The following is a 72089-nucleotide window of genomic DNA, read 5'->3' as shown; positions in this document are numbered from 1 at the left end:
GTCCACTTGCTACTCTCCGAGACTCGACCGGAACCCAAAGAGACTGTGTCTCCTTTTACCAGCTCTTTTATCCCCCAAATGTTCCATGTAACTGTGACCATGCCCAAACGCGTGTGGTCAGTGCTACTGGTACATAAGATCTCTCTGTACATAGACATCTTTGTCATTTTCCTGATTTGATGAGGGATGCTTTGACTTTCTCTCCATTTAGTTTGATATTGGCTATGAATTTACTGTGTTGCCTTCATTTTACTGAGGTATGTCCTCTGTATTCCTAATCTATCCAGCACTTTTATCAAAAAGGGATGGTACATTTTGTCAAAAGCCTTTTCTGTGTTGAATGAGAGAGCTATGTGTCTTTCTTTTTCAGTCTGTTTGTGTGGTGGGTTATAAGAAATATTGGCTTACAGTTTTCTTTCTTTTTGTTGGATATTGTGGTTTTGGTGTCAGGGCTATTGTGGTTTCATGCAAAGAATTAGTAAATGTTCCTTTGGTTTCTGTATTGAAGAATACTAAGAGGCATATTGGTATTAGTTTCTCTTTGAAAGTCTGCAAGCTATACATCTGGCAAGGAGTTAACAACAGGAACATAAGAAAATTTTAAAACTGGGTAGAAGGAAACATCCAGTTTTAAAAACAGACAATTCATATAAGCATTTATCCAAGGAAGACATACAATACCTAACAGGTCCATGAAAATAACTCAGTATCTCTTATTATTTGATAAAACCATAAAGAGAACCCTGGAAATGTAGTTCAGCAATACATCAGTTTCCTTTCCTATTATAAATGGCCCTATAAGAGCAACTTAAGAGATGAAAGGTATTATTCCAGCTCACACTTCCAAAGTATAGTCCATCAGGTTGGGGGACATCACGATAGTGATGCTGAGAGCAGGTTTTATTTATCTACTTTTCTTTTTAGCTTACTGCTGAAACATTTGTATTTCTAGGATCAGAAGTTTAGGAGTTTGTTCTAACTGTAACTTTTCTTGTTCAGTCTAAATAAAGATAAAAAACCAACATCTTATATCTACAGTCAGGAAGCAGAGGAGATAAATACTCAGTGCTCATGCTCAGCCCCCATTCTCCTTTCCCTGCTGCCTGGGACCCCAGTCCATGGAATGCTACTGTACCCAGCCTGTAGAATGGTAGCATCTCTTCTACCTCAGTTAACCCACTCAATAACATTCTTTACAGGCATGCTCCCTCTTGGGTTAATGACAGTAAGAAGTTTTGATGTTCTGCCATACAATAAAGGAAGTATAGATACTGACAATGTACTGCTGATTTTTAAAAAGTCACTATAAGAATTTTAAATTTTTCTCCATAACGAAAAACTTTTTGAGGTAACAAATGTACCCTGATATGAATGATACAACATATACATATATCTTTCTTCCAAATGAATACATTTTTTGTGTATCAGTTTAAAAATAAAACCAATCTTTACTGTAAATATATATCAGAACACTGAATTATGCCAGCCTAATTAATTTAATATTGTGTCAAAAAAAGCTCATAAAAGACTGATTCTCTGAATTCAGTCAAGTGAACAACCATTCCGCGTTATCTGCAATACAATTTCAGAGATGACTCCTCTTTAACTGTATACCTTCAGGTATAGTATCTGCATGGTGTCTGATATGGTTTGAAGATAGGCTTAGTGACAATGAACGACATGGCATTAATTGTGCTATGTACTAGAACAATCCATAAGACACTAGTTGGAAATATCTACTAAATCTCCACTATCAGTTTCCCTTCCTTGATATCATGGAGGAAAAGAGAACCAGAAAGCTATTTGGGTGAATATCCATTAACATTATAATTTGCTTAAACCAAGCTTCATCTTCAATGTGGCCATATTTCCCATTCATCAGTTCAAATGCAACTTCAGAAAAGATAAAACACCATAGATCCATTTTATAACTAAGTTAATGACAAATGTGTGGCTTTGAGGTTCTTATGGCAGCTGCAGTTTTGTAACACATTAGAGCCAAAAATCAAGGTGGTTGTATATTTTGCCTTGATCTCGTGATTGTTTTTCAGTTACCGTATCTGTTGTCTTTGGATCAATCTAGTTTCTGCCAGTATTGTGATCCTATTATATTGAAGGTATCTGACTAGCTACCCTGGTATCCAGACTGTAAGTATTTTGGAGCCAGGTACCATCTTATTAACCTGTTCCTCTGGGAAAACCCTTGGGGACTTGGTCCCTTGGGGACCAACATAATGGTAACACAAGTACCCAACAAAAAATTGCACGTTTACCTTCCTAACAAGTGAACAAACTGTTTTCTAGAATATCTGCACTATTTTCCATTACCACCATCAAAGTGAGTAACCCAGTTATTCCGTGTGCTCAGCGGGGTCTGGGATTACTGCTATTTTTCATTTTAATTATTTCTGTGACTACACAGTGATATTTCACTGTGGTTTTAATTTTCTTGTCCCTCTTGACTGATGATGTTAAACATCTTTTCATGCGCTTATTTGTCATTCATGTCATTTCACAGGCTTGTTTGTATATCCTCTTTGTTGACATATTTTCTCAAGTCTTTTGCTAATCTGATCATTTGTTTTACCATTGAAGGATCTGAATATTCTTTATATATCCTAGATAATACTCCTTTGAGAGATTTGCAATTTAAATTTTTTAATAAGACCTTTCAAGGGGAAAACCATTAAAATTGAAGAACTCTGACATATCAGTTTTTCCTTTTACAAATTATCCTTTGTTTTCAAGACTAAGAATATTTTATCTAGATCCTAAGTGTGTCCCTGGTTTTTACTGAAATGTTTTATAGTTTGATATTTAACTTTTATGGAAAGTTGTATTAGGCCAATGCTTCCTAATTCTCTTTTATATAAGAACATCACTCTCCCCAGAAGCATATGTTGAGTCTGTCTTTCCTCAAAGAAATTGTGTTTGTATTCCTCACTGGGCAGGGGCTGGAGAGATGGCCCAGAGGTTAAGGGTGCATACTGCTCTTGCAAAAGACGTGAGTTTTGCTCCTAGCACTCACATCAGGTAACTCACAACTGTCTGTATGTCCAGCTCCAGGGTCATCTGATACCTACACATGCACACTTGAGCTTTCAAATGTGCACACATACACACACACACACACACACACACACACATGCACACACACACACACAATTTAAAAATTACTTTTTAAAAAAGAAAAAGAATTGGACATATTTGAATGGATCTATTTCTGTGTTTTCTATTCCACTTCATTGATCTAGGTGTCTGTCTGCTCTTTTGGTCATGAGTGCTGTCTAAATACTAGATTTCCTTACTTTGTCCTCATTCAGACATTAGGTACACTATCTACATGCACATGAGCATGAGCTCATGCATGTATGTGAGTGTGTGCACACATGCACATTCATGAACACATGCATGTACTCCTATGTGTAATGCTGAGATTTGAGCAAGCTAATCAACCACACTACTGATGAGATATACCCCAAATCCCTGACTATTTTAATTATAAGTGTTTTTTTCCTCCAGAGAAAACACACTAATCTTTTCCGCCTTTACTAAGGGTCCTGCTGGAATTCTAGGACAAATAAGTGTATTATTCTGGAGAAAACAGAAAGGCTGCCATGTTTAGTCTTCCAAGCCAAGCTGTATCTGTCTGTTTAGATCTTTGATTTCTATCATCAGGGTTCTGTAGTTTTCATGGCACAAATACCGTCCATGACTTATTAGAGTTTCCCAAGTTTGTCTTTTGGTATGATTGTAAGCTGTGTTGCACTTTTAATTTTGATGTCTAAATATTTTGAAGAATTATTCAAGTTCACTGTCATTTTTTCTGAGAAAACTCAACTTTCTCTGATTTCATGTCCCTGGCAACATTCACTGTTACCAGGAAAATTCTGACTTTACCTGTTTTTTTAACATCTTCTATTGCCTAAGACCTTGGAATCAACACCAAGATTAAGAAGCTTATTGTGGAGTGGCCACCCAAGTGGAGATTCAAAAGCTGTCTGCAGTCATGCAAGTGGTGAATTATCAGAAGGTTCAAGGACTGTTCATTGAGAAATGTTGACATGGAAAATTAGGAGGAACAGAAAGGGAAGGAGGGGCTAACAGTACAATGATGACAAGGAAAGAAAGACAGAGTGAAATACAGACTCTCTTCCCAATGGACTCCATGAAGGTCCTTTCTCCAATTATACTTGCTGTCCAAGGAAGTGGGACTCAGAGCTCAGACATATGAATTCTGGAAGACAGGAATTTACTCCATCAAAATTAGAAATCTGACACTGACTGAAACCACCACACATACACATACACCATACACACACACCACACACACACCACACACACACACATATCACCCCCACAAACTACACACACACACACATACTGCTCATCCCCCACACATACATACACACACCATCCATACACATATCACCCCCCACACACATCATATGCACACATCACCCACCCACGTACACACCAAACTATATACACACATACTGCATACACACATACACTCACACACACAATTTCATAATGCATTCCCTGTGCTTTCCTCTATAGTACATTCCCTATATTTACAGCTTTTTGAATTTCAGGTTTTAGATTAAGGTCTTCGACCCACTTTGAAGTGATCCTTATACATGGTAAGATAATGGATCAAATTGCATTCCTTAGCAGGTAGATATCCGGTTTTACCAGCACCATAAGTTGATTGGGATGTGATTTTTCTGATGTAAATTTTTGGCAACTTTATCAAAAATTAGGTTTCCGTAGGTGTATACACTTGTTTTGAATCATGTAGTTTATCCCACTGGTGTACATGTCTGTTTTGGTGCCAATACCATTTTATTTGTCACTATGTCTCTATGTTATTATTTGGGGTGAGGGATTGTGATATCTCAAGTGTTTATGCTAATGAATGACTTGGCTATTCTCTCTTCGTGTGTGTATGTGTGTGTGTGTGATGAAATAAAACATATGTGACATGAATTTAAAAGGGAAGTTATAGGGAGATATTGAAGGGTGCAAGACTGGGTCATGAGAATGGGGGAGAAAGGAGGAAGAGAACTATTAAAAGCAAATATTTCTTGAAAATGCCAAAATGAAACCTTATGTTGTGTAAGTCAATTAAGTTTTTAAACACACACACATATACACACAAACATATATATACACACACACATACACACACATACTTACATACATATATAACTGCTTTGAGTTGTTGTAACATAGCCTTTGAGTTAATACATGCTCTTTCTCTTTACTATCAGATTCACTTTGGAATTAGACCCAAGACTGAGAAAACACAGGAGACATGTACTCTATGTGATAAAGACCAATTCAAACTATTAAGAGATACTTATACTCCTTTTTATGAATGATATCATTCCCACTGCTAACAAAATGTATTTTTTCTGTGGTTTTCAAAAATAAGTAGCCTATCATGAGTAGTTCTAAGTTCTCAGAGGAATTGAGCAACCAGCATGGCATCCCTGATTTTCTCTTCTTTCCAGTCCCAGATTTCCCAGTTATTAACATCACCACTGACCAGGTCGGACTAAAATATTATCACTAGATTCCACAGCTTACATTACTATTTTCGCCCTGTGTCCTACACAATCTATGGGTTTTGCTAAATGTACAAAGGCATTAATCCACTATTAGAATATTATACGGAATAAATTTGAAAGAAAGCATTTTAAAAGGACTTATACAAATATTTTGTTCTACTTTAATCCTAGTGGTTTATATGAACCCAAGGTAAAGAATTATACAGTCCATACATATCACACTTCAATATATGGTTGCCATAGCAATACATGTAAACAATCATTTTATATAAAATATATGACAATATTGTCTTAGTTGATATTGTATTGCTACGAAGAGAAAACATGACCATGGAAACTCTTACAAAGGAAAGCATTTAAAAGAGGCTTGCTTATAGTTTCAGAGATTTAGTCCATTGTCATAATGGTGTATAGCATGGTGGCATACAGGTAGAATGATGCTAGAGATATAGCTGAGAGTTCTATATCTGTATCCACAGGCGGAAGGAAGAGAAAAACTCTAAGCTTGGAATGGGCTTTTTGAAACCTCAAGGCCCACCCCAATGACACCCTTCCTCTGACAAGGTTATAACTCCTAATCCTTTCATATAGTGTCACTCGATGATGATCAAGTATTGAAATCTATGAGCCTATGGGAACTAGTCTCATTCAAATCACCCTAGTAATTTTAAATGTTCCCCATAATGAACCATTACTATACAAACCAGTTCGACGTTCTCAAGCAAATAAAGTCACATAAGTTCTAGAAGTTAAAATCACTGTCACAATCATATTGATAATATTTTATCTAACTATAAATGAAGGCTACAGAAAGCACATAACTCAGTATTATTCTTTGGTAGAATTTATGAGCTCAACACGATGACTGTTCCAACGAAACATTTTGAAAGTGTATAGAGAAGTATTCTCAACAGATTTCATTTCCATATACTCAGGCTACTGGCTAAGTCCTTGGGAGAACTCTAATATACCTTGCAGTGGCCTTGGAGTTAGATAGATTGTGCCTGCAATCAATGTTAGTAAGATACAGCTTTGAGAAGCTATCTCAGATATTATCAGCTATGAACCAAACTATGTTTTACTACTTGGAGTGGGGAATATTTATAACAGTATGATATTATGTTGACTTTTGCCATGATGTCACAAAAACAAATATTATTATTCCTCCTAGCACTACAACAGCTACAGGAATAAAGCAATAATGTATCGAACTAATTGTCTATTAGGTGTGAAATGCTATGCATACCTTTTCTTCTATTTAGGTTGGAAAGACAAGCTATTCTATGGTATTCGTGATGGGAACACAGGATACAGGGGCAGTATTAGGAGGCTAAGAAGGCCTTCTGGATGACCAACAACATGAGTAAGAGAAGTCATTCAGGGCAGGCAATGAAAGAGCATCTAAGACATAGGTACCAGTATGCATAGAGGATTTCAGGCAGAAAACTGTGGTGCCTGGAAGCACCCTCACCAATGTTCAGTTTACTACAATTCTAGAGGCTGAAACACAAGAAATAAGAATGACACCATAAGTGGAAATAAGAACAAGGATGGCCCATTCTTAAGCTGTTTGGATGGACATGGAAAGAGAAATGGATTTATTTTAAAGGGGAAAATCTGCATGACAATTTATTTCTGGAAGGCGCAAAGTGGAGAGAGAAGGAAAGCACCCTTGGGAAGTGTTGTGACCAAACAGACCAGTGAGTCAATAAGATGTGGCCAGATGTGATTAAAAAAGAGCATGGTTTTCATTTATGGAATTACCAAGGAATACAAGGAATAAGTGAATATATGTTTAAGAAGACCAACCACGAGGGGAGGAAAGAAGACTCATATACTGTCATTAACAAAGGGAGTGGGAGGTGAAGAAAGTCAGAGTAAACCCGTGCAAGCAAAGGAATACATTTGGCTTTGGACAAGCTTGCTGATGTGGAAATACCTAACAGATAACTAGCAGTCGGATCAATTCACGTTGTATCTCAGCAGAGACTTCTCTAGTAACATTTATCTTTAAATAATTACATTCTAGCCTGAATCCATGCAACAACAGAGAGTCAAGGTGATCCTTAGGCATTAAATTAGCAAGCTCTGACTTGGGAGTAACAATGAGTCAACTTAATAGGAAAATGTCTGTAAGTATTGAAAGTCAGAAAGAATCAATATGTAAGTAGCTATGCAGATAGATAGACACATACATATGGATTTAAATTGTTTGTATGAGTGTGTGTGTGTGTGTGTGTGTGTGTGTGTGTGTGTGTGTGTGAAGTTCAATAAAAATAAACGTAAGTGGAATGTTCTGGCCACCATCGTCCTGCAAGGAACTGAGAATTCAATATACCATATATGACTGATGTAGGAATTCCCTCCTTTTCACTTGAAATAAATAAAATAATGAAAAAAACAAAAAATTAAACATACAGTCAAACTTCTAAGAAAGGAAAATATTTGCCAAGACTGCGGTCAGAACTGGAAGCTGAAGTGAAGACTGCCAATGAAACATGGTTTACCTATAGGGTACTGTCACCAAGACTGGGAAAGAGACTGACACTTAGATATTCTTTGGAGAAAGTGAGATCAATCTCATGCATAACAGGCTGTTATGAACAGAGCTTTCTGCATGAGTTTAGTACCACCCACCACAAAAGGCAGAATTACAAATATTTACTCAACAGTTATTATCCTAAATGACTCATAAGTAATTATAATCACAAACCTATAATGTATGCAAATGAGAACTCCATATACAAACTACCAGAGAAGCCCTGAAGCTCAAAGTGAGAAATCAGTATGCAAATAGGTCTTGCTTCTTAAAAATGTGTATGATCCCAGGATGAAGGCAATTCTATCTCTAAAGTCACTTCCATATCTCATTGTACATGAGACTTAGAGAGAAAACGCCCTTTATGGCAAAGTATCCCTGAAGATGACAAAAACACAGGGAGGCAGCATTCACTGTGGTGGAATCATGAAAACAAAATCATGAGATTATTTTTAGTGTATTATTAATTGTTTCCAGAAGTTGGATGGTGAGAACAGAGAAGGCATGACGTTAATGAGTGGGCATTTAAGAGTGAGATATATTTAATTATACTTACATGGTAATAAGAACAAAAAGTTATGAGGAAGGTGAAAATTCATTTGAAAACTGGGGGTGGGGCCACTGCTCAAATATCTCTTTGGAAATAGTGTGTAAGTAGAGAAATTCGCTTCAAAGGAAGAGCAAGAGAACTTTTGCAAAGAAATGAATGCACATAAGGATAAGTTGACAGAGGTATGAAAAGAAATAGAGTTCTACAATATCATAATCACACCTAATCCCTGCCCATGGTGAGGCATGTTATATTTGCTACTCTTAGAGAGCTAAAAATTATCAAGCATACTAAGAAGCTTTAAGACACAATCTCTAATGAGAAAATTAATCAATAGAAACAGATCCAGAATTGGAAGCAGTAGGCATTAGGAGGAGTCAGGAATGTCAACTGTAAGGAATGAAGTTCCTATACTTGAAAAATTGAGGAAAGAGTGAGCGCGATAAGAAAAATCATGAGGGATTAAGTAACAAATATATAACATGTCACTTACATGGTTTTGACAGTAGATGATAGGAGACAAAAATCAATGATCCTAAAAATACAGTAATAGCAATTATTCAAAATAAAAGAGAAAGTAATAGAAAAATCGTGAGTATAGCAAGCTATGAGATACCATCAGAATCTGACATGTGTGCAGCTAGGAAATAGTGGTTGAAAATATTCAGACTTGGTGCAAAGAATAAACCTACCAATAGGACACTAAGCAGTAAATGAGCCTGGCAACCAAATGCTGAGCATAACATGGAGAAAAATAGTTATAGCCAAGTGCATTATAATTAAGTTGCTTAAAACCAGAGATAAAGATAAAACATTGCCTGTGGTTACAGGAAGGATGACACCAGGGGACAGGGGTGGGAGGGGGGGCAGAGAAGATGATGACTTACTACATGGAAGCATAGGATGGAAAAGATGGTTCACTTCTCTGTACAAATAATGCCAGCCAGAGGACAGTGAATCTTCCCACATTATTTACAGGAAAGAAAAAAGAACTTAAGTTTATTAGCAGAATACCTGTCAAAAGAAGGCAGTGAATGCTGAAGTCCTTTGGGTCCAACAAAAATGTTGCAAAACGAAAACCTGAAAGTAAAAAAGGATGATGTGGAACAGAAGTGGAAGTCACACAATTACATTGTTTTTGCCTTATGCTGAAACTCTCTAGATAATGGTTGGCTACAAAAAACAGAAACAACACTAGCTATTAAGTGTGGCCTGTATGTGAAATGAACCTAGTGACAGCAGTGACACAGGGTAGAGGGTGAAAGGCTCACAGACTGTTGTTGTGTTCTTGTATGACAGTGCGTTCATCAGTGAGAACACGCTGGAAATACATTCCAGTATACAAAACCAAAGCTGCTCAATACACACAAAAACTATAGTTGTGAGTCAATTATAATATATAAAATCTTAACTAATACTCAAGGCTGGAGATATGAATTAGAGGGTAAGGGTTTGGTGGAAGATTATGTCTCAAAAGATGGAGAGCAACTGGAGAAGACAACTGATGTTGACATCTGTCAACCACATGGGACACACTTATGAACAACACACGCAGAAAATACTTAGTCTGAAAGAGAAAGGTTGTTATGAAAAAAAGAAACAATAATATAGCAAGATAGTAGTTTAAACCAAACTCTGTTATTGAGCACCTTAAATGCTAATGGTTGTATTACATAAATAAGCAAGCATGATCCCTATAAGAAACCCATCAAACTATGAATGTATAAAGAGATAGAAATTAAAGATAAGTTAATAGCAATCCGTAATAAATCATGGATCTCAGACTTTGTTGATTCTCAAAATCTACAAGCTTCTATAGAGAACTAAAGAACTGAAATTATGAGAGGAGACTTGGAAAGCATCACTGACAATCAGTCTAAACAAGAAATCAGGGACTCAGTAGCTTCTTGGGGTACATACATACATACGTGTGTATATATGTATATATATTGTATGTATGCATATTGTATATATAATTATCTGTATGAGTGTATACATGGGCACCATGTTAGTGGCTGGTGGATGGTTTCCATGGAGTTTGGAAGAGAACATCAGATCCCCTGGAACCAGAGTTAAGGATGGTTATGAGCCACCACCATGAGAGTGCTTGGAATTGTACCCCAGTTCCCTGTAGGAAAAACAAGCACCACTGAGCCACCTCTTTTTATCCCCAAGCCAAATTTTATTCAACTTTATTAAAGATACCTTTTATAAACAATTATCAACTATTTCAGATGGGATGTGGGCAGGAAACCATTAACAGTACTTGGGAAATTCCAAACTCCCTTCTTATATAGACCACCAAAATCAGAAAGCCAAGGTAAAATTCAATAAAGCCTTCTTTTGATGTTATGAAAGTGGGGGGGGGCTTAGAGCATGGTTTGACATTTCACATTAAGGATGTTGTTTAATAACTTTTCACAGGCTGACTCTGACTTTCGGAATGAAATGAAAATGACAGAATTATCCACCTAAAGATCCATACTGCTTTAGAAAAGGAACAACTTCTCTGTTGAGGACATTCAATGATGTCTGCTGCAAAGTCTATATTTTCCAAGAGACTGGAAAACCAATTTTTAAAGGTCCCAGCAAGTCTCTGGTTTTTGTTTTGTTTGGTTTTGTTTTTGTTTTTTGGGTCTATGATTTTAAGGAAATATATTCTATGTTGATGACAGAGGGGAAAGAGGGTATAGAAAAGAATTCAGAGTTTTTCCATACGACAAGGCATTTTGTGCTATGGTGACTATGTATGGCAACACCAGAAAGTCTATTCTGAGAGTCAAGAGGATTTTTTTCAAAATTATCAGGGAAAGATGTTTTCTCATCAATCCAGCTTGGGAGACACTTTGTTAGTGACGCGTGTTCCATCCCCACAAACAATCATGTGTTTTATGTGGTAACAACATAGACTTTAGAAAGATAAAAAAAATTCTGCATTTTTATAAAACTTGATAAAGAATAGTATTTCAAACTTTACAGTCACTAGAAGTGTGTGTCCTTTTGATAGCTATAGTTCTGGTGACTGAGTCATATCTGGAACCCTGAAGCTTCCCGTTTTTAAAGAATGAGTTAGATTATCAATAATAAGAAGAACCAGGAAATACTCTTGAAGTTAGTTCTCCCATAAAGGAAAATGAAAATTAATTATTAAAGTTAAAACATGCTTAAGAAAGTGATTATTTAAACAACAACAACAAAAACTACCCTAAATATAGCACGATTTGGAGCAACTGTGTGTAGGAGTAGAACACAATTGAGTATAAATAACTGCTGTTCTTAATGGCTTGCAGGCCAGAGTATTAGAATCATAAAGAAAATAAACACTTAGTAAATTTCCAGTTTTATTAGGTATGATCATTTTCATGGTATTAATTTAAACAGTGCATATTGGTTTTCAAGCCCTGGGTTATTTGCAGCAGTAATAGGTTTAAATTTAGTTAAACAGAAAGATATTGTTTTATTAACTATTGATAATGTCAGAAGGGATACAAAGAGAAAACAATAAGCTGGTTATAAAAAGCAAAAGAATTTTATATTTATAACAGCAGAAATACACTATGGAGAAAACAAGTCATCCATATGTCTATAATTAATAGTGTTGGTGAAAAGTTAAATCCCCCTTCTACAGCACAAATACAATTCAGTTGATCATAGATACATCAGGAAATCCTCAAGTATCTTCTAAAGAGAGAGTGGAAGAACAGAGCAGAACTTCACCAATATACGTGTCTTCATGTAATCTTTCACAAAATCTATATTTTGCTTTCATTTATTTTGTCTAGCAAGGTAAGGAAACACTTCATAATATACTTACTTTATTCCCTTGCCACAAGGTCTTCCTTGTTTTACTTATAAATAGTCAGTGCTTTTTAAATTCTCCCAGGTTTTGTTCTGGGAAATTAATTGTTTATGAGCCACTATACAAATATGTAGAGAAATTGATATAACATATATAACATACATATATACATAGAGGTAGAAAATGATAGATTATAGGTAGTAGATGACAAAATATTGGCTGACTTTTAATCACAAACTTCAATAAATGTAATACATCCTTTCACTGGCTGACTTAAAAAGTTTTATTTCAATCTTATGTAAAATGCTAAGTTGATTGTCATTTCTTAAGTCATAAAATCACAACCCTCAAATGTTGTCACCAGTGAAAACTGGTTGGCTTAGCTGAAAGAGCAGTTTATGTGTATCCATTAGTTTTGTCTTTTTTACATTTGCATATTTTTTATTATTTGACAAATTCATACATTTGATGAGAGAAGTTTAGTCGTTTTCATGACTCATCTCCCTCTGTCACTGACACCTTTCTCAACAAGTCACCCTTTTACTTTCAGGGTTTTGTTGTTGTTGTTGTTGTTGAATTAGTTTCCTGCTTGAGTATGGGTTTGAGTTAAGTCCTGGAGCAAGGGCAATTTACCAATGGCTACAACACTGAAAAGAAAAATGATACCTACTCCCTAACAACTAATAATTGCCAATAGTCCTCAGGAAAGGGTGGGACCACAAGAGTCAACATCTTTTATAGACATCCATGTAAAATACTAATCTCTCATCAAAAATTATTCCACATGTAACTATTCTTAAGACAGTTTCTCAAGATAACTTGTATTATGAATGCTGCATTTTCAATAAATACCTACAGTAAAGGAGGTTATTTTGAGATTCAAAGTCCTTTGCATTAAGAGCTTAATGAATTTTCAATTTTATATTCCTTTTCAGAAATCATTTTTCACTGCCACAATGAGGCCATTTGTATCTGTTTACCACTCATATGCACGTTCAAAGTCATACTGAGTACTAATGGTATTCAGGTCACTGGAACCATAGTTTACAAGAAGATGTAAAACATAGTTGCATCATGAAATATACAACAAAGGGGATTTATTCAAGGGTCATGCATGGCAGAGCCCACAAACACTGTCATGGAGAAGCAGAAGTCTAAGCTGAAGGAAAATGGGTGTCTTAGTCACATCAACTAGCTTAACACTGTGCCTCGAGTGCAAATGTTATACAGTACAGAGCTTTCCCTTAGAAAAAGTGTAATCCACCAGTGGGATGCTATGTTCAACCTTAATGCATGGTTGAGAGGCTTGGTCCTAACCAAACCCATTGTGCTAGACTTTACTGTCTCCTGATGGGAGTCCTTACCTGTGGGGAGAAGTAGACTGGGGGTGGGCTGAGGGGTGGCAAAGGTGGGCAGGAGAAGGGATAGGAGTGAGAACTGTGGTTGGAATATAAAATGAAACTGAAAAGAATAAATAACAAAAAGAAAAAAGTGTAACTGCATATAGAGTTGTCTACAGGAAGTCTTCTGGGAAAGAGTAACTGGAAGTATTAAGACAATGAGTTTCAGTTCCTGTACTAAGCCACGCTTTCACCTGAAGCCTTTACCTAGGTAGCTCCTGTTCAGAGGCCATTGCCTCTCAAAGCAAGACTCACTCATCTGCTCCTGTCCTCCATCATGCTTAACAGCTTTGCCAGGAAGTGCATGTTATCTCCTTTTTGTTTAGAACTTCCCATGTGTGCAAATGCATTTTCAGTATAGAGACAGGACTGTGTTCTAAGCTTCTTTGCTCCAAATAAAGTGTCTAGATAATTTGTCTTTTAGATAAAAGATGATTAACTATTAATACACTGGTCCAATTAATATTAATGACAAGTTGCTGATAATGAGCAATTCGACAGATTCCCCTATTAATAACTCATTTAAAAACACAGTGAAAGTTACTAATTAATGCTTTTTAAACTATTATCAGTTGCTTGATGCTAAATAGACACAGCCGCCAAAGACCAATAGAGGCAGTTATCCTCTCATTCAATTGTTTTATACAAAATAAGGAATTTTGAACCAGAACCTAGTAGATGCGCTTGTCAATCATGTAGGACAATTTTGACAAGTTATTATGTCTACAATAAAGGTTCATAAATTATAAGCTTAAAACAGTTAAAATTTCCAATAGTGGGTTATAATTTGTGTCATGAGGATATTGTCTTCCTTTATGTGCTAGATATGTGAACAACAGATGACAATATTTTATTCTATAAGATGTTAATATATTACCTCACTACTGGGTTATCTTTTAATAAAAGTGAATATCATGAGCCTGTGGGTACTGTGTTGCCCCTAATTACGATTTAGGGATGTCTGCATCAGAGACGTGAACATTTAAGACTTGCATTTGTCATGTGTGTTGATCATAGCTACGAAACAGAGAAAGTGATCACTAGATTATCTCCACCCTTTAGGAAATGTGCATTTCAATGAGGCAGCATCTGGGCCGTGAGATGACTTGGGAAAGCACGGTACTGTGGGTAGCACAAAGAGCTCAAGAAAATGCAAACTTTCTGAGGTACAAGTCAAAGGAAGATCTCAGAGAAATACCTCCTACTTGTTAAGGAAGAGAAGCTGTGCAGAGACAGCGTCCTCTGGTTAACAAACAGTCTGAAAGGACTATAGTATAGTGTTCCCTACAATTGCAAAGGAAGTAGAATCACAACCAAATAGGAACTGAATGATTCATCACATTATCGAGTAACCTGGTGACAGGCAGACAGCTGGAATGGGATACACTGGCCGAAATTTGTTCAGAATACCTAAAAGGGCTTGCAACCTGCCAAGAAGTTCACTTAAATTTATTTGTTTACTAGGCACTCAACTTGACTTAAAAAGCCTGTGCTCTCACTGAGAAGATAAAAATCCATTGTCAAAGAATGGCCCAGAAGCAATCAATAGGAAATAGGGAGGATTTCCCTCTGGGTTTTAACTAAGGATGAAGCATGTGTCTTCCTCATGGCAGAGTATGTGATCTCACTTTGACTCTGAGGGCATCCAAATGAAAATCATTGAGAATTGACTGGGAATGAGCTTCCCCCCAATAAATAAAGAAAATAACGAACCATTCATATGTATTTTTGACTAAAAGAAACCCTGAAAAGGCAATCAGAAAAAAAAATAGTCGTAGAAAAATAGAGAGGCTGTTCATCCTTAGACAGCAGACTGAGTGATGCAATAATCCCAAGAGACTACCATGAACATGCAGGGTTTGACAGGGTTCTTTCTAACAGAATCCTTTGTAATTCTTTATAACGTTGCCTACTACAAAAGCATTTAAGTAATCTAAATATTTGTTTTATGATTTCTAAGTGTGTGTGTGTGTGTGTGTGTTTACATGAATTCAAGTTTCCATGGAGACCAGAAGAGGGCATCTGATACCCTAGAGTCAGAATTACAGGCATTTGTCAGCCACCTGACATGGTTACTGGGAGACAATTTCCCAGTCTCTGTAAGAGCAGTATGTGTTCTTAACCACCACATCGTCATGCCCAGTGTAAGTAACCTTTGCTTCTGGGGATACAAAAGTAAGCCAGGGTCCTGTCACATGGAAAGCAGAGGAAATAGCCTCTTGGGGAACTCTGCTGTTCCCGTCTTGCACACCAGTGAACACCTCTCTATAGGACCCAGAGGCTTAAGGTTTTGTACGCAATGCCTAAAGACAACATGAAATCTGGAAACTCTCCCTACATGGGCTAGATTAGGAAGTGCAGCTCTGGGCCTTTGGGTATCACCATGCAGACACTCATTTTCCCACAGTAGAAGAAGCAAGGTCACCCACTGTGCCAATTCCCATGGGAGAGTTTGACAGAGGCCAGAGAGAGGACACAGTAGAATGTGATTATGCTGTTACCAGGGTGAAAGACCGAAAGTCAAAATTAAAGCCATACACCTGCTGGGTTTCATTTAGTCACCCAAGAAGGACTTATTTGTATTTCTTTCCAGTGTTAACCCAGGTTAACCAATATGACAGCCTTCTTAAAAATCCAAGCCTTTATTTTTACCGCCATTGTTCCTTTGTTATTATTAATGTGATTAGTTTTCTTGTTATAATCTGATGTGAATAACAATAACCCTACTGGCAAAAGTCCCCAAACCATATTTGACTATAGTTATAAAGTTGGTTCCCACTCAGTAACTTAGGAAATTAAAAACACTAAATCTACGATTTTCTCCACCGGGACCTAATCCAGTCCAATTTAGAAGTTGAGGATTTATAAAGGCTTTTCTGAAAGAAATGGGGAAATGTCAGCTACAATTTCTTGCTAGAGTTGAACTGAATCTATTAACCTTGCCCAGAGAATATAATGTTACAGTTATCTCATTTACAATGTTATTGTATATGATTTATGGCCACAGTATCAAGCCTCAAACGAGGTTTTGTAGTTTTAAGTTAAATTTACATGTCTGTAATATGAATGGTTTTTTTCTTATTCAGATAAAAAGATATTAAAAAGTGATTTATAACATTTCAGTTGGGTGGGAATATACAGTATGACTTAGTCTACTGAGGGGGAAAACATTAGTTAGACAGCTATTATGAATATGTATGCTCACACTGCTTAATGCTTCCTGCCTTTTAATATATGCCTGGTTATCAGCCACTAGACATCTTTTGAATCACATTATATTTAGACTACAATGGGACACAAATCTTTATGAAAATCAGATTTGAAAGAACCACCAAAGAGACAAGGAAAAAATATATCTTCCATACAGTTCACCTTAGATCACAAATGTTAAAACTTAGGCACCTGGCTTGACCTAACTCCATGTTTCACTGTGTCACAGAAAAACCACTCTGACAGTGCCACCATTATTGAAACCCAAGAGAGTCTGCTTTGCCATGAAATGTGGAAGCTTGAGATTGGGGGTGCTGTGTTGCATTGAATATGGTTCTTCAATGGTGCCTCAAAGACACCGTGACCGGCTGCTGCTACTCATCAGCAGCAGCCCAAGGATTTAGCCATGCCATGGCTAGCAATAAATACACTACACCGGTGTGCTGCAGAGTGCAATGAAAAGAAGTGTGACTCTGTGTGTCCTCTACACAAATCATGTGATATTCTCAAGTACTTTTTCAATTACACAACATAAAATTAATCTCAAAATCTGAGTGCAATTAGAAACAAAAGCTCTGCTTCTTGACATGACTGTTAAACATTCTCCTTTCTCCCTGTTAGTGTTCATCTGGTTCCCATCTACACAGTTCTGCATTGTTCACCTTGTCAGTTCAGCTGAGCTTCATGTAAAGTGTACTAAGGGGTGTTATTTCTTGACTTGCTTTAGCCTCATCTTTTAGTGAAGGGTACAGTATGATCATATTCACTGTAAGGACCACAACACATAATTTTATTGTTCACATCGTAAGTTCATTTCATCATATTTCTCTTTTTATTTATTTCTATGTCGGTTGAAAACTTCCTGTAATTTATTATAGCCTCCTCTTACTGATGCAGAAGTTTAGCTAAGGCTTGTTTTTGTTTTTGTTTTCAATTAATTTGTGGGAATTTTTCTTTTCTTTTTTCAGTCTTATATGGCAGTATGGGCTATGTGCTATATTACCATGTTAATTTTCTTTCTTAATTGAAAAGCCTTGAAACTTAGCAAGGGGTGACTCAATAAGATGCAAAGAGAGACTGTTGGATTCTCTGAATGTCTTTGAAAGGAACCAGTTTAATTGGGAATGATGCTGTCTGTCTCTCTTCACGCCTAAGTCTCCTATGACATCTGAGCCCTGAAAACCATCCTAAAGCAAGGGATAAATTTGAAAATATTCACAGGAAGGATGGCAGAACCAAAGGTAGAGGATACGTGGGTCCTGAAGATGGAGTGTCATTTTTCAGGGCAGTCTTGGAAAGCAATGAACTTCTGTGTACAAGAGAAGATGAGAAAGACAGGTTTGTTTAATGAGTATGTTTTATGAATGGAGGGCTCTTCAGAGTGTGTACAATGGCTTGTTTCACACTTTTAACTGGTTGAGTACTTATTGTTCTAAGTGATGTCACTTGTGTTATTGTTTTTCTTTCCTTACAAAATCTTTGTCTTCCCTGGATCTCTCCCATTCAAATACTATAAATTGGACTACCTCTATCACTCAGCTCCTCTGTGTCCTCATTACCAAAGACTTTTCAACTTGTTTGTGTCCATTCTTTTTGTCCATATGTTTCCATATCTGTAAGGTAATCTGGAAATCTTTAAAAGTTTTCTTACAGAATCTCTATTTTCAGGAGGTTGTTTGGAACAGGCATTGTCCAGTTGTCAGTGGCTCGCTAGATCAAACTGCTGCTTTCGTCTTCACCTTCCTCTTACTCTTCCTCAATGTTTGAGCATGTTTCTATTCTGAATGGGCTTATCCTTGCTGTTTCAGATGGAATAGTTGCGCAATAAGCCTTGACATCTTGCATGGCCACAAGTAATTTCCCTTCATTCAGATAGATTCATGATTGATTGCAATTTAAATCCGAGGCTCTTGGATTTCAGTTCCCATTTCTCAATGTCTAGAGATGCTTGCTACTGCCTTCCAGGTCTGAGTGCTGTAAATGGCTTTTAATGTCCTTTGTTCACTTTTCAAACCCCTGTTGTTGTACTACTACTTATGGCTTGTCATGTCTTGTTTTTAAAATGTTTTATATTTAGCATCTTTATGTATCTCTGTTTCCATTTGCATTATCTCTTTCATCATCTATATATTTTAACAGCTCTCCTTTCATGTGGTGATTTTTAATCAAATAATTTGGAACACTTTTCCATGGTTTACCTATAATCCTTGGGTGTGCACTCATATTTCTGTGTAGGTACGTAGGAGCTGAAACTAAGCTTTACCTACAATAGCTTAGATTGCTAAATAGTGGATCCAGGTGGAAAGGAGCAGAGGGAAATTAGGTATTTTACTCTGGACCATATGTTGGCAACACAGTCTGTGTTTTCTTTCTGATTTCTGATATTTTATTCATTGGATAGGCATTTTGCTGGTATTGCTCATTTGTGGCACGGGGACAGAGTGGCTGGGGTCTGGTTACTGTGTATTTAACTCTTGGCCATACTTCCTGTAATGTCTGAGTTCCAGGCCTCTCCTTTTCAAATTTTCTCCAGAGGAGAATGCTTTGTCTCCCTCCTATAATATTCACTTTCTTTGCATTAAGGCAAAATTTCTCTAGAAATAGGGAATTTGCAAACCAAACTCAAATTTAGATTATTCGATAGGATTTGTGGTTACTTTGATTTGGTAAATTTTCTCATTTGTTACTTGAAAACAGTTTTTTTTATTTTATTCAAAGTATGTATATTAGAGATTGTGGGTTTCATAAAAAGGGTTTAAATGATTGACAAAGGTGCACTGTATCACAAAGTAGGTCAATAATGAGTTGAATGTTTTATCCTGAGTTAATTTCATAATTGAAAGTTTAGGTAAGTCAAGTCAAATTTAAACTTTCTAAATAGTAACACAAAGACAATTTTTAAGTTTTTTCTTTTTATTTGTTCTTTGTGTCTTTCTCAACTTGATCCCATCCATTTCGCTGCCCTATCTTCCCTCTGCTCTTGCAACCTCCCCCACAAAACAAAATAAGAGAAAATGGAAAACAAAAGGAAAAAATCAGTCTCATCATAGAAGCAGTGTGACACAGTGATTCACACAGTAAACCCTTTTATCCACACATCATTACTTGCAAGTGTTCATTGCAGAGAATCATTGGTGTTGTTGGAGGCCTCTGGTTTCTGCTACACTGTCAATGCTGGACCCTTACTGAGGCTCCTCTTGGTTACCTTGCTGTTGCCCTGTGTCGTGGAGATCCTGTAACTTTGTGTCTGCAGAACCAATCCCTTCATGTGTTCCAGGAGATCATGGATGGGGTGGATTTTGGGATGCACCAGCTCATAACCCTGGTTCTGGGCCTGCGTAGTTGTAGGATTGGTCAGCGCGCCAGATCCCCCCTGTCTTCACCACCATAATGAACTCTCCAGCATTGCCCTGGCTAGTTCACCACTTACAGCAATGAGCAAAGGGCGGAGCCAGTTCCCCTGCTTTCCTGTCCTCGGGGTGGGTTCTCCCATACCTACACCATCAGGACCAGCCCTACTGTGCTGCCCCGGTGAACTGCAGGGACCACTCTCCCAAGTGCTGCAGCAGATGAGGGGCAGAGATAGCTCTCCCACTTATATGACCCCAAGGCCACCCATCACAGGTGGTAGGGGGCAGTGGAGGAATCTTTCCCTCCAACCCACACCAGCATATGACAATGAGGGGCAGGACCAGATCTCTCCAACACACACACTAGGGCCAGTTCACCAGCACCCCAGACAGTAGGTAATGGGATAGTCAGCTCCCTCACCCAACACGCATAGTAGGGGCAAGGGTGGGGGCATCTTTCCCTTGCCCTTACCACCACATGGCAGACAAGGGGAGATGTGGTCAGCCATCCCACTCTCATGCTCTCAGCGACAGTTCACCTGTGCCTCTGCCAACAGGGTCAGCTCTACTGTGCTGTCTAGGCTAGGAGCAGGGCATGCTTTCCTGGGTGCTGCAACTGATAAGAGGGAGAGTCCGGTCTAGCCTTCCACATGACATACAAGGAGTGGGGACAGTTCTCTCAAGCTCACAACTTCAGGGCTGACTCACCCACAGGGTCGGCTCTACTGAGTTTTCTGGAGGAGGTGAAGAGCCTGCTTTTGTGAGTGAAGACAACAATTCTTTAAACTAAAGCAGCCAATACACACAGTGGAGTTTATTTGGCCATAAGAAGCATAAAACTGTGCCATTTCTCAAGAAAATGAATGGCATTGGAGATCATCATATTAAGTAACAAAATAAATATGGGTCAGAAAGATAAATATCACATTTTTCTCTCATATGTAGAATTGTGGTTTATATGGGCATCATGTTCACACACGCATGTACACACACCATGAGATGTAGATGGAGGAGTGTTTAAGAAAGGTAAGAAGATGAGTGGAAAGCAGTATGGCAGAGCACAGTGGGGAGTAAATCCAGCCAAAGCCTATGCTATACTAAGGCAAAGGGGTCATAATAAAAACCATCACTTTGTACAATGAAAAAAATTACAAAACGTACAAATACAAAGATGAAAGTATGTGGTCTGACCAAGATGAGATTAAATCAATAATATTGAAGTGTCTAGTAAAAACTGATATGAGTGAAAAAAATAATAAACACCAGTGCATCCAAGAAGAATCTCAAAGAAAAGCAGTAAATAACTTATGTGAAACCGATAGCCTCAACATGCAGTACATTTTCATAACGGTTATATCTCTGCGATGAACTACTCCCTTTATTAATATGTAGTGGCTTGCTTTATCTAGTTATGTGTTGAAGTCTACTTTCTCAGATAAGAGAGCACCCTGCTGCCTTGTTTATGGCTTCCATTTGCTCAGGGGCTGATTTCCATCTTTTGCCAGTGAGGTGTGTTTCGTGGAGATAAAAGATAGCTGGACCACATTTTTAAACCAGTCAGCACGTGTATGTTTTTTAGCTGTCATTCAAGGCTTCTTGAACTTAAGACCACCATTCAGGGGGACAGGGGGTACGCTACTTCCCATGGTTTTGTTGGTATCCTGGTTGGTGGTTAGAATCTCATTTCTCCCTTCTCTGTGAGTGTTAGGACTTGACTGACTCAGCTCATTTGACATGATTGATTCCTGCACTGGGCATGATAGACTTGCTCTGACTTCTCCTTATGCAGTGTATTCATTCCTGTGTTCTCAGAGATGAAGTATTCTTTATTCATCCTCTGTGAAGCATATTCCTTTAAATAGTTTTCTTGCTTGGTGTTCACTAATTTCCTTAACTTGCATTTCTCTTTAAATGTTATTATTTCTCCATCAAACAAGAAAACCAGGCCAGAAAATATATTGGACACATCAGATGGAACAAAGTATGTAATTCCCTCATGTGGGTCCCCTAAAGAGGAGAATACCTAACACTGTGACCTGCCATCTGACAATCTTGTGTGTCAAGTGGTCACAGACAACTTCCAACTGGCCCATATCTTCAGCTCTGCTCAGTCCCCACAGTTCACAGGCCCTACTCAAATTAGCATCTGCTCATTCTGTCTGCTGGCTTAGTCCCATTGCCTTGGTCCTGAGTGCTATTCCACTTTGCTCCTACAGTTTGACATTGACCCTGCAACTCTTTTCCACAACAGCCATGACTCATTCTCCAGCAAAAGCCTTCAAATCACTTCGGTCCTAATCTTATCTATACAGACTCTGCTTGCGTTTCTATCAGCCTCCCTCTTTCTAATGACTTTAGAAACCTGTTGAGCACGTGTCCTCTTAGTCCTTATTGCCAATCTGTAATGAACCTGTGTTTATTTTGGTCAGGGATATCAAGAAACATAGGTTATCTGGAAAACTGAAGTCCCTGAAACTGCCATGCTTTATGAATTTATTGTTACTCAAAATATTCTGACATTGTAGAAAGGCAAGGTTGTTCATTTGTGTTTCTGAGAAAAACCACATATCATACATTTTTTACACATAAAGGGGCTAAGAAGGAACCTAACAGCTTGTCTGAGGAACAATGTTTCAGAGGCTAAAGTCAAAGGTTCCTTCCCACAAACAAAACAAGCAAACAAAAATGTCATGCAAGTGGGGAAAATATAATTCTACACTCTTGTACAGCCTGTTCTAAAGTTTCAACTTCTTCACTGTTTGCAATGGTAGTTAGCAAGCACAGGGTCTTATGCACCATAGGCATCTACCTGTGAGCTACCACTGAGCGTCATCTCTGTCCCATAAGGAAGTGATTAAATCCCACTGTTTATAAATTTTTATTTTATTATTTTTTCATTGTTGTTTTGTTTTTCTTTGCTTTGTTTCCATTGTTGTTATTAATTGCTTGTTTGCTTTTGAAACCACATCTTTTCCAGATCTCATGATGGCTTGAAGACTTAATCCTGTTGCCTTAGCCTCCTGGTTGCTTAGATCATCTGTGTACCTCACCACACGTGGTTTAAAGTAACAAATCCTTAATGCAACCATGCCACTTGGTTTCTTTGCCAACTTGACACAGGCTAGGGTCATCTTGGTAGTAAAAACCTCATTTGAGAAAATGCCTCCATCAGATTGGCCTTTGGGTCAAATTCTTAATAGATGATTGATATAGGTGAAGCCAATAGGTGCTTCTGGTTTTTACAGGAAAGTAGGCTGAGCAAGTCATGGGGAGCAAGCTACTAAGCAGCATTCTTTCATGGCTTCTGTTTCAGTTCCTTCCGTGAGTTCTTCCCTTTATTCCCCTTCATGACAAAATACAACTATAAGGTAAAATACACCATTTCCTCCCCAAGTTGCTTTTGCTCATAATATTTACCATAGCAACAGAAAACAAAGGCAATAATTTCACCTTGTAATCTTTTGGTAAAATAATTGCAAACAACACAAATTGATATACAACTTAACTTAAAATATACTGGCTGGGTTCCAGAGTCTGTCCACATCACAGTCTTGGTGCCCCTATACATTCTGCTTGAGATGAGTCTGGATTCTGCCTAGGCCCAACTCCCCCCATGCCCTCCTTTTCTCTTCCTGGGTCTGTTCCACGTGTAGTGGATCTGCCCAGGCAGCCCAGACAATCCAGAGTCTACATTGCAGTCTTGGGCCCTCTAAGCCCTCAACTAAGCCTGTGCTTGAGTCATGGCACCCCTACAACCTCTGCATGAGGAGAACACCAGCAGAGGCTGGACCAGCCAGAGTTTCTGACATCAAAGTCTTGACACACCTATACTCACCAGGAGACAAGAGGAGAGGGAGAGAACCCACCTACACCCACTGAAAGAAGGGATGGGAAGACGACAGTATAAGTACACATTCAACAACAGAAAGACCAATATGACACCACCAGGATCTAGGGACTCTTCACCAACAAGACCTTAACACTCCAACGCAGTTCAAGCAGAAGAAAAGGACCTTAAAAACAACTTTATGACTATATTAGAGAACCTCAAAGAGGAAATGAGAAAATCATTAAAGAAATGGAAGGAAAAACAAAAAAATTACAGGAAATGGAGGAAAAGACAAAATAAGAAATTCAAGAAATAAATCTCTTAAAGAAAGCAAGGCAAACCAAGAATTAACAACTTAACAAGTGAAGGAAACAATACAAACAATTCAAGCCTTGAAAGCTGAAATAGAAATAATAAATAAAACACAGAATGAGGGAATGCTGGAAATAGAAAAGCTGGGCAAATGATCAGGAGTTACAGATATAAGTATAACCAATAGAATACAAGAGACAGATGAGTATTTCAGGTGTTGAAAACTAACTAGAGGAAATAGAGTCATCTGCCTAAGAAAATCTTAAGTCCAACAAATCCCTAACACAGACTATCCAGGAAATATGGTACACTGTGAAAGGGCCAACCTAAGAATGATAGGTATAGAGGAAGGCCAAGAAATAAAGCTCAAGGGTACAGAAAACATTCAACAAAATCATAGAAGAAAACTTTCCCAACTTAAAGAAGGATATGCCTGTGAAAATACAAGAAGCTTACAGAACACCAAATAGATTGGATTCCAAAAAAGTCCCCTCACCACATAATAATCAAAACACCAAACTTACAGAATAAAGACGAAATATTAAGAGCAACAAAGGAAAAAGTTCATGTAACATGTAAAGACAGACCTATTAGAATAACACCTGACTTCTCAATGGAAACTCTGAAAGCCAGAAGGTCCTGGATAGATATTCTCCAAACACTAATAGACCGCAGATGTCAGCCCAGACTACTATACCCAGCAAAGCTTTCAATCACTGTAGATGGAGAAAATGAGATATTCTATGACAAACCAGATTTAAACAATACATTTCCACAAATCCAGCCCTACAGAAAGTACTGGAAGGAAAATTCCAACCCAAGGAAGCTAACTACACTCAGAAAAACAAAGGCAATAGATATTTCAATTTTACCAAACACCAAAAGAAAAAAAGGGGTGGAGAATCCACACAAAATACCACCAACACCACCAACTCCCCCCCCAAAACAACAAGAATTAACAATCAATGATCATTAATATACTTTCATTTCAATGGTCCTAACTCGCCTTTAAAAAGACACAGGCTAACAGAATGGACATGAAGACTGAATCCATCCTTCTACTGCATACAAGAAACATACCTCAACTACAAAAACAGACTTTACCTCAGAGTAAAGGGTTGGGAAAAGATTCCAATCAAATGGACCCCATAAACAAGATGATGTAGCAATCCTAATATCTAGCAAATTAGACTTTACACTAAAATCAATCAAAAGAGGTGAAGAAGGTAATTTCATATTCATCACAGGAAAAATCCATCAACATGAAGTCCCAATTCTGAACATCTATGCCCCAAATACAAAGGCACCCATATTTGTAAAAGAAACGTTACAAAACCTTAATCACACATAACACCCCACGCACACACTTGTAGTGGGAGACTTCAACACCCCCCTCTAACCACTAGATAGGACCACCAGACAGAAACTTAACAAACAAAGTCATTAACAGAAGTTATAACCCAATCGGATTTAACAAACATCTATAGAACATCCATCCAAACACAAAAGTATATACCTTCTACTCAGCACCATATAGAACATTCTCTAAAATTGCCCACATACTTGCAACATAGCAAATCTTAACAGATACAAAAAAAATAGGAATTACCCACTGCATCTAATCAGACCACTATGCTATAAAGTTAGAATTCAACAACAACACAAATTGCAGAAACTCTAAAAACCCATGTAAATTAAACAATGCACAATTGCACCATTTCTGGGTTAAGGAAGAAATAAAAAAATTAAACATTTCCTAGAATTCAATGATAATGAAGACACACATACCCGAAGTCATGGCACACTTTGAAAGCAATGCTAAGAGGAAAGTTCATAGCACTAAGTGCCCCCATGAAGAAACTGGAGAATAGTCACACTAGAGAATTAACAGCACAACTGAAAGCTCTAGAACAGAAAGAAGCAAACTCACCCCAGAGAAGTAGACACCAGGAAATAATCAAATTGAGGGCTGAAATCAATAAAGTAGAAACAAAAAAAATAATACAAAGAATCAGTATAACAAACAGTTAGTTCTTCTAGAAAATCCACAAGAAAAACATATGTTTATCCAAATTAACCAAATGGCAGAGAGAAAACATGGAAATTAACAAAATCAAAAATGAAAAGGGGAACATAACAATGGATGCTGAGGAAATCCAGAGAATCATCAAGTAATACTTTGCAAACCTGTACTCCACAAAACTTGAAAATTTAAAGGAAATGGACAATTTTCTGGATAGATATCACTTACCAAAATTAAATCAAGAACATATAAGCAATTTAAATAGACCTATAACCCCTATTGAAATAGAAGCAGTCATCAAAAAAAAAAAAAAAAAAAAAAGTCTCCCAACCAAAAAAAAGCCCAGACCCAGATGGCCTCAGTACAGAATTCTACCAGAAATTCAAAGAACAGTTAATACCAATTCTCCTCAAAGTATTCCACACAATAGAAGCAGAAGGGTCATTGCCAAACTCTTTTTATGAGGCAGAATTTTACCAGAAATTCAAAGAAAAGCTAATAGCACTACTCTTTAAAGTGTTCCACACAATAGAAGCAGAAGGATCATTGCCAAACCCCTTTTTACAAGGTTACAATTATCTTGGTACTCAAGCCACACAAAGACACAACTAAGAAACAGAACTCAGACCAATATCCCTCTTGAACATTGATACAAAAATACTCAATAAAATACTGACAAATTGGATCCAAGAACACAACAAAACAATCATCCACCATGATCAGGTAGGCTTTATCCCAGGGATGCAGGGATGGGTCAACATATGAAAATCCATCAATGTAATCCACCATATAAACAAACTGAAAAAGACAAACCACATGATCATCTCACTAGATGCTGAAAAAGCCTTTGACAAAAGGCAACAACCATTCATGATAAATGTCTTGGAGATAACAGGAACATACCTGAACATAATAAAAGCAATATACAGCAAACCAATAGTCAATATCAAACTAAATGGAAAGAAACTCAAGGCAATTCCTCTAAAATCAGGAACAAGACAAGGCTGTCCACTCTCTCCATACATCTTCAATATTGTAATTGAAGTTATAGCTAGAGCATCAAGACAACAAAAGGAGATCAAGGGGATACAAGGTAGAAAGAAAGAAGTCAAACTTTCACTATTTGCAGGTGATATGATAGTTTCCACAAGTGACCCAAAAAACTCTACCAGGGAACTCCTACAGATGATAAATATCTTCAGCAAAGTGGCAGGATACAAGATTAACTCAAAAAAAAATCAGTAGCCCTACTATATGCAGACAATAAATGGACTGAGAAAGAAACCAGAGAAACATCACCCTTAACAATTGCCACAAACAACATAAAATATCTTCGGGAAATGCTAACCAAACAAGTGAAGACCTGCATAGCAAGAACTTTGTGTTTTTAAAGAAATAAATTAAAGAAGATACCAGAAAATGGAAAGATCTTCCATGCTCTTGGATAGGTAGGATCAACATAGTAAAAAATGGTAATTTATCCAAAAGCAATCTACAGATTCAATACAATCCCCTTTAAAATCCCAACACAATTCTTCACAGACCTTGAAAGAACAATACTCAACTTTACATGGAAAAACAAAAGACCCAGGATAGCCAAAACAACCGTGTACAATACAGGAACTTCCAGAGCCATCACCATCCTTGACTTCAAGCTCTACTATAGAGCTATAGTAATGAAAACAGTTTAGTATTGGCGCAAAAACAAACAGGTAGACCAATGGAATCCAATTGAAGACCCTGATATTAACCCAAACGCATATGAATGCCTAATATTTGACTAAGAAGCTAAACTATACAATGGAAAAAAGAAAGCATCTTCAACAAATGGTACTGGCATAACTGGATGCGGACATGTAAAAGATTGCAAATAGATACATATATATTGCCATGCATAAAACTTAAGTCCAAATGGATCAAAGACCTCAATATAAATATAGCAACACTGATCCTCTTAGAAGAGAAAGGGTGAGCTACCCTGGAACTGATTGGTACAGGAAATCACTTCATGAACAAAACTCCACTAGCATAGACACTGAGTTGACAATAAATGAGACCTCCTGAAACTGAGAAGCTTCTGCAAGGCAAAGGACACAGTCAACAAGGCAAAACAGCAGCCAACAGAATGGAAAAAGAGCTTCACCAACCCCACATCTAACAGAGGGCTGGTTTGAACTCAAGAAGCTAGTCACCAAAACACCAACAAGTCAATGAAAAAGTGGATTCAGAACTAAATAGAGGCATTTTCTCAAATGAGGTTTTTACTACCAAGATGACCCTAGTCTGTGTCAAGTTGGCAAAAAAACAAAACAAAAAAACAAAACAAACAAAAAAAAAACAAGAGAAATCTGGCACTAGGGAAATGTTCATAGATCCACAAAGATGACCTCAGCTAAGAATCTAGGCAGTAGTGGAGAGGCTGCCTTTGATGCCCTTCCCCTGTAATGAGATTGATGACTACCTTAATTGCCATCCTTGAGTCTTCATCCAGTTGCTGATGGAAGCAGAAGCAGGTGCCCACAGTCATTGAGCCATACTCCTGGAATTCAGTTGTAGGGAGGGAGGACTGATGAACAAAGGAGTCAACAAGACCGTGATGGAGAAACCTACACTACCAGTTGACCTGACCTAGTGAGAGTACAGGGAACCTAGTCGTAAAACTGGGGATCCAGAGTTGTACTGAACCAAACCCTCTGAATGTGGGTGCCAGTTAGAAGGCCTGGTCAGTCTATGGGACTTCAAACAACAGAACCAGTAGTTATCCCTAGTGCACAAATGGATTTTAGGAGCCCATTCCCTATGGAGGGATATTATTTCAGCCCAGATACATGGAAAAGGGTCTGGGCCCTCCCCCCAAATGTGACAGACTTGGATGATCCCCCATAGAAGGCCTCACCGTCCTTGGGGAGCGGGTGGGGGTGGGTTGTGGGGAGTTGGTAGGGAGCATGAGAGGTTGGTAGAGAGAGGGAAGGGGGGCAGAATTGATATGTAAAATGATTGTTTCTAATATACATATAGGTTTTTGTTAAGATGACAGTAAGCAGCACTCCCCCATACGTTCTGCTTCAGTTTCAGTCTTAAATTTCCTGCTCTGGGCTCCTTGGATGATGGTTGGTGATATGGAAGTCTATATGATAAGCCATATAAACCCTTTCCTTCCCAACTTGCTATTGATCATGGTGTTTTATTACAGCAATTAAAAACAAAACCAAATAACTAAAGCATCAATCATTTTCAATATGCAAAAAGAAAGATAATAGGAAGGGAGGACGATGAAGACGGGGAAATAAAGAAGAATCAGGAGAACAAATTATGTCCAAGAGGACTGTAGGATCAGGTGCCAAAAGTACTCATTTGTCTTGCAGAGGACCCGGGGTTGACTCCCAGATCCCACATGGCATCTCACAACTCTCTGTAACACCAGTGACATCCTTCCAGGTACCCACAGGGCCTAGGCACACAGGTGTACACATCCACACATCCAGGCAAAACATTCATGCATATAAAATAATAAAATTACCCTAAAATAAATATAAATTACTTCCTGATCATTTACAATTTTCTTTTTGTGTATGCTGGCCTTCTTCAACCTGTTTACCTACATTTGTATTCCAACATAATTGTTCTTGAAAAGAAAATTGCCTGTCCCTTTCTGGTAGCTTTTTCTAGAAATAAAGACACGTAGTTTCTAAACCCTGCAAGTATAACACCAGACACTAAGCATTGTTTGAGGGTGTTCCTCTCTGCAATGAGACAGACAAAATGCAAAGGACAAAATGACACACTCAGTTTGGGGGTTGCTGACCTATATATGGGCATGGAGTCAGTACAGCAGTGTATGCAGAAATAGAATAATGTCGTGATGAATGAGAAGTAACTTATAGACAGCAGAGGGCAGGAGGACAATTTAAATATTAAATATTCATACATAAATTTCTCTTCCAGTTGCTAGTAATGAGGTACCTATTGTGACACCATTAACCACTGAGGACACACATTTTGATCCTATGTAACCTTTGCCACAGAGCTAGGCATAAAAACCACAGCTACGCAGTGACTCAGCAATAATATACAGCTATTGACTAGGCAGCCTTGCCCTCCTGTCTCTCTAATCAATCAAGTGTATGATAGGTCAGGAGGTCTTATAACTCTTGAGTGCCCCTTTGGATTCGAAACTCTGGTGCTTGTATCCACACTGTCAGTCAAGCAGGCTGATGTGGTATACACACTAAGCAAGAGACAGACAGACATGCAAACACTGGGAGTCCAATGCACTGGTAAAGGGCTCCATCTGCCCTACGATTAGTAGTGTAAGTATGCATCACTACTTCCCTTTGGTGCATGTTATAGTTTGAAAACTGGTTAAACAAGATCTGTGATTTGAGCATCTATGCTCAGTGAGACTGGCCTGCAACACCCAGGGTCAGACTCTATGACAGCTACTGCAACAGGTGATCTCCTACCATGGTGGATGCCTGGGCTACCCAATTGTTCCAAGAAGTTAACAAACTCATACTGTACTTTAGGGCATGTATGATAATTGATGATTGGCTTTAGACCAAAAAGCTGAATCTGCTTTATGTCCTGTATGTACTGATAACACAATACACTCACAACGAAGCCTGTAAAGAAATCGGAGTCAAATGGCCCAAATTCATCTTGTCGGTTTTAAAAATGATCTGGGGTCTTGTTATCAGTTGGATGACTTCAAGTCATGCTAAATAAACTACCAGCAGTGCTCACACACATATAGACATGATGAGCACACACTAGCAACAACAAAGGTTTTCTTAATGCAAATACAAGAATTGAATACAGCATTAAATGTTGAGACAGGAAACTCCACTAACCTGTAGCTCACAGAAATTTCAATTATCTTGGACAGTCTTTGTTTCTGTTTATCCCTGCCTCCTGGATAGCATTTTGGTTAGATTATACATTGTTATCTTTTTAATTTAAATGATTGAAAGGACAAAAATATCAGCCCATTTTATCTTTTCTAAGCAGACATGTACCTCCAGTCATAGAAAGTGTTAGTTTCAAATATTTAGTAGTTTAAGTACTGAGAGGTAGCCTGTCTTTGAGCAAAATTTTCCTTAATCTCTCCCAATAGAATTGGATAAATTGACTGTTCATAACAGATACATGAGTCTTTTTTTATTTTAGAAACAATCTTATTTTACATATCAACCCCCCATCATGAGTCTTACACTAGAGGTTTTCCCTTTCATAAAATTTGCCATGGTAAGATTTTTGTATGTTTATAGAATTGAGTTTTGATGTATTAACTCTCCAAAATAAAATGCAGCTTATCTTTGAAATTCATAGGAGAATGGTGATTCTAAATGGAGACAGCCTAAGGAATTTCATGCCATATTTAAAAATACCATACACAGGAGAAAGTTGAATAAAACTGACTGAAGGGTAAACTAGGCATAATTGTTACATGGAATGCACAGAGCAAGTAAAATTGACCATTACCAAATATTGTCAGGCAAAATACCTTTGTGAAAAACTGCTGAGACTATAGATAAAAATGGTGTTGGTGGTGGGACACAGCTCAGTCAAAGTGCTTGTCCTACAATGATGGATACTTGAGTTTGATCCCCAGAACACATATTTTTTTTAAAAAGCCCAGTATATTGACATGTACTTGTAATCCTAGCACTAGGAAGATGGAGACAGGCAGCCTCCTTGGGCCTCACTGGACAGTTAGTCTAGATTATGTGGCCATCTCTAAGTCAATGAGAGAGACCTGGGTGTCTGAAAAATAAAACAGATAGCATCTTAAGGAATGACAACTAGGATAACCTCTGGCTTCCATATGCATGAATACAAGTGTAGACATAAACACCCACACATAAATGCACCACCACACACATGAACATGTATATACAGGCATATACACAAAATGGTGATATACAAACAAGGATGGGCTATTCAGGAAAACTACAAATTTTCTGAGCATGAGACCATCAGTAATTCACTAAACACTAATCTTACTATCGATGTCCTTTAATTTCTTCATGTATCACTTGTCCAGCTTATCACTGTGGTATTATTTTATGAAGTCTTTTGGGACAGATGGGCTGAAGGAAATCTCCTCCCTATACCCGCTTATTAGTAACCCCCAAAGAGCATTTTTGGAAAAATATTCAGAGGCTTTAGGGAGGTAGATGGAATCTGAATTGATGGAAAAATTAGAAAGCACTAAATATTTAAGCTTTCTTGGGGCCGGTACCACTGAGGACACACATAGGTTTACACTCTGATAGACTCATCCCTAGTTGTTCCTTGTCTTTGAGCTTTCCTATTTCTACTTCTACACGCTCACATAAACATTACACCAAGTATAATTCTAATTAGGAAGTAGCATTTATACGTAACAATTCTTTGCCCAAAATAACCACTTCCCTCCATATCCCACAACATACAGTGATCAATAAGTTTATATTGAAATCAAAAAGATCAATGACATAACGTGGGGTTCTGTAGTAGGGTAGCTGATTTCTGAGAAGTTGATGGGCTATATAATTTGTCTTGTTTCTCTCTACGGATCACAGCTTGATAGAAACACACAGATTCCACACAGGGGGTGGGGTAAATGTGTTCAAACAGCCATATTTATACCATAAACTGATTGTTCTTCATGTAGTTTTTCCTTAATCTCTCTTTCCAAGGTCTCTGTAGGTTTTTGTTTGTTTTGTTTTGTGTTTTTGAGACAGAGTTTCTCTGTGTAATGCTGATTCTCCTGGAACTCACTCTGTAGACCAGGCTGGACTTGAATTCAGAAATTCACCAGCCTCTGCCTCCTGAGTACTGGGATTAAATCTGTGTGCCACTACCACCAGTCATCTCTCAAAATTTTTAATGAGCCACCTTGAACTTCAATCATCCATCCCATCCTAAATGGTTTCATTCTCTTGTATACACACAACCACTGCAGAGTCCTTGATCCTACCTCTGATATAGCTGTAGCCTATGAAATGCAAACTGAGACGGGAAAGTTAGGGAATAACTTGACAACCTCAGACTCTATTTGGTTCAGTTGTGTACACATCCATCTTCTAACAATATACTTGGCAGCCTGGGACCTTTGGCAGAACATATTATGCAAGCACACTCCTCCATGAACAATGCACCTTGCAACATATTGGCAACCTAGGACCTCCCAATATCTGAGTGGAGCTTCATGCACACCCCACTCTAAACAAAGAAATAAGTTTTCCTTCCCTTTTACGACCATCAACCTTAAATGTATTGTAGTCATTCCTGCCTCAAATTTCCCAGAGCTGTTGGGAGAGGGAGACTTGGTGCTATTTAAGAGTGTGTTCCCTGGTAGATTGAACATACATTATGCTTCAGAAGAAGACAACATATCCAAGAATATTTGGACACCACAAACTGGACTCCATGAACGAAAAAAAATAAGAAGTTGGGTGGGTGGAGAATGGTGGATCTGGGAGGAGTCATGTAAACAGGTGAATATGATCATAATACATCATCTAAGCTTTTCAAAGACTATAATGGTGAGGAAGAAAAATAATAAGAAACAAAGTTTATTAAACATACACATATAACATAAAAATGAATGTATTCCCTAAAATATTTTCTAAAAGGAAAGGAGCTTTCAACCTGGGAAAAGATATGGACAATGTTCATTATTAAGTAGAATGAAATGGGAAAGACTTCATAGCATATTATTCCAATTCTATGACATGCTAGAAAAGGTGATTCTTTGCATGTATAACAAAAAACATTAATTTTCTCTAATTTTCAGGTATAGAAGAACAAATTTTTTTTCAAATAACCAATGACTAAAAGACAGTGCAAAAATCACTGATGGGTCAGATATTAATTTGAAGAACAAAATATACCTGTGGATAATAACAACACAGCATATGAAAGGATTAGGGAGATGGCTCAGTTGGTAAAGTGCCTGCCATGTAATAGAAAGGACTCAAATTTGGCTTACAGCACCTGTGTAGCAGCCAGACACATGGAGTATGTAGAAAGCAGATTCCCGGAGTTCAATGGCCAGCCATCCTATCCAAGTCCAAGTTCAGTGAGGGACCCTGTTTCAAGAAACAAAATAGAGAACAATTGATTAAGGTGCCTGATGTTGATCTTCGGCCTTCACACACATGTATACACATGTCCACACCCACACATAAACATGAACACATTCCGTGCAGAGCTACACACAAAATCCATTGAATTTAAACATTGCTTGCTTTATTTAGTTTTGTTACTTTTGTTGATCCAAACCACAAAGATTTGATGTGGTGTGTGAGTGTGTGTGTGTGTGTGTGTGTGTGTGTGTGTGTGGTATGTATATTTTCTTATGTGGCATGTACATGTGTGTGGAAATCAAAAGTCAACATCAGATATGTTATACAAAAGCTTACTTTATGAGACTGTGTTTCTCAATGAACACAGAGGTCACAAATTCAGCTAGATTGACTACAAAGTTCAGGGATTTGCCATGATCTCACCAACCAAGGGATGGGATTACAGGCACAGAGCCCCACATCTGGCTTTTATGTGGGTGATTAGCATCTGAATTTCAGTCATTATGGTCATTATGCTTGCATAGCAAGCATTCTGCTAAATGAGTCATCTCTCCAGCTCCAGATTCCACTTTTGAAAAACAAAAGATTCATATGTTCTTGGGGTTGGAGAGATATCTCAGTGGTGAAGAGTACTGGCTGCTCCTCTAGAGGACCCATGTTCGTATCCTACATGGAGCCCACAACAATCTGTAATTCCACTCCCAGGGGGAACTGATACCCTCCCTTGGCCTCCTCAGAAAGAGGCACACATGTAATGCACAGACACATATACAGGAGGAAAAAAATCAAGCCATATACATAAAATAATATATGAAAGATTTATATTGTCTGAAGAGAAACCAGATATATATGAAAAATTTATATACAGTTTACTTTGAAGAGATATTAGCAGAGAGAGAGAGACAGAGACAGACAGACAGAGATCAGAAGTGAAAAAGAGTTAAAGGCAATCATTTTCTCATCCTAAAATTAATAATTTTATCAACATCTAAGGGGAGAAAGTGATTAAAATTTGAATCCTTAAGACACTGAGCTTGCCAGGCAGTGGTGGCACACGCCTGTAATCCCAGCACTTGAGAGGCAGAGGCAGGTGGATCTCTGTGAGTTTGAGACCAGCCTGGTCTACAAGAGTGAGTTCCAGGACAGACATGGCTACACAGAGAAACCCTGACTTGAAAAACAAAAAGAAGAATGAAAATAAGGAGGGGGAGGAGGAGAAGGAGAAAGAGAAGGGGAAGGAGGAGGAGAAGGGGAAGGGGAGGAGGAGGAGGAGGAACAACAAGAAGAAGAAGAAGAGGAGGAGGAGGAGGAGGGGAAGGGGAGGAGGAGGAGGAAGAAGAAAGAAGAAGAAGAAAGAAAGAAAGAAAATAAGAAAGAAAGAAAGAAAGAAAGAAAGAAAGAAAGAAAGAAAGAAAGAAAGAAAGAAAGAAAGAAAGAAAGAAAGACACTTAGCTGAGCTGCGGTTGGGCAACCTCCTCTGGAACATTGGCTATTCACCCTGGAGTAGGTTATCTGAGCTATCAGGCTCCTAAAGGGAAGACACGGAAAAATATTTTCCAGTAGCATGAACATTCCAGAATTTCACAGGTTTTATAAGGGATGTAAAATCACAAGGTAATTAGAATAGTATTTTGTTTCAAATAAAATATCATTTAGAATGCACGAGGAAGAAGGGTGGATACACACACACCTTCTTTTCTAAATGTGAAAGATTCCACTGGTAACACTAGTAAATTCATGATTTTAAGCCTATTTCCAGGAAAGTAAATGATTTTACTATAGAAAAATATTAGTAATTATATGGAAATGAGGTAGGGATTAACAGTTTTCTAATGCCTGGCACGAAGAGCTAGTTTATTGATTATGAATACTCATTTTATAAAATGGAAATTGATATTTCTTTTCTCCTGATTTGAACAGCCTTGCAAAGCAAGCTACCAGGTGCTAAGTTCATGACAGTCTCTCTTAAAATCTCATTTGTGAAAAATCATTATTTAAAACTGTAATTATCTCCTCCAGGTGGCTAAGTTAGTTGAGCATATTACCCTGTAGCACTCAGAACATGACATGTGAATTTCTCATGACACACTGAAGAGTGAGAAAGAATTCTGACTTAGACTTCAAATGTTTCCATACATTAGGCCGAATTATTTCCATTCCTGTGTTCTCAAAGCTAAATTTTCCTCTCTGGTAGGTCATATGTGTGATATATTGTCTTGCAATAAAATAGCTGATACATATTATCCTCACTTTCATAACCACATTTAGGCGTTATACATTCCACTTGAAAAAATAAAGATTTCCGTGGATCTAGAAACAGTTACAGAGCTTATTATAATCTCACAGAATTAAAAGAAGCACTTAGATATGCAAATAGAGTCAGAAGCGTGGACACTTACCTTCCAGTAACCAGTAAATAGTAAGTCAACAAGAATATAGAACTGAAAACACATCGTTTCCCAAACCCAATTAACTGGAATCTATAAAATATGACACAAGACTGGAGAGGAATGTATATTCTTTTCAATGGAACACTGAACAGTCATCAGAAAACAAACCTTGATAATTTGAAGGATTGGATATAACACAATGTCTGCCCTTTCATGCTAATTCAATTGAACTGGAACTGAAGGTGATAGAGAAATATGAAAATATATAAATATTGAACAACCCATGGCCAAGAAAGAAATTGCAAGATCAATTAGAAAATACTGAGAGAAAATGAAAACACAATATACATGTTATGTGGCATGTAATTAAAGGAGCACTTGTAGAAAGATGAATAGCACTGAACACTAACTTAAAAAGAATAAACAAAAAAATGAATCTAATCACACAGGAAGGAGGCAGAAGACATTAAAAATTTTGCTAATTTTAGCAGTAGTGTGCATGCTACTGTTTTCAGTCTCTCTGTTTATTGTGTGTTTAGTCTCTATAACTAGGAGAAAAACTTAACAAATTTACCTGCAATCTATTAAGCAAAAAAACTACTTTAGCCGGGCATTGGTGACACACGCCTTTAATCCCAGCACTGGGGAGACAGAGGCAGGTGGATCTCTGTGAGTTTGAGGCCAGCCTGGTCCTCAGAGCAAGTTCCAGGACAGACTCCAAAGCAATACAGAGAAATCCTGTCTCAAAAAAACCAAAAAAAACCCTAAAAAACCAAACCTACTTTATTCCATTTGAAAACATTGTATGTATGTATGAAATATATAAAATTATTTATGCATATTTAAAGTATTTATAAATTTATGTATTTTGTCAGTAATCCACCCGTGCTAATAACTTTAGATTTTTAATTCCATGTATTCTGTGGCATTCTGTCATATAACCATATACTGTTTCTTTGTCCATTCAGTCTCCCGCGTCATGTAACACGTGTTCAGCTCTGATACCACTTCACGCACTGCTTCTGAGACATTCACATTCACGTTGCTTTCATAACTTTCAGTTTGCCTCAAAATACACAACCAGATCCTGGACACCTTTCTCTTGGTTGCTGTCTTCTTTGGGGTCTCACCATTTCAATTCTGAAGCACTGTGACTCCCTGCTGCCTTTACACAATACTGTTCAATATGTCCAACACTTTCAGTCCTTCTACGTAGAAAGTGGGGTCAGTAAATTACCTTGGCCACAAGCTAAGCAATAGTGGAGAGACCACCTCAAATACCCATTCCTGATAATGAACTTGATGTCTATAACCATCCGGGAGCCTTCATCCAGTGATTAATGGAAGCAGAGGCAAACACACAATTAAGCACTGAACTGAACCCAAGGAACCCAGAGACAGAGAGAGAGGAGCGGTGAGCAAATTGGCAAAGAATGGGCTGGCAAAACCAGCAGAGACAGCTGATCTGAACAGGGGCGAGCTCTTGGACCCCAGACCGACAGCGGGGAGGCCAGCATGGGACTGATCTGGACCCCCAAATGTGAGTGTCAGCGAGAAGGCCTGGGCAACCTATGGGGCCTTGAGCTGTGGATCAGTGTCTATCCCTGGAATACAAACAGTCATCGTGTGCCCATAGCACAAAGAGGGATGCTCTCTCAGCCTGGACTCTTAGGGGAGTGCCTGGACCCTACCCAGAGTGAAATGACAGATTCTAGATATCCCCTATGTGGAAGGAATTGGCAATAGGGTGGGAGGCTGGGGGGTGAAGGGGAGTGTGGGAGGAGGGGAGGGAGAGGGAACTGGGATTGACATGTAAAACAAGCTATTTAAAATTAAAATAAAAAATGATAAAAGAAAAAAAATTACCTTGGCCACAGTCACCGAGAAGTCCCTATAGTCTTCACACACTGGTAAGTCAGCCTCACACCATATTTTTTAACTGTAGAAGCGATTGTTTTGCTTCTAAATATTTTCATTGAATAAATGGTGATAACTCATAAACACAGTAAGTAGGGCAAATGAGTTCACATAGCCCTCACCTCTTCACTTTCACATTTCAGGGGGAGACAGAATACAGACTTAGCATCCAAGGGATCCCCATGTTCAGACTTGCTACAATCCAGATAACAACCATAGCGATCCCACTCATTTTCTTTGCCAAACACAGCCTCAGACTTCTTCCAGGACAAAACAACAGTAACTTACACTCGCGTACACAGTAACTCTTTGCTTGAGTTATTCTGGCTCTTGACACTACCTTGCTGACCAGTGCATATGTCCTCAAATTTACCGACAAAGCTATTGTCTCCCTCAACTTAAACAGACATGTTCTCCTTTTTAATGTAATAGACTTCATTGGTCACTACTAACTAATATTTCAAGGTTATCTGTCCCATAATTCCTGTTTCCTTCAGAACAGTTATCAAACCCTTCCTAGTGTTTTTATCTCGTATTTTTTTAATTCTCTTTTCCTAGAATGTAAATACCATGTAGGCAAAAATCATGTCTGCCTGGAGATTCAATTGTATCTCTAGTATTTAAAACATTGTTGGATTTACAGAGTACTCTAAATATGCCTGGCATTGTCAAACAGTGAATTGTTTTCATGTGTTAATGTTATGAAACTCATCGCAGATTTTAATAAAACTAAAGTTAAAAGGCTATTTAAAGGAACTTCTAGGAACCAAACACTTTACTTCTGATATTGTATTTCTTTTAAACACGTGTAATATAGATAATGTATCATCGGTGAAGAACATAAGCTTCAGGGAAATGAGGTATGATTTTTATAATTTAGCTGCTTATGGCAGAGTTGAATTTTAATCCCATTTCTACCTGATTCTAAACTTGGATCTGCAGATTATGTCACACTGCCCTAGGGTAAGGACTTCTGATTTACAGATAGTTTCAGATAATCTTTATAAACCCTGCAATTAAAATTCTTTGAACTCCACTGAGTCCCTCTTCCCCATTTCTCTATGGGCTGTAATACCAGGTAGGAAACAATGAATTCCTGTCAGGAATATTGCATTCATGTTAGTTGTGTTTCGATTTCCTTGTCACGAAACTGTCTAGAATTATGATTATATATTGCTTTGCTTAAAGACATCTCATCTCCATAAATCTTAGTCCTGAATTACGGGAGTATAATCAATTTGAAGATGTCACATTTAATACATATAAAGTTGGTACTTTCCTGGATTTCTGAGTCACTGAAATTGAGTAGGGTACCTGTTTTTAATATTTGGGGAAAGAATACATGACCAGAAAAAGCATAACCATGGCATATAATAACAGGATGGGATTTTAAGCTCTTCTACAGTCAGCAGGCTTAATGTTTGCAGTCAGAAACCAAGCTCCAAAGCAGTTCCACATTTGGCACAATGCCAAGCAGTTTACTAATGGCATAGCCAACCTCATGCATATCACTTTAGGCTAGCATAAACATTATTTGGAGTTCCTGGGCTTTCTAGTAGCAGAGTTAGTGGCTTGGCAATCAGTTTATAGCACAGAGTGAGCTCAGAGATTCCCGAAGGAAATGCAAAAAGGCATAGTATTGCCTTTTATGAAATAATATAACCATTGGAACATCCTTGGAAAGGGCAACTCTAGTGACAGGAAGAACTCCCGACTGCGTCCTCTTCTTGCAAACTGTTCGAGCTACCTGTGCAGCTTCACCTGCCCATGAAGAAACTCGGCAGTAGGAAAGGTAATGAGACACAGCTCAACAGACAGATGATACACTCTTTAAAATAAGACAAAAACTAATTAAAATTTCCAAGAGGCAAATAACAAGAACAGCTGTTTGTCTTTCCAAGATTTGAATATCTTATCTTGCATAAAGAAAAAAGGCTAAATGAATGTCTCTGGTGTCACTGCTGCCTATTAAACATCGCATTGTCCTTACTACAAATGTCATCATGTAAAAAGGTAGATGTCTGTGTATTGTAGACACCTGGGGTTCCTTCACTATGTTCACTGCTGCTACAGGTTACCTAGAGTCTCTCCTTCCATATTTCAGTGGGCGTTCTGAAACTTTTATTTCATAGTTCATGCATCTCTGCCACTGCATGCCATAAAAGATTCCATGTTAATGGAATGGTCAACTAGTTCAGGATAAATAAAAAAAGATTTTGAAGAACTGCTTGCCCCTATTTACCTAAACTTTTAAACATATAAACCCTATGACCCAACAATTTTACTTAACATCTACCCTAGGGGGAAAACTCGCACATATACAAGGTGAGATATGATAAGAAAATTCAATACTATATGGATCATTGGAAATAATTACATTTTCAGAATTAGAGAATCTGATAAAACCATCTTTGTTCTATGAAAGGCAAAGTAACGATTAAAAGCAATTTGGCTAATGAAGAAGGAAAAACAGAATCAGTCTCTAAGTCTCTTGTCCAGTCAGGATGAGGGTGAGGAGCAGATGGAAGGGAAAACATACTCTCGGCCTAATGTTTACAACACAGTGGGAAAACAGCTAAAAGAAAAATGAATGTGACGCTGAAGAGATTTTATAACTGCCTTAGATGTTGTAAAAAAGATAACTTTACTCTCAGTCAGTGAACTATCAACTCGGGGCATGCAGAGAATACTATAAACTCCCAGACACATCTTTATAAAGCAGAGAGTAAGCCACACCCCGAAACGACACAGCAGTATATGATTGTAAAGGCAGTACATATAGTTAGAAAGGGCTGACCAAACTGTAGAAAGCAATCACAGACAACATAGGGAAGGAGTGGTACCCAAGATCTGATATGGGAGGAACGTGGTGGGTATATTTAGCACTTTATGTAACATGAAAGCTTGGCTTTTTTAGAAATTACCTGTGTCATTGCAGACACTAGGTAACTGTAGCCTCTTCTCCATGCCTTCTTAGGTTGACCAGTTCATTCACACAGCCTCACAGGAGAAACTCAAGGTTGACACAAAACATCATTTTACAATTTCAGAAATAACACTAGCAGATAGTAAAGGTCAGGGGCAGTAGAGGGGAAATTCTTCCCACAAGACTTCAAATCGTGCGTGTGCAGGACTTGTCTATAAACATACATGTGAATCTGTATCAGGACTGCCTAAAACAGGAACCTGACCCTTCAGGAATGAAAATGGCTTACTTTTCAGATAAGTAATCCAGAATATTTAGAATTATGGTGTTCCTTTTGAACAATGCAGAGGTACATACAAAACAGTGTTTGCATTAAAAGTAAGTAAAAGACTTGTAATTTAAAGATTCTCAAGAAATCACATTCACCCTCCAGTATCCCAGCCTTGGCATTTGACATTCAGATATCATATTCATTACTTACTAGATATTTATTAGGGATTATACAATATCCCCAAGCTTTGGCTTTACATCTATTAAATGGGGATAATAATACTCAATTCATATAGGGCCAATATGATCATGGAATAGTTTATTCATTTTCCATGAACATTAAAATGTTATGCAAATACTAGAAATTATTATTTTAGATGATCTATCTGTAGGCATAGAAAAAAACCCTTTGTGTAAGAATCATTGCAATATAAAAATGGCATTGTGAATCTCCATTTTAATTAACCCAATATTCCTAAGAAGGAAGAGCTCTTCTAAGGCCTTAACAACAAGTGTGCTGAGTCAACACCATTGTTGGGTATACGTTTTTCTGTTCAACCCAGAACAGTGGATCTTAACCTATGGGTCATGAACAACCCTTTCATAGGGGTCACCTAATACCACCGAAACACAGGTGTTTATATTATGATTCATTACAGTAGCAAAATTACAGTTATGAAGTAGCAATGAAAATAATTTTATGGTTGGGGTCACAACATGAGGAACTGTGTTGAAGGGTCCTGGCATTAGGAAGGTTGAGAAACACTGACCTAGAATCACACTTTTGCCATCATGCATAAGCTAGTAGGTAATAGAGAAGACATTTGGAGGAAAAAGAAAAATACAGAATGAACTGGGCACAAAGGGAAAATAACCCATCTGAACAAAGAAAAAATGTGTGGCCTTTATCTGGAAATGTTTTCGTGTCTAGAGGGCCTGTCCCATTAGCTAAAATGCAGCTGTAGTTCTTGTTTTATTTTATTGGACACTATATGCTAATAACCTATTAAATCAGAGAGGTTCCAGGAAAGAGACATCACCCAAAATGCAAACAAAATGAAACATAACAAAACAGCCTTTTAGAAACTTAGAAGGCAACCTTACCTGCTCAGAAAACCTTGCCCCTTTCCTGATTAGAGGCAATCAGAATACGTCAGCTGACAATCGCATCTGATTTTAAAACTATCACATCAGATGATAGCAGCTAATAACTACCAATATAACCCAGCATGAAAAGGAAGGTCAAATGCTCCTGTCTGAATGTTAAATAAGGCAAAAAATAGGACTAGCTCTTAACAGAGAAAAATTTGTTTGTCTTAAAAAATCACTTTAAAAATGTGTTGCCATACCACACAGCAGGCTGCGGTTCATCTTGTAGTGTTCACTAACATGATCTTCCAGTCCTTGTTGGGTTTCCTGTCTTCCAGGTTATAATGCTGCTGGGCTTGGTACACTACCGTCTGTCATTACAAAAATCAACTCTGAAACAACTGCTTTCATCTCATCAAAGAATTTTCCAGAATGGACTGAGACTCTTACAATGATTAAATCACCTAACACTGGTAACTTTTGCATAATAGAAAAATAACTGATCCACAAGATGGAACTCATGCCTGGCACAATTATCTGGGCCAAGGACCTGTGGCTAGGCAGGTCATGGGCCTTAGGAGAAAAACTACTACACTGATTCTGCTAAAGGGACACAGTACTAAACCAACTACTAAGGGCTTATTGTTATCCCATAGATTAATGCATTTCCCAACCCTCATCAGGAAAGCATCTGTTTTCACTAGACAGCGATTAACACAGAGACCCACAGCTAGTCAACATGCTCAGGGGTTGTTTTAGAATAGGGGGCAGAAAGAATGTAAAAACTACAGCTGGTGATGACTACAAGGAAATAGCATCTTCTGGACAGAGTGGGGCCTCTGCACATAGGATTATATGTCCCTCTCCAAAACATGAACACCTCCCTTATCCTTTGTATTCACACCATCTGATCACTGGTCACTGAGCAGCCGTCTCAATATTGTTAGACAGCAGGTTAAGTCTGGGAAGACTGGCCAAAGGGCTGCCATTCAGGTCTTCATAAACAATAGGTGGTAGTAGATGACTCTAGCTCAGTTGGTATGTCCCTTTCCCAGAAGCGCCCCCTTGGAGAAGCACAGGGAAGGAGAGATGGATGGCCCTGCCTGCTGGGCTCTTCTGCTCTCTTCCTGAAGCATGTACTTCTGGGAGTTCAGTGGGTAAAGTGCTTACTGGGAAAGCTTGAGGGCCTGACCTTGGATTCCTAGCTGCCATGTAAAGAGCGGTGTGTGTCAGCACATGTCTACAATCCCAGTTCTCAGGAACAGAAGGGTCTGGGGGTGCAGGGTAGCCAGTGAGCTGAGACAGGAAGCTACAGGTTCAGAGAGAGATTCCCTCCTAGAAGGAAGAAAAGGAGGGAGGGGAGGAGGAAAGCATCATCAGATGATTTCCAACATGAATCCCCTACCTCAATGTACACATCTGCACACATGCAAAAAGCATATAAGCATGAAAAGCGATCTATTTCTGCTTCCTTGTTTGCTTAAGACTGCTGACCACTTGCAATCCCACGCCTTGTCTGAATTCTCATCTTTCAAGAGCAGAAGAACCAAGACTGCTGCTCATATCAAGACTAGAAAGATCAGGGAAAGCAGGACCTGTCCCCATGACAATATAAAGTCAGTCATTGAGGCTTATGTCCAAGAAACCCTCATGTAGCTATAAAGCACTGTGTCTCAAAGCTGTCATTCATGTCTTCCTCCCATCCTGTAGGTACTGCATGTCACTTGGTTACCAAAAAAGATAGATGCACCCCAATAAGATGTTCTGAAAGTAACTATTACTTTGACAGCACATTGTCATGCAATTGTATTTTATTATTGTTCTTAATCTTCTATCCTACCTAATTTACTAATTAAATCTCATCATGAGTATGGATATATGTAGAGGGACATGCATGTAGGATTTGGTATCTATAGTGGCAAGCATTCAATGGAAGCTTGAAACAAATCCTAGCAGATAAGGGAGGAGTTTTGTCCAGAACCTTTAATGAAAATGGAATTATGTAGCCATGAAAAAAACAGAATAAGGCCTTAATTTTCTCACACACGTTTACATCTGAGATGGACTTATCTATCACCAATCATCCATGTCCTTTCCTATACAAGAGTTTTATAAAATGGACTAAAAAATGTTATGTGACAAGATTCTGTAATCAATGGGGGGGCACTGTGCAGATGTGAGAGATTATCATTCTTACATTAAGGATTAAAAGATTTCAAAGTCTCCACTAGGAAATAGAGTCCAAATGTTCTCTGCTTCCTTCTAACTGTTCTTACTCATTTATACCACAAATCCCCTCTTATGATTTTAATCTTTGCATCTGGTTATACAAACAGGAATAGATAATAAATAACAGAATGCTTGAATCAAGTAAGATTTCCTAACTTATTGCTCTGACTTCCTAAATGGCAATGCTAGGAACATCTGGGGCTATTAACTCAAATGTCCCTACGGTATAGAAAGACATCATAAATCCTTACTTATCAATAGAGCAAGGCCTTGTTGGGTCTGCAAAGACAACCTACGCACTTGTGATGAGAAGCAGCTAGCAGATCATGAAAAGAAGAGTCGGGAGCAGGGAACTGAGCTAATTTAGAGAATGCAAGACCCCTGAATGCAGAAGTGAGCCATTGCTGCCAGAAATGCGAGGGAAACCTTTCTTCCCTGAAACAAATGAAAACCACCAGAAGACACTGTGGCATAGATTCCTACTTGAGTAGACAGAAAAGACTTTGATCTTATAAAATAAGCTCTGTTCTTTGTATCCATGAAGTACCTGAACACCATGCACACTGCAGCAATTTTATTTGCCTCGTAGAATTGTGTGTGTGATGTTCTGACTAATCCTTGTGACCCTCTCAGCTTCCTGAGACCTTCAGGATGGATGTTATCATTGGAAGGCTGGAATTAAGGATGCAGGACTCTGATGGAAATAGAAATGGTGCTTCCTCTCTGCAGGACTGAACCCAGGGTGTTGATCTTGCTGGGCAAATTCCCTACCACTGAGCTAAAAGCCCATGAATGCCCAAGCTGAGATTCTCCTCAGAGAGTCAGCACTGCCTGCTTGCTTTCCTTAGCTGAATGCACTCATTAGATCTCCTTGTCTTATAGTTTACTATTCCTTACCCCTCATATTGTTCCCCATGAATTCTTTCAAGGTCTCTGTGGCAGTTTGGGTATAATTGGTCCCCATAAACTCGTAAGGGCTGGCACTATTGGGAGGTGCGGCTGTGTTGGAGTGGGTTTGTTCTTGATAGAGGAAGTGTATCACTGTGGGAGCAGGCCTTGAGGATTCCTATGCCCAAAGTCTCTGTCAATTTCCTGCTGCTTGCAAGATGTAGGGCTCTCAGGTACTACTCCAGCACCATGTCTGCCTGAATGCTGCCATGCTCCCCAATATGATGATAATGGACTGAACCTCTGAAGCTGCAAGTGAGCCACCCTGTAGGTAGGTCAAAGATGGTGCTGAGGAGAAGTCAGATGGGCGAGTCCTGAGTTGTTTTAAAAAAAGATGATTGGTTGCCTAGATTGAACCAGATGAGGTCACTGCATGAACAGCTCATGTCCACTAGGTAAAGTGTAGGGTGCCCAGGCACATGATAGGCTGACCTTTAAAATCATTGACAGGCTGTTTTCCCACTCTGCTGCTTTTTCCTTTAAAAGATGCTTCTGTGTAGTAATAAACGAGTTCCTGCTTGACTAGACTCCCTGCTGCATCTGATTGACTCCGGGATTCTGCCAGGCTGGGAAATAGGCGAGCAGTGCACTTACTCTTCCTCACACCCAGCTCAACCTCCTGAGGTTGGGCTAAGATCTTGCACCACCCCAATTAAATGTTTCCTTTATGAGAGCTGCCATGGTCAAGGTATTCCTTCACAGACATAGAACATAACTAAGACAGTCTCTATGCTTGTTAAAATCCAAATTTGCTGGACTTCTAGTTATTCTACAGTGACAGGTAGTAAGCACCTCTTTCTCCTGAATCAAGTATCTATTCTGAAAAGACAGTTTGTGTCAAATATTAACCACACTTCATCAGTCAATGCAGGAGGTCAGATCAGAAGTCTGTCTAAGATACCAGTTCTTAACCCGTGGGTTGCAACCTCTTATTTACATTAAGATTCATAACAGTGTCAAAATTACAGTTACAAAGTAGCAACAAAATAATATTATGGTTGGGGGTTCACTGCAACATGAGGAACTGTATTAAAGGGTCTCATTATTAGGAAGGTGGAGAATCACTAGTCTAAGAGATGGAATCTAGTGCTGTGTTCCATGCGCTCAGGCGACTCTGCTCTCAGAAAACAGAAATCATGAGTCTGTGAGAAACACTACACAGAAATAAACTCCAAATAAAAATAAGAGCAGGGTGCAAACAGTAAAGCGAGACCAAAATGATGGAGTCAGGAAGTCACTCAGCAAAGCTATTACCATGCTTACTGCTGTTTGAAGGCACAATGATTGAAGTCATTGTGCTAATGTAAGATTACTAAATAATGCACCCCATAAAAGGAAGGCATTGCAATTGGCCATAAAATGTGTGTAACTGCAAAAGAATTCATACTTATTTAATGACACTTTAGAATTGGGTGGTAATTAAAATGAAGTAGGAATTTTTAAAAGCCAAAGCCAAGCACACCAGTATATAAATTGAAACATTTTCTTTGTTTTCCAAGCACATAAAAAAGTAAGTTTTACACAGAGGTTTGGGTTTTTTTTTTCCACTGCCCCCTCCCACCATGCCCTTTTTATTTTCAAGCCCACTGGGAACAGCATAATTTTGACTCCTCAGTATTTCCACTTCTAATTGCTGGGAGGGTTCATTATCAGCTGTCTGAAGTGCAATACATCAACCTTGCAACGCTGAGTTACAAAAGACTTTCACACATCTGATGGGCTGCTGTGCTAAATACATCTTAATTTGTGCTGCATCTGCTGTTTTCTGGGTTGCTTGGCATGCAGTGAACACTGAAGACATTACAGAAGCTTCCTAGATTATTCTTTAAAAAAAAACACCAAAATTTCATGCTTTAAAAAAATGGCCATTTTCCATCATTATTCAACTGTGCCTCAGAACTCTATAAATTCAATTTTTAGATATGCACATATAAAAACATGAATTTGAATATGTATATTAGAATAAATGCACATATATTTGCATGTATGTCAAGTCAAATATTCACTTCAGTCACATAAAGCAAAACAAACCTCCTTCAGTCATAAGCGGATGTTTCAAGATGCTCATGCAGGCTCACAGCTCTGGCATGGACACTGGTGCTCTCCACGTCATGCGGGTCTGGTTTTGGTTTGCTCCCTATGCCAAAGATGTCAGCACGGTTGGCACTCTCAGTTCAGCCTTAACTAAGCCAAAGTTGAAGTAAGAAACATATGCACTTCGGCAGGATCCAGGATAAACCAGCCTCAATATCAAGGAAGTTTACATCTGAATTGGGAAAGGAAACAGATCTCTGTCTGGAGCCTATGTCTCCCTCCGTCTTTTCATTAAAACAGCAGCATCAAAGATAGAGGCAAAGCCAGTCTCCAGGGTCTGCCGATGGCATAGTCACACAGTGCCTCATGCTCAGAAAGGCCCTGGGTGTAGAAGCTCTGAGGGACGTGGGTGGGGCAGCGATGGATTGACTCATATATTTAATTTGTCAGTCATTTTATGCTTAAGACCATTAAAATGTGCTGCTTGACACAAAGACAGGCAGAAGAACGAAAATGTAGAAAAAAGGAAAAACTCAGGAAGAAACATAAATGGTATTTGAGTTTGTGTTGCTCTAAGGAAAGAGGTAGGAGGCAGCCATTTCTGAATGTGATTCACTATTTTTAAACACAGCTTTTTTTTGCCACAGACTTTGAAATCACTAGCAAAAGTGACACCCAATGTAATCTACAATCTCAAAATTAATATAGATACAGTATTTTTCAGTTTTGTGCCACATAATGCTTTTTACAGACACATGTGTATATACATGTACATGCACATGCATGCGCACACACTCTCAAATGCACACAAACACACACACACACACACACACACAATGTACTTTAAGGGAACCTCATTAACAATCATGTGTTTGGTGCAAAGCAGTGTGCAGTCATAGAAGCCAGCCCACTTTGTGGGCTGCAGGGAGGCTTCTTCCTGCCCTGCCCCTTACCTAGAGGGAGCAGTACCCCTATTTACATAATGTCAATCATACTCCAGCGCTGTTTTCCCAAGGACATGCAGGAGTGATTGCCAAGGCAGGCATTATGACTGGTGGAGTCACAGGCAAATCAGGGCTTCTGTTATGGAGTATGTTGAATCAATAGGGCATACTGCTCATCCAGGGCTGAGAAAAACACCTCATAAAGTAACAGCGTTTGTAAAGGTTAATCAATTCAGCTAATTGTAAATGCTCTCAATTGTCAGTCCCTAAGCAATCCCTTCTCTTTGTAGCTAGTAATTCACTGTGGGATGTGCAGCTCAAAAAGGCAGCAGGGGAAGAGGGGGGAGGAGGCCAATCTCTCATTACTCTCTCCATGTTGTGCTCTGCTGGTGTCTGTGAGCATCAATATATTTACCACAGGGGTATAGCCTTCCTTACGCTGCTAGCAACATGTTGCCTCCTCCATTATATACAAAACAAAGTAAGGAGCCTAATTATCTTGGGTCTAGGCAGACAGAAAGGAAATCAGGGTTATTGATTTGGGGGCAATGTCTTAAGGCAATGCAGATGACTAATACGGTAGGCAGGTAAAGGGATGGCCTTTCATTGACAACAGCAAGGCAGCAACATCTTATTCACTGCCCAGATATGACTCTGATAAAGAGGATCCTTCATTCCTTTCTCCTCCCCTACCAAGTCCCTAACCCCAGCCCTGGGCTAAGTCTCCAGAGTAAAGTCACTGTTGTGGGTGGGGGGTTAAGAATGACATAATGGTGGAGATCAGAGATTTGGAAACAAATCAGTCATGACTGGAAAAAAAATCTAGCCTGAAATCACAGCAAACTCCGGCAGTGAAGGAAGGCAACCATGTAGAGGGAAGTGGAGACCATGTCTTATTCTGGGACTTCACAATAGAGCTACGGCACCTCAAGCTCTTGAGTAATCAAAGAATGCCATTCATTGCAAAAGTTCTGTGATAAATTATCCTAAGAAGAGTCTATGTCTCCTCTCCATTTTACTTTGTATATGTATTTAGTGCTATGTTTTAGAGCTTTATCTCCCTATAATAATAGTAATCTATCTCTGATATTTAAAAAATATATAGGAAGACAGGGTATATTCAAGAAATATTTGTATGTGCCAAGTGCAGAGGTAAGAACTATTTCAAATGTCTCAGTGCAGGGATAACATTTATAACATTTATAGTAAAGTGTATAATAACAACCTGAATTCACATATTGGGGCTTAGATTTCCATGCTATGTATCATTTCCCACACTGAAACATGAACTGACACAACAAACCATCAATTCCCTTAATTTCATTCACACCTTGGTGAGATGTAATGTCTTAACTGTAGCTGCATAGCCGTGAGAGAAAAACTTGAAACTGTAGAAAGAATCCCCAAATACTATGAATATAAAGCTTTCAACAACTTAACCAAGAAAGAGCATGCTTAGATTTCATATGTTCCCATTTAGTGTAATTAATCTAATTCAGTCAATCCAATGCCATGTTCCTATCAAGCCATGGCATCTTGTAGGTATATTAGGGAGAGTGCTTACACCAGCCAAGTGACTTTGCCTAAGCAAACGTCCATGGTGGCTTGAAAAAGAAAAGGAAAGGCAACCTGGAGAAAAGTTGGAAACCAGGAGGTGACAGCCACCCTTCACAAGATCCTTTGTTCCTCTGACACTGTGAGGTGGCAGGAAGATGTTTAAGAATCAAACTAACTAGTGTGTTGTAGCAACAATGATGTCAGGAAATAGCAAGAGTGATCCTCTGGGGAAGAGCCTTCAAAGTGTTTACAAGAGGAATTCTGTCCATAATGTAAACAAGCTCACTCATACTGAGTGCACTGAAAGCGCACCATACTTACCTGTGACATGGGAAATGAACTAGGCAGGAACGACCAGCTTCCTTACCCGGTGTAAGGCTGTGGGAGAAGACCTGGTCACCACTACCCCTCTGTCCTAGTTAGGGTTACTATTGCAGTAATCAAACACCATGACCAAAGCAACTTGGGAAGGAAAGGGTTTATTTGGCTTAGGCTTCCACATCGCTGTTCATCTTGAAGGAAGTCATGACAGAAACTCAAGCAGAGCAGGAACCTGGAGGCAGGCACTGATGCAGAGGACATGGAATACAGCTTACTGGCTTGCTCTTATGGCTTTCTTGGTCTGATTGCCTATAAAAGTCAGGGCCATTGGCTCAGGGATAGCCCCACCCACAATGGGTTGATCCCTCTCCCATGAATCACTGATTAAGAAACTGTTCTATAGACTTGTCTACAGCCTCATCTTAGAGAGGCATTTTCTCAGCTGTGGCTCCTTCCTCTCAAATGACTCTAACTTGTCTCAAGTTGACATAAAACTAGCCAGCACAGCCTCCTTCCCAGTCCTACATCTCCTCCTTTCTCTGTCACCACCTAAGAATGTCTCCTCCCTATGATTGTGAGATAATGTCCCAACAACCCTGATGATACTGAGAATTGAAAGTGTAGACCTCTGAATGTGATTGCTCTTTTACTTTAAAATAAGTGATAGATCTGTTGATGTTTCAAAAAGTATCCACCATGTGAGTAATGAGCAAAGTTAGCAAAACTACCATCTCCTGGGACCTATTATATGCTTTCATTGAATGATCATGCCTCAGTGTGTGGTCTCTCTGACCCAGACACACTCACTCAGAGCCCATACCCCTTATACACAATGTGATTTTCCTTCTAGAGGATACATTTTCCTATCAGTTTAGTAATTTCTTGAGGTTATCCTAGGGTGTTGCTCAACTTGCTTCTAAATTAAAACACTTATTAAAAACTTTGAAGCACTCTTACAATTTTCAATCACTGTGCACACAGCAATTTAAAATTATGGGAGCGGTTTTATAAGCACTTGAATTGGGAGGTGATCAGAGACCTGAAAATGCGCAATATAGAGTAATTTAAAATTATTAGAGTACTTCGCATTTTTATAAGCTCTTCAGCAGGGAAGTGATCGGGTTCTAACATCTGAGCTTGTATGGTGCAAAGTGAAGTACTTCTCAGCCCCAGATGAGACACTCTATTAAATCAGGCCACCTTAAGAATTCTAAAGTGATATACAGTGGGCATGTCCAGATCTCCAAAGTTGCTTTTAAATTTAAAAGATTTTTCACTTCCACCCTACAAAAGTCACTTATATGATAAAACAGTAATTTACCCTTTCAATTTGGGACACTAAAATTACCACCTTCTGTGGAGACTACCTTATCTTTAGTTAAAACAAATATCAGAATATTTTAAAAACTTAGTTTAAATAAATATATTTAATAAGGTATATTACTAAAAATTATGCCAAGAAACTTTATCACCTACTCATATCTGAAGAGTTTCCAACCCTCATGGAAGTTATAGAGTGTCATCTAAAACAATGTGAAACCAATCAGCATTCTTGGTTAAGTGCAGTTTTCTTACTACTTGTGAAAAATAGCATGAACCCTGTTATCTCTTTTGAAGCCATCACTGACCTGAAAAACAGCACATGGAGCCAGCAATGTTCTCCTATCAATCCTTCAGTACAGAGAAAGGGCAACAGGACCAAAGCATTGTTTGCACATCCTCCATCTGCCTTCACTGAGTACATTGGGCACATGTGGCCCTAAGATAGATTAGTTTTTGTGACTATGTTGGTCTTGTGAAATCTTAGCCTTTCCTTTACGAAACCACAGGGAAGAATTCTGGTCTGGACTGACCCTATCACACAAGATTATCTACCCATCCTAGTGTGGAGTAAATCATTTTTAGCATACATTTAATATATTTTCATAAGAGATGCATGATTTTAAAACTCTTTGGGTCATTCTTTCACCTTGTTTAAACATAATAATGACACATGAGACTAGGAAAATAAGTATGAAATCTCTTAGAAGCTACTGAAAATAATTCCTTTCACTATATCATATTGGAAAGCTACATCCTATCCATGTATATCTACAATCACCAATGTCTGATTTAGCTTAATTCTATAACTACAGTTTTACTAAACCTAGTAGAAAGTGACTAATTTGATACTTCTTTGTTCTTTGATGCTACTTTGAATTTTCAGAGAACTGGTCCTAACTGATGTGTTCATAACACACAAATATCTGGAGTTTCCCAAAGGTATCTTGCCACCACAAAAGGTCCATGGGAAGTGTGTGCCATAGTTCTCATCAGGGAATGTGCTATTAGAATCCAAAGTCCTTCCTCTTGGTGCCAATACCGCCTAAGCCACCTCATCTCCCACTGCCTATGTTGCCTGCAAATTACTGTGATGCATTTAATTGTTTGTGCTTGCAGCAACTTCATCCAATGAGATCTATTCAAGGACATCCAGAAATTAAGATACATCCACCAGGAGGATTGGTATGATGTCATCTCTAACTTCATTTCGCAGATGAGACGCTGAACAAGAACCATGAAATTGAAAAAGGAGTATTAGGGAAGAAACTGAATTTGCCCTTGGTTATAAGGTCACTGAGGGTGGAGTACACTTACTGCCCAAACTCTCTCTGAGTCACTCTACAGAGCTACTCAATGTTTCCATGTACCAAACAATAAGGTTTTCCATTTTAAAATATTGATGCAGTATCTGAAGAGATTGCTCAGTGGTTAAGGACATGTTCTGCTCAGTCAGCTTGCAAAATCCTGTAATGAGTTATGAGGGATCTTACACCCTTTTCTGGACTCCAGAGGCACACAGACACGCAGACACATGGACCACAGACACACACACACACACACACACACACATACACACACACATCACATGTACACATGCACTCTTACATATACACTGAGTTGCACATGTGTGCATACACACACACACACAAAGTAAATACTTTTATTTTGACATTTGGGTTACAATTTCATTGAAATGGTTCCTGAAATTAATCTAGGAAACACAGGTTTGAGTTCAAATTAGTGTGTCAAAAGTTGCAGGTGTTACACAATCCCACCCTCTATATGGCAGCATTTTTAATTCCATGAAGTTTGTACCTTTCTGTACCTTCTGCTCACAACACCTTAATTTTCACACTATTGCCAACAAAAAGTCAGCTTAGAAAGGTGACTAAAGGAACATCATCCTTGTAATATGTAAACAGATTGCACACAATCTATGAGATCCATCATTTAACTTTAACACCCTAAGAGTAGTTACCTGAGCTATTCCATGGTATTGATGCAAAATCCTTTACATATGCATGTCTGGAAACAAAATGGACTTTCTTGGAAAATAATCTTGCCTCCTATTTTTGCAGAAGACCTGGGTTAAGTTTCCAGCACTCACATAGTAGCTTCCAACCATCAGTGCCTGAGAACCTGCACAGGCATCAGGCATGCACGTGGTGCACAAACATGCATACACACAGAGTACTCAGAAAAATAAATCCAATTTTTTTAAAAAAGAAAGCAATTTTAAATCTCTAAATAAGTAATCAGTAGCCAGAAGATATAAGAGCATGGTAAATGAGTATATGCCTGGGCTGAGGGAAAAAAATCAGTATATAAATGGTAGAAGGACTCACAAAGGCATTTCTAGTGATTCATACATATTATTATAGAAATGTTGTTAAGGGAGAGCCTAATCAATTTTTTCTATGGTGTGTTGGGTGACATTAGCCTCTACACAAAATTCTGCTCAATGAAAACATTAAAACGCAAGTCAAAAAATCATGAGACTTGAAAATCATCTTGGATATTTTGAACTCTGTGGCTATTATACAGAAGGCAAAAGTGATTGTGTAAGAATAATAACAGGGCAGAATTTCTATGAAATGATAATTGCATACATGCTAGGACTTTGCAAACATAATGAAGCGTGACATGCCTCAGATATTTTTCAGGGGTTAGGTTAAGCGCTGAGTTGTCACTGGGCTTTGCTGCATTAATCGCCGCTTCAGGATTCCTGTGTAAAGGGCGAGAGAAGCAATTATACACGATGCCAATCTGTGAGTCTCCTGTGGACAGCCTTGAATTTAATACTGAAGCCAGAGAGATAACACTAGAATAAAGCTTTTGCATGGCCACTGTAAAGACTAATGTGTACATTTCAGATAAAAATGGTTTAATTCCTTTGCATTTTCATACAGTGGTATATATGCCTACTCACATGTGTGTATTTGACATTATTTTCTCTAAAAGCCTTAGTAAACAAAAATTTCATTAACACTGTGGTCAGTCTTAAGTAAATCTTTGCTTATTGATATGAAATGCCCTGTAGTTCCTACTGCTTAGTGCAGGAGATAATCCATTTAATCGAGAGAACATGTTTTGTCAGATTGTGTAAGTCTGACAATTTTTTGAACCAACTAAGCCTTTGAGACTTGAATTCCATTTGCTTCAGGAAAAAAAAGCAGCTTTCTGGTTCAAAGGAAAAATGCTTAGAAGCCATATTTGAAAGGCTCATAAGGGGTCTTGCACATCAAATAGTTCTCAGAAAACAGCATTGTGATGAGTTAAGTATAAATTAATTAGAAACATACACATTGTTTCTCCCTGGATAACCACATGGGTTTCAAAGTTGGAAAAAAGAATGTTTGACAAAATATGTTTGGAGTTTTCATGACCTAAAAGCATAATAAAGAGTTCAAGATGTTCATTGAACAAAGCTATTTGTTTTATTACAGTGATTTTTTTCAAAGAAATTACTAATTATCCTGTGGTAAAGAATATTGGGGCTCATGCAGTTACTCATATTGAACTCATCAAGGGTATCTAAAAGAGATTATTTCTGTAAAAAGAAACTGATTAAGTGACTATAAATTAATTCTAGTCTTGCAATGCTTTTGAAAGGGGAGACATACATAAAATGGAGATTAAAACATACTCAGCACAAATCTACCCTGTAATAAAAATTGGAGTAGAGACCATCCATAATAAAAGCCCTGAGGAGCTGTGGATTCTTGCCTTGTGTGACAAGCACTTCAATGAAGCTCTCTGGATACCACTGACATATTAATTGGTCCAGGTAACCAAGATGTGTAGCTCCATAAATGTATGTATCCAACTCCAAGGTATTTTAACCAGTTAAAGGCATGAAAGTAAAAATGTGCACAATAAATGGTTTCCTATTCCTTACCCGACTTTAAGCCAAACAAACAAACAAATAAATAAATAAATGGCAGCAACAACAACAACAAAAAATCTTCCTTCTCCAAGATTACAGCAACTGGAATCAAACTTACGACAATTCCTGTGTGTGTGTGTGCGCCCGCGTGCGTGCGTGCACGTGCGCGTGCTCCAACCTTAACTCCAACACACACAGACACACACACAAACACACACACACACACACACACACACACCAATGTACATACACACATAAGCACACCACACACATGAAACATTTTCAAGACTACATACCATGCCGGGTGGTGGTAGCACACGCCTTTAAACCCAGCACTCAGGAGCCAGAGGCAGGCAGATCTCCGGGAGTTTGAGACCAACCTGGTCTACAAGAGCTTTTTCCAGGATAGGCTCCAAAACTACACAGGGAAACCCTGTCTAGATAAACCAAAATAAATAAATAGATAAATAAATAAATAACTATATTTCATGTATTTTGTTAAGTGGCTTACATTTTTAAAAAGTAAATTTTGGAACATCTCATTTAAGATAGGACAAAGATGAAAATGGTCTGGGCACAGTCCTTAAAGAAGGCACCAGATTCACCAAGAAGTAAGGAAGTTCAACTATTTCAGCAGGTTACATTTGTGGCACAGTATGAGACTTGGTTGGTTCATAGTTTCCATTTCATATACAAAGTGCAAGTTTCACCCAATTTTCTATTCAGGGACCTGAGAAACTCAGAGCTTTCTACTAAGAATAGAAAATATGTGAAGAACCCTGAAGTTGGACCTATATAAAAATAACTTGGTCATAACTTGAAATAACTGATAGGGCTGCTCAAGAGAAGAGTCATCAAGAAGCTGGTTGAGCTCCGCGGAGTAAGTTCATTCTCTGGAGCTCTTGGACAGAAAAGACTCCAATGTCACTTCCTTTTAATCTGCCCCCTGAGACAGATCTTCAAATGCCATTTCTTCACATTACACATTTGCCTTGCTGTGTATCTGGGGAGACAAGGCTGCTCAGACACGTTTAAGATGTAGTATCGGTTCCATATTGTGTTAGCGTGTTCACACCTCTATTCCCTTTGCATTCCAAGGCTCTAAAGCTCCAATTACAACCACGGGAAATTAGGGAGAGAGACAACAACGAATGAAATGAGTAGAAAAAAAGCAAAATGTTTGTTTTCCTGAGTCCTAGAGGCCATGTGTGCTCAAAAGGATCTATTCCACCACACAGCCTGTCTCCTAAAATGATTCACAGCCAGATATTTTTCAAGAAGTAGTTGTCTCTGAAGATTACTGCTCAGCAGGAGACAGATAAGGAAGTTTCCCATTTGAGATGCAAATTCAGAAGGGCATTAAATTGAGCCATTTCTCGGGCTTTTCATCATAAACTGTCTCTTTCATTTGCTAAAAAAATTCCCTGTGCTGTTAAACATATTTCAAAGTTGCACTGAATCTTCCAACCTGATGTTTTTTTGTTTTCTAAATGAGGGGCTGGAGAAATGACTGGGTGAATAATAGCCCTTGATGTGCAAGCTTGAAAATCTAACACCACATTTTCAAAGAGTCAAGCACTGGGGCTGGAGAGGTAGCTCAGTGGTTAAGAGTTCTCATTGCTTTTGCAGGGGACCAGACTTCGATTCCCAGCACCTATGCCAGACGCTTCACAACTGACCATAACTCCAGTTCCAAGGGCTCAACACCTTTGGCCTCTGTTGAAACCTGCACTCATGTGCATGCACACACACAGATAATTAAAATTAATAGGGTTGGAGGGATAGCTCAGCTGTTAAAGGCTAGGCTCACAACCAAAAATAAAATTAATACATGTATGGTTTTAAAAGGCTGAGCATGACTTCATGTTCTCCTATAACACCAACACTGTGGGGAGTAAAACAGGGAAATATATGGGCACCCTAGCCACTAGCATGACTGTTGATTCACTGAGAGAACCTTTCTCAATAGAAAAGGCAAAGAGTGACAGATACTACAGTGTTTCCTCTCGGTGCGTGTGATGTATGTTAGGGAGTAGGTACATAGTTTATACAATGTGATTTTCCTTGTGGAACTGTAATGTGACCTTCCCAGATATACATAATTTAAATATAGTAGTGTATCTGATAAAAATCAAGAAGTATTGCATTGCTATCTCCCAAAAATAAAATTGTTTTGTTCACACAAATGTTTAGAGCTGTTATTCATAGATAATCCTATTACAATCCTTTCTAGAAAATTATGGTCCCTCCATTTGTGCAAATTCACTATAGGGTTTGGCATGTAGAGGTGAATCTTTGGGGTTGCTTTTCGTTTTTGTCTTTGTTTTGAGGTGGAGACATTTCAGGTTAAAGTCTTACTGGTTTCCCAAATTTATTCAGTTTTAATTTCTCTACAATCAAAATACTACTGTCAACATGCCCCACCTGAACCTGGAGGAAGAGGTGAGTGTCTGAACTCCCAGATGGTCAGACCTGCCTGAAGGGACACATCCTTTGCCCCAAACCATGTAATGAAACCCCAGTGACCAGATAGCAGCTTCCTCCCCAACTCCTCACCCAAACACATCCTCCATTGTATCTGCAACCAAGGGAGCCAGGGGACCCCCTACACCTGGAGGAAGAGTGACCACCAAAGCCACAGGTCCCATCTGCACTAATTGGAGGAAGAGAGACCCAAGGAGGCACAGGCTCTATCTGCACCAATTGGAGAAAGAGATGGGTAGATGGCAGTGTAAGAGTATATTCAACAGCATAAAGCATAATATGGTAGCACCAAAATCTAGTGGTTCTACAACAGCAAGACCTGAACATCACAACACAGACAAAGCAGAAGAAAACAACCTTAAACGTAACTTTATGAAGATGACAGAGGCACTTAAAGAGAAAATGGAAAAAAAACCCTTAAAGAAATAGAGCTAAAGACAAACAAAAATTTGGAATCCCTTAAAGAAAGCCAAGAAAAAAAAACAGTCAAACCAGTGAAGGAAACAGTGCAGACTTGAAAATTCAAATAGAGACGATAAAGAAAACTCAATCTGAGGGAATTCTGGAAACGGAAAATCTTGGCAAATGAATAGTAACTATAGATGCAAGCATAACCAACACAATGAAAGAGATGAAAGAAAGAATCTCAGGCATTGAAGATACAATAGAGGAAATAGATTCATCAGTCAAAGAAAATGTTAAGTATAACAAATTCTTAACATAAAACATCCAGGAAATCTGGGACATCATGAAAAGACCAAACCTAAGAATAATAGGGATAGAAGAAGGGAAGAATTACAGCTTAAAGACACAGAAAATATACTCAGCAAAACCATAGAAGAAAATTTTCCCAACCTAAAGAAGGATATGCCTATGAAGGTAAAAGAAGCTTACAGAATACCAAATAGACTGGAGAAAAAAACACAAAACAATGACAACAAAAAAAAATGTTCCCTTGCCATATAATGATCAAAAAATAAACATACAGAATAAAGAAAGAATACTAAGAGCAGCAAAGAAAAAAGGCCAAGTAACATATAAAGGCAGGCCTATCAGAAGTATACAAGACTATTCGATGGAAACGCTGAAAGCCAGGAGGTCCTGGACAGATGTTCTGCACACATTAAGAGACCATAAATGCCAGCTCAGACTACTATACCCAGCAAAGCTTTCAACCACCATATATGGAGAAAACAAGATATTCCTTGACAAAACCAGATTTAAACACTACATATCCATAAAACCATTCCTACAGAAAGCACTGGAAGGAAAACTCCAATACAAGGAAGTTAGATACACTCACAAAAACATAGGCAACAGATAATCCCACATTACCAAAAGTCAAAAGGGGGGAGGGGACACATACACACAATGCCACCACCTCCAACAAATCCAAACCTAACAAGAATCAACAGTCAATGCTTATTATTAATCCTTAATATCAGTGGTCTCACTTCTTCTATAAAAAGACACAGGCTAACAGAATGGATGTGAAAAGAGGACCCATCCTTCTGCTGCATACAAGAAGCACACTTCAGGCTCAAAGACAGACATTATCTCAGAGTAAAGGGTTGGGGAAATATTTTCAATTGAATAGACCTAAGAAGCAAGCAGGTATAGCGATCCTAATATCTAAAAAAGTAGACTTCAAATAAAAATTAATCAATAGAGATGGAGAAGGACATTTCATATTCATCCCAGGGAAAATTTAACACGATGAAGTCTCAATGCTAAACCTCCAAGTCACAAACACAAGGCACACACATTTGTAAAAGAAACATTACTAAAGCTTAAATCACATATCAAACCCCACACATTAATAGTGAGAGACTTCAACACCCCACTCTCACCACTGGACAGTCTGCCAGACAGACATTCAACAGAGAAATAGGGGAACTAACAGATGTTATGACTCAAATGGACTTAACAAATATCTATAGAACATTCCACCCAAACACAAAAGAATATACCTTCTTCTCGGCACCTCATGGAACGTTTTCTAAAATTGACCACATACTCTGTAACACAGCAAACCTCAACAAATAAAATCCATGGGATCACCATGGATTAAAGTTAGAATTCAACAACAACACTAATTGCAAAAGCCTACAAGCTCAATTGAATTATCACTAGGTCAGGAAGAAAGAAATAAAGAAATTAAAGACGTCCTAGAATTCAAAGAAAATGAAAGCACACCATACCAAACTCATACAGGACACTATAAAAGCAGGGCAAAGAGGAAATTTGATAGCACTAAGTGCCTACATAGAGAATTTTGAGAAATCTCACACAAGTAACTTAACAGCACAACTGAAAGCTCTAGAACAAGAAGAAACAAACACACCCAGGTTGAGTAGACTACTGGAAATAATCATTTTGAGGGCTGAAATCAATAAAATTAAAACAAAGGAAATAATAAAAAGAATCAATAAAACAAAGAGTTGGTTTTTCGAGAATATCAACAAGATAGACAAACCCTTATCCAAACTAACCAAAAGGCAGAGAGAGAACATCAAAATTAGCAAAATCAGAAATGAAAAGGGGGACATAACAACAGACACCGAGCAAATCCAGACAATCATTAGGTCATACTTCAAAATCCTGTAGTCCACAAAATTGGAAAATTTAAAAGAAAGGACAATTACAAAAATAGGTATCACAAACCAATATAAATCAAGACCAGATATACAATTTAAATAGATCTATAACCCCAAAGGAAATAGAAGTCATTAAAAGTCTCCAAGGCAAAAAGAGCCCAGGGCCAGAGAGTATCAGTGAAGAATTCTACCAGAATTTCAAAGAGCTAATATCAATATGCCTCAAGTTGTTCCACTAAATAAAAACAGAAGGAACATTGACAAACTATTTTTTTAATTTAAAATAGAAACAAGCTTGCTTCACATGTCTATCCCAGGTCCCTCTCCCTCCCCTACTCCTCCACACCCCACCAGCTCCCCAATCCCCCACTCAAGCCCCACTGAACTCTCCAGAGATGGTGAGGCCCTTAATGGAGGATCTCCAAAATCTGTCATATGATACGGCACAGGGCCTAGGCTCTCCCCCATGTGTCCAGACTGAGAGAGCAGCCTTCCATGTGGAATGGGCTCCCAAAGTCCATTACAATAACAAGGATAAATACTGATCTAGTACCCGAGGTCCCAAAGATTGCCGAGGCCTCCTCACTGACACCCACGTTCAAGGGCTTTGGGTCAGTCCTATGCTGGCCTCTCAGTCATCAGTCTGGGGTCCATGAGCTCCCTCTTGTTCAGGTCGCTGTTTCTGTGGGTTTTCACCCACCTGGTCATGACTCCTGTAATCATCACTCCTCTCTCTCTGCAACTGGTTTCCACAAGTTCAGTTCAGTGTTTAGCTGTGAATGTCTGCCTCTGCTTCCATCAGCCAATGGATGAAGGCTCTAGGATGGTATATAAGGTAGTCCTCAATCTCATTATTGGGGAAGGGTATTTAAAGTAGCCTCTTCACTATTGATGAAATTCCTAGTTTGTGTCATCGTTGTAGATTTCTGGAAATCTCATTAGCGCCAAATCTCTCCTCAAACCTATAATGACCCTCTATTATGGTATCTCACATCCTGCTCTCCTCTATCCTTCCCCCAACTCAAACTTCCTGCTCCCCCATGTCATCCCCTCCCCTTTTCTTCTCCCCCTCACTTTTTCCCAGCTCCCTGCCCCCTCTCCCCCATGCTCCCAAGACACTCAGGAGATTCTGTCCCATTCCCCTTCCCTGGGGTATCATGCGTATCTCTCTTAGGGTCTGCCCTGTTTCCCAGACTCTCTGGAAGTGGGATTGTAGGCTGTCATTCCCCTGATTGATGTCTGAAATCCATATATGAGTGAGTACATTCCATATTTGTCTTTTTGTGACTGGGTTACCTCACTCAGGATGGTTTCTTCTAGTGCCACCCATTGACCTGCAAATTTCAAGATTCCATTGTTTTTTTTTTCCGCTGAGTAGTACTCCATTGTGTAAATGTATCACATTTTCTCTATACTAACTCTTCAGTTGAGGGGCATCTAGGTTGATTCCAGGTTCTGGCTATTACAAATAATGCTGCTATGAACATAATGGAACAGAAGTCCTTGTTGTATGACTGTTCATCTTTTGGGTATATGTCTAAGAGTGGAATTGCTGGATCTTGTGGTAGACTGATTTTCATTTGCCTGAGGAATCTCCATACTGATCTCCAGAGTGACTTTACAAGTTGGCACTCCCACCAGCAGTGGAGGAGTGTTCCCCTTTCTCCACATCCTCTCCAGCATAAACTGTCACTGGTGTTTTGATTTTAGCCATTCTGACAAGAGTGAGATGGTATCACAGCATTGTTTTGATTTGCATTTCCATAAAGGATAAGGATGCTGAGCAATTTCTCAAGTGTCTCTCAGCCATTTTAGACTCCTCTATTTAGAATTCTCTGTTTAGTTCTGTACCCCCACCTTTTAATTGGATCCTTTGGTGTTTTGAAGACTTGCTTCTTGTGTTCTTTGAAAATTTTGGAGATCAGCCCTCTGTCAAAATTCATGAGGGATATTTGCCTGTAGTTCTCTTTCTTAGTTGTGTCTTTGTGTGGATTGTGTACCAAGGTAATTGTAGCCTCATAAAAAGAGTTTGGCAATGACCCTTGTGCTTCTATTGTGTGGAACACTTTGAGGAGTATTGGAATTAGTTATTCTTTGAATTTCTGGTAGAAATCTGCACTGAAGCCATCTGGGTCTGGGCTTTGTTTGGTTGGGAGACTTTTGATGACTGCTTCTATTTCATTAGGGGTTATAGGTCTGTGTAAAGTGCTTATCTGTTCTTGATTTAATTTTGGTAAGTGATTCTATCCAGAAAAATGTTCATTTCCTTTAAATTTTCTAATTGTGTGGAGTACAAGTTTTCAAAGTATGACCTGAAGTTTCTCTGGATTTCCTCAGTGTCCATTGTTATGTCCCCCTTTTTATTCCTGATTTTGTTAACTTACATGTTCTGTCTCTGTCTTTTGGTTAGTTTGGATAAAGATTTGTCTATCTTGTTGATTTTCTCGAGGAACCAACTCTGTTTTACACTGATTCTTTGTATTGTTTTCTTTGTTTAAACCTTATTGATTTCAACCCTCAATTTGACTATTTCCTGGTGCCTACTCCTCCAGAGTGAGTTTGCTTCTTTGTGTTCTAGAGATTTCAGTTATGCTGTTAATTCTCTAGTGTGACTATTCTCCAGTTTCTTCATAAGAACATTTAGTTCTATGAACTTTCCTCTTAGAACTACTTTCAAAATGTCCCATAAGTTTGGGTATGTTGTGTCTTCATTTTCATTGAATTCTAGAAAGTCTTTAATTTCTTTCTTAATTTCTTCCTTGACCCAGTAATGGTGCAATTGTGCATTGTTCAATTTCCATGAATTTGTAGGGTTTCTTTAATTTGAGTTGTTGTTGACTTCTAAATTTAAAGCATGGAAGTCTGGTAAGATACAAGGGGTTAGTCCAATCTTTTGTACCTGTTGAGGCTTGCTATGCTGCCAAGCATGTTGTCAGTTTTAGAGATGGTCCCATGTGGTGCTGAGATGAAGGTATATTCTTTTGTGTTTGGATGGAATGTTCTATAGATGTCTGTTAAATCCAATTGGGGCATAATTTCTGTTAGTCTCTTTGTTAAGTTTCTGTCTGGTAGTCCTGTCTAGTTTTGAGAGTGGGGTGTTGAAGTCTCCCACTATAAGTGTGTGAGGTCTTCTGTGTAATTTGAGTTTTAGTAATGTTTCTTTTACAAATGTGGGTGCCTTTGTGTTTGGGACATAGATGTTCAGAATTGAGACTTCATCTTGATGGATTTCTCCTGTGATGAATATGAAATGACCTTCTTCATCTCTTTTGATTGCTCTAGTGTGAAGTCTAATTTGTTTGACACTAGGATAGCTACACCAACTTGTTTCTTGGGTTCATTTGATTGGAAAATCTTATCCCAATCCTTTTCACTGAGGTAATCTCTATCTTTGAAATTGAGGTGTGCTTCTTGTATGCAGCAGAAGGATGGATTCTGTCTTCATATCCATTCTGTTAGCCTGTGTCTTTTTATAGGCAAATTAAGACCATTAATATTGAGGGAGATTAAGGACCATTGAGTGTTAATTCTTGTTTGCTTTTTATTTGTTATTGTGATGTTATTGTTTGTGGATTTACCCTGCTTTTTCTTTTGGTTTTTGGTAAAGCTTGATTATCTATTGCCTATGTTTTTGTGAGCATAGTACCTTCCTTAGGTTGAAAATTTCCTTCCAGTATTTCTGTAGGTCTGGATTAGTGGATATGTATTGTTGGTTTTGTCATGGGATATCTCATTTTCTCCATCTATAGTGATTGAAAGCTTTGTTGGGTATAGTAGTCTGAGCTGGCTTCTGTGGTCTCTTAGTGTTTGTAGAACATCTATCCAGGATCTTTTGGTTTTCAGAGTTTTCATGGAGAAGTCAGGTGTGATTCTGATAGGTTTGCCTTTATATGTTACTTGGTCTTTTTCCTGTAATGCTCTTAATATTCTTTATTTTGTATGTTTGGGGTTTTATTATTATGTGGCAAGGGGACTTCTTTTTGTGGTCCAGTTTATTTGATGTTCTGTAGGCTTCTTGCACTTTCATTGACATATCTTTCTTTAGGTTGTGAAAGTTGTCTTCTATTTGTTGAAAATATTTTATGTGCCTTTGAGTTGGGTTTCTTTACCTTCTTCTATCCCTATTATTCTTAGATTTGACCTTTTCACAGTGTTCCATATATCCTAGATATTTTGTGTTAGGGATTTGTTGAACTTAAGATTTTCTTTGGTCAATGAATCTATTTCTCCTAGTGAATCTTCAACACCTGAGATTCTCTCTTCCAACTCTTGTATTCTGTTGTATGCTTGCATCTGTGATTCCTGATCATTTACTCACCTTTTCTAATTCCAGCATTCCTTCAGACTGTGTTTTTTATTATCTCTCTTGGAGCTGTCAAACTTTGCACTGTTTGAATTGTTTCTTGCGATTTTTGGTTTGTCTTTTCTACAATTTCTTTAAAGGATTTTCTCATTACCTCTCTGAGGGTCTCTATTATCTTCATGAAGTTGTTTTTAAGGCCGTTCTCTTCTGCTTCATCTATGTTGTGATATTCAGGTCTTGCTGGTGTACAGTCTCTAGACTCCAGTGACCTCATATTGGCTTCTCCTTTGTTGAATGTGTTCTTATATTGTTGTCTTCCCATCCCTTCTTCCAATGTGTGCAGGTGGAATCTCTTCATTTCCTGGTGGGTACAGGTCCAAGGTTCTCTTCTGGTGGGTGCAAGTAGGTTCAATACTCTGATGGGTCTCATGGTGGGTGCAGGAGTGTCTGAGGCACTCCCTCTCCTCTGAACTCTGCCCTCTACCCTCTGCCCTCTGCCCTCTGCACTGAGTGGGGTAAGGGAGTAGACTGGCAATCTCAGCAGGCTCCTGGTTTCTTGGTCCTCTAAGGGAGAGTTGACCTGGCTGCAGTCCCCAGGGCAGGAGACCCCAGACTCTTTTTAAAAGGCTACAGTTACCCTGATACCCAAATTTAAATTAGAAACAAGGTTGCTTCACATGTCAATTCCAGGTCCCTCTCCATTTCCCTCCCCTCCTCCCGTGCCCCCCCAATATCCCCTCATTTCCCCAGGGAGGGTGAGGCCCTCCATGGGGGTGTCCATAGTCTGTCATTTCATACAGGGCAGGGCCTAGACCCTCCCCCAAGAGTTCAGGGTGACAGTGTATCTCTCATTGTTGGATGGGAGTCTGAAGTCCATTTGTATACCCGGGATAAATACTGATCTACTACCCAAGGCTCAATAGATTACCTAGGCCTCTTCACTGATACCCGCATTCAGGGGATCTTGATCAGTCCCATGCTGGATTCCCAGACATCAGTCTGGGATTCAAGAGCTAACCCTTGTCAGGTCAGCTGTTTCTAGGGGTTAAACCAGCCCAGTCTTAATCCCTTAGGTCATCCAGCCTCCCTCTCTGTCACTGGATTTCTTGAGTTCAGCTCAGTGCTTAGCCATGAGAGTCTGCCTCTTCTTCCATCAGTCACTGAATGAAGGTTCTGTTTCCCAGACTCTCTGGCCATGGGGCATATCACTTCTTTACCTCTGGAAGATGCTGCCTTTTGAAAACTTACTATGTGAAGACACTGAATCAATACAACTTTCATGCCTGGGTACTGGATTGCTCAATTATATGGAGGGAAAAATATACGGTGCTGGGAATAGAATTTACTTCTCAGGTCCCATCAGCTCTGCAACAATAGTTCATTAACGGCATGTACCACTCATGAAGAATAAATCCTGTAGTGATGATAACAATCAATTTCTTGGCTTAATTTCCTGGTAGCACACTCTATAATAAATCCAACAACAAAGTTCCTTGTAACTCTGGATTATACCACATCTTTGAAAAGGATTGTATTTAATGACCTAACTTAAGTGACAATTTTCTCTTTACAACACTGAAGATTTAAAGATACAATGAGGTGGATTACTATCATTTTAGTTGTGTTTTAGTAAATGATTTATAAATGTCTCAAAGGATTAATAATGTACACATTCATTGTCATTTCGCCTTGCAACTAAATATCCTTTTGCAATCAACCATAATACATTGTAGATTCAAAAGCTTGATATGCATACACACCTCTTATTCTGGATCTCAGCTTTGAGGTGTTAACAAAAACTTTGAGTGAATATACTGATCTTGTCCTTGTCCAACACTTGGTTCTGCTTCCAATTTCTTTTCTTTCTTTCTTCTTCTTCTTCTTCTTTTTTTTTTTTTTTTTGCTTTTGGTAAATCTTTATATTGCAAGAATCCATATCATATACACAGTAAAGTACGTTTTATCATATGTTAGAATAACATTGAATGAACATTATTACATATAGCTACATAGGCACATGTTCATATGCATATGTATCCAGCTGTGTTGGCTGATATTCATTGTCAGCTTGGAAGGACAAACCTCTGGGCATTTCTGTGGAGGACTTTCTAAATTAGGTTAGCTGCAGTGGAAAGACACACCTTAACTGTCGGTGGCACGATTCCATAGACTGGGGTCCTAGGCTGAATGAAAAGGACAAAACAAGCTGAGAAACAGCATTTTTGCCTCTACTTTCTGACTGTGGGTGCAATGTAACTGGCTGACTCAAGTTCCCATCACCATGATTTCCCCCACCATGATGTGTGCTGTATAGAGGTATTATATAGACCTGTGTATATGCTGCTTCCAATTTCTAATCAATAAAACAGATCAGTAATATCTTAAAATATGTTTTTAAGGTAAATATGCACAACAATGTCAACAGCTAATCCAACTGACCACCTCTCTTAATATAGTGTGAAAATAAAATCTCACCTGAGTAAGTTTAAATCCTGAGTTCTGGGCCGTGCATTCAAGTCTTTACTCCTTTAGTCACTTGCTTTCCCACTAGGTCATTTTGACCATTGCATTTCATACTTCAGATTATCTATTTTGCCAGTGATTTTACATATGTATGTATGTGTATATCCTACTTTAAATGGTATTTTGAGCATCTAATAAGGAAACCCAGATGGTTTTCAAATCACACAGACTAGATGACTAGAAGAAACAAATGATTTCTGAATCTATCTTTGTTCTTATAAATAAGTAGCCAGAATATCATGAACCTATGTGGAATACTATAAACAAGTTAAAGTCACTGTACATCACTATCCTCACCTTAAAGAGTAGACTGTGTGGCTCTCTAGAGTACAGGAAGTTATTACATTTGCTCTGCCATAGCAAGGACCAAATGAATAAGGGTCTTCTACCAAGTACTATGATTTTATTAAAATAACCTCTGTAATACCACAGTTAGACTAGTTTTTTAGGGATTACAGGTAAATGTGGTCTTCAACCATATAAATATGGTATAATCATTAGTCAGCAACTTGGCTATGAATACTAATACACAGGTATAGCTCAGGCATGGTCATCTAGCCCTAGCCTTCATGGAGCCTTCCAGACAGATACTTCCCAGTGTGTTCTCTGCTTTACAGATAGTGTATCCAACTTCAAACAAGTCCAGTTCAACTTAATGTCCCTGTTACATTTTTTCCTTACTTTCTATGTACAACTATTTTATGAAATATTCTGTAAAAACTGATGATCCTTTAAGAGAAGTAAAAATCAATTCATATGCTTCACTAATTCTAAAGTGGTCTGAATACAGTTATGAAAACGGACTCATGTTGAAACTCAACCTATCTTCAAAAAGTCTTAACAAAGGCAAAATAATCATAAATGAATATACTAATATCTATTCATCACAACTTGCAAACTTATATAACCCTAATACTTGAAAAACAGGGCAGAGGTCAGAGCTAGGTTGACTCCCCCAGGAAGGACAACCAAACAACCAGAAGCCTATAGAGAGAGCTGCTCCACTTCCACCCAAACCCAGGGCAGAGGGCAGGGAGCAGAGAACAGAGAGTATTAGATTTGCTTGCACCCACCAAAAGGGAAGCCTGGTCACCTACCCACCAGGAGAGAAAGAGACTCTTTCTTCACCCACTGGAAGAAGTGATGGGGAAAAGGCAATATAAGAACACACTCAGCAGCAGAATACGACACCACTAGAGTCTAGAGATTCTACACAAGTAAGACCTGAACAGCACAATGTGGACGAAGCAGAAAGGAATGATCTTAAAAACATCTTCATGAAAAGAAAATGTGAGAAAATCCCTTAAAGAAATGGAAGAAAAAACAAACCAAAAAATGCAGGAAATAGAAGAAAAAAACGAACCAAAACTTCCAAAAAATGGAAGAAAGGGAGGAAAACACGAAGCAACAATTACAAGAAACAATTCAAACAATGCAAGGATTGAAAGCTGACATGGAGACAATTAAAAAAAAAAAGCACAGTCTGGAACCAGAAGAACCACCCACACAGGAAAGGCATCAGCCCTTCCAGGCCCCAACCTCCGGCAACCCCAGCTTCAGGAAAGACATCAGTCCTTCCAGACCCCAACCTCCGGTGACCCCAGCTTCAGGTGAGCTTAGGTCTCCCAGGGGCCACTCCCCATCCCCCACCCATCACCCATCCCCTCAATCTTCCAATGGCCAGCTCCTGGCATCCAGAGGACCCGCCCACACAGGAAAGGCATCAGCCCTTCCAGGCCCCAACTTCCGGTGACCCCAGCTTCAGAAATGGCATCAGCCCTTCCAGGACCCAACCTCCAGTGACACCAGCTTCAGCTCCTGGCACCTAGAAGACCCGCCCACACAGGAATGACATCAGTCCTTCCAGACCCCAACCACCGGTGACCCCAGCTTCAGATTCAGCACCCCCAGGTTCAGCTTCAGGAAAGAAGGAGACCAGTGGAGACAGAAAGACCCCCACCTGTACCCACTGGAAGAAGACATGGGAGGAAGACAGAATAAGAGCTCACTCAGCAATAGAAAGACCAACATGACTCCACCAGAATCTAAGGAATCAACACCAGCAAGACCTGAAAAGCACTACATAGATGAAGCAGAGGAGAAAGACCTTAAAATTATTTTATGAAGATGATAGAGACCCTCAAAGAGGAAATCCCTTAAAGAAATAGAAGAAAAAAAACAAACAAATAATCCATAAAATGGGGGAAAAGGTGACCAAAAAATTCAAGAAAAAAACAAATCTCTCAAAGAATCTAAAGAGTACTAAGAAAAAAACAACCAAACAAATGAAGGAGACAACTCAAACAGTTGGAGGATTGAAAGCTGAAATAGAAACAATAAAGAAAACACAGAACGAGGGGATGCTGGAAATAGAAAAGCTGAGGAACTACAGATGCAAGTATCATCAATAGAATACAAGAGATAGAAGAGAGAATCTCGGGTGTTGAAGACTCATTAGAGGATATACAGTCGTCAACCTAAGACAATCTCAAAAACAACAAATCCCTAACACAAAATATCCAGGAAATATGGGACACCGGGAAGAAGCCAAACCTGAGAATAATAGGTATAGAAGAAGGTGAAGAAATACAGCTCAAAGGTACAGAAAACATATTCAACAAAATCATAGAAGAAAACTTCCCTAACCTAAAGAAGGATATGCCTATGAAAATACAAGAATCTTACAGAACACCAAATAGGCTCGACCAAAAAAAGAAGTCACCTCGTCATATAATAATCAAAACATCAAACCTACAGAATAAAGAGAAAATATTAAGAGCAGCTAAAGAAAAAGGCCAAGTAACATATAAAGGCAGACCTATCCGAATTATACCTGACTTCTCAATGGAAACGATGAAAGCCAGAAGATCCTGGACAGATGTCCTACAAACGCTAAGGGAACAAGGATGCCAGCCCAGACCACTATATCCAGCAAATCTTTCAATTACCATAGATGGAGAAAACAAAATATTCCATGACAAAGCCATATTTAAACAATACGTATCCATGAACCCAGCTCTACAGAAAGTGCTGAAAGAAAAACCTAGACCCAACGAAGATAACTACACATGCAAAGACACACTTTACCAAACACCAAAAGAAAAAGGGAGGAAAACCTATACACAATAACTCCACTACCAATGAATCAAGCACAAACAAGAATCATCACTCAATGGTCAATAATATCCCTCAATGTCAACAGTCTCAACTTGCCTATAAAAAGACACAGACTAGCAGGATGGATACAAAGACAGAACCCATCCTTCTGCTGCATACAAGAAACACGTTTCAATGTCAAAGACAGACGATACCTTAGAGTAAAGGGTGGAGTAAAGGTTTTCCAGTCAAATGGGCCCAAGAAACAAGTGAGTGTAGCAATCCTAATATCTAACAAATCAATCAAAAGAGATGAAGAAAGACAGTTCATATTCATCAAAGGAAATTTCAATCAAGATGAAGTCTCAATTTTGAACATCTAGGCATCAAATACAAAGGCAAAACAGAGATATGCATGGTACCCCAGAGAAGAAGAATGAGGCAAGATCTTCTGAACATATTGCAAACACTGCGAGGGGGGGAGTGGGAGCTGGGAAGAAGAGAGGGGGAGAAGAGGAAGAGAGAATAGGTCATAGGGGAACAAGAAGGTTCAGTGAGGGGGGTAGAATAGGGGGAAGAGGGAGTCAGGTTAGAA

Source organism: Mesocricetus auratus, unplaced genomic scaffold (assembly GCF_017639785.1).
Source record: "Mesocricetus auratus isolate SY011 unplaced genomic scaffold, BCM_Maur_2.0 Super-Scaffold_6730, whole genome shotgun sequence".
In the NCBI taxonomy this organism is placed as follows: Eukaryota; Metazoa; Chordata; class Mammalia; order Rodentia; family Cricetidae; genus Mesocricetus; species Mesocricetus auratus.
The sequence above is the reverse complement of the archived record's forward strand: the minus strand, read 5'-3'. Positions refer to the sequence as shown.